The sequence below is a fragment of the Silene latifolia genome, chromosome 11, assembly GCF_048544455.1.
Source record: "Silene latifolia isolate original U9 population chromosome 11, ASM4854445v1, whole genome shotgun sequence".
In the NCBI taxonomy this organism is placed as follows: domain Eukaryota; kingdom Viridiplantae; phylum Streptophyta; class Magnoliopsida; order Caryophyllales; family Caryophyllaceae; genus Silene; species Silene latifolia.
The window spans coordinates 85,031,436-85,103,524 of NC_133536.1; the positions used below are offsets into that span (position 1 = coordinate 85,031,436).

At 37.0% G+C, this 72,089-nt stretch overlaps 2 protein-coding genes and 1 non-coding gene across 4 annotated transcripts; all 3 read right to left on the bottom strand.

The window, feature by feature from the left end:
* Window positions 1-20,381: 20,381 nt before the first annotated feature.
* On the bottom strand, window positions 20,382-30,809 carry LOC141611773 (uncharacterized). Of its 2 annotated transcripts, none has more exons than XM_074430393.1 (4): window positions 30,579-30,809; window positions 23,735-23,857; window positions 21,427-21,529; window positions 20,382-21,018 (listed from the first exon to the last, which is right to left on the bottom strand). In XM_074430393.1, exons 2-4 carry the CDS (start codon window positions 23,810-23,812, stop codon window positions 20,966-20,968), a joined length of 234 nt encoding a protein of 77 aa, XP_074286494.1. In that variant the 5' UTR covers window positions 23,813-23,857; window positions 30,579-30,809; the 3' UTR covers window positions 20,382-20,965. The 2 variants fall into 2 exon arrangements, with proteins under 2 accessions (XP_074286494.1, XP_074286493.1); XM_074430392.1 differs by having other exon boundaries at window positions 20,382-21,002; window positions 30,579-30,804.
* A 3,678-nt stretch (window positions 30,810-34,487) lies between these two features.
* LOC141611774 (F-box protein SKIP5) lies at window positions 34,488-38,278 on the bottom strand. The gene is made up of 5 exons (XM_074430394.1): window positions 37,955-38,278; window positions 36,575-36,719; window positions 36,418-36,496; window positions 35,520-35,578; window positions 34,488-35,067 (listed from the first exon to the last, which is right to left on the bottom strand). The coding sequence occupies exons 1-5, from the start codon at window positions 38,175-38,177 to the stop codon at window positions 34,716-34,718; spliced, it is 858 nt and encodes a 285-aa protein (XP_074286495.1). The 5' UTR covers window positions 38,178-38,278; the 3' UTR covers window positions 34,488-34,715.
* A 9,423-nt stretch (window positions 38,279-47,701) lies between these two features.
* On the bottom strand, window positions 47,702-47,808 carry LOC141616469 (small nucleolar RNA R71). The gene has a single exon (XR_012530816.1). It is a non-coding gene; the product is annotated as a small nucleolar RNA R71 (small nucleolar RNA).
* Between the last annotated feature and the right edge of the window lie 24,281 nt (window positions 47,809-72,089).

Consider the following 72,089-nt stretch of genomic DNA (forward strand, 5'->3'; position numbering starts at 1 on the left):
CTCTCCTACTCCGCCGACCACCGCACCACCACCACCACAACACATACACCACCACACAAACACCAAATCTGTCGCACCACAACAACACCCGCCCTACCACTAACACATACACCACCACTGCCACCGTCACTCTTCGCCGTCAACCCCAGACACGCACCACCTACCCCCTCCGCTGCCACCTACCCCCTCCGCTGCCACCTACCCTTCTCTTCTTCAGATCTGCCTCACCATCACCACCTCCTCTCCTCCCCTGCCGACACCACCGTCCTCAGCCGTCCTCTTCTCCTTTTCTGCCTCATTTTTCTCTTCCCAGATCTGTTTTCTTTTATCAATTTTTTTTTTTTAAGTTGAATGAAGGAAACAGGGAGTCCTCTTCTCCTTTTCTCCCTCATTTCGTCCTTTTTTTTTTTACCTTATTAGAAAAATAAACAAGATTTTTTGGTTAGGCTATGTATGCGGTTTTGATTTTATGTATGCGGTTTTTTTGGTTAGGCTATGTATGCGGTTTTGATTTTTTGGTTAGAAAAATAAACAAGAAAAATAAACAAGATGGTTGGTTGGAAAAAAATTTCAACATCGTTTTTTTTATCGAGTTCCATTTTAAGATCTACCTTTTAGAGGGTAATAGATGGTTTTTATGTATGCGGTTTTGATTTTTTTTTTAAATATCATTTTTATTCGGGGAAGTGGTGATTGACCCCCATAACTTTGTGCAATTGTGAAATTAACCCCCATAACTTTCAATTGGAGTGATTAAGCCCCGTAACTTACATAATAAGTGAAATTAAACCCCTATGTCAAAATCTCACGAGAAATTCAATTTATCATATCACAAAAGTAAAAATGGTTATGTTTTTATGAAAAATACAAAATAAAAGTTTAAAAAATTATTTTAAAAAATAGCATATATATTAGATAAAAAAATTAAAATATTTTACGAAAACACACAATTTTTTTTAAATACGTATGTAATTCGGTATGATTTTTGAAAATAAAAATAAACAATTAACAGTTTTATGTGAATTATTTTAAAATGTTGAAAAATAGAAATATTTGAATATATTTTTTTACCCTTTTATTCTATTTTTAATATTTTTTGTCATGAAATCTTTTATTCCGACTTCTAATTTTAAGACAACTATCTAACAAAATATTTTGCAATTGAATTTTTTTTAATTGTACATAAAAAATTTGAAATTATATAAAAATAATAATCTGCTTGTTTTCGTAAAATATTTTAATTTTTTTATCTAATATATTTTAATTTTTTTTATTAATTTAAACTTTTATTTTGTATTTTTCATAAAAACATAACCATTTTTACTTTTGTGATATGATAAATTGAATTTCTCGCGAGATTTTGACAAAGGGGTTTAATTTCACTTATTATGTAAGTTACGGGGCCTAATCGCTCCAATTGAAAGTTATGGGGGTTAATTTCACAATTGCACAAAGTTATGGGGGTAAATCACCACTTTTCCGCATTTTTATGTATAGATGGTAATAGATCTATTTTTTTCAGATCTCGTTTTTATGTATATTTAAAAAAAATCGCATTCTTGTTTATTACCATCTATACATAAAAAAAATTGCATTCTTGTTAAAGACTTAAAGTTACAACTTTTCTCTATACATAAAAAAAATCGCTTTCTTGTTTTTATTTTGTGATTTTTTTTTATTTTAGTCTTGCATTTACTAAGTAAATCTCACATAATATCATTTTTTATTTTTTCTATTAAAGTTACATTTTCTCTATTAAAATTACACTTTTATCCATTAGAATTACACTTTTCTCCATTAAAATTACACTTTTATCCATTAAAATTCTATTATTAAAGTTACACTTTTCTCCATTAAAATTACACTTTTTTCTATTAGAATTACATTTTTCTCTGTTAAAATTACACTTTTTTCATGTTAAAATTACACTTTTTCTGTTAAAATTACACTTTTTTCTGTTAGAATTACACTTCTTCTGCTAAAATTACACTTTTTTCCGTTAAAATTACACTTTTTTCTGATAGAATTACACTTCTTTTGCTAAAATTACACTTTTTTCCGTTAGAATTACACTTTTTTCTGCTAGAATTACACTTTTTTTCGTTTAAAATTATACTTTTTTTTGCTAGAATAACTCTTTTTTCTGCTAAAATTACACTTTTTCTGCTAGAATTACACTTACTTCTATTGGACTAATATTACACTCTCAATGGACTTGGTCATATTCTCATTGAACTTATGGACTAATGTTACACTCTCAATGGACTAAAATTACATTCTCAGTGGACTGAAATTATACTTTTCTTAACTAAAATTACACTTTTCTGGACTAAAATTACATTCTCCTGGACTAAAATAACAATTTCATTGGACTGAAATTACACTTACATGGACTAAAATAACACTTTTTGTTGTTAAAATAACACTCGTAAAATGCTAAAATTACAATAACTTGTGATAAAATTACAAAAATTCAAAATATTATTCGTTAAAATCACTCGGAAAAAATTGAAGTTAAACTTGTAAAACGCAAAATTCTCGTAAATATTCCTTAAAATTACACTTTTTGCTGTTAGAATTACACTCGTAAAATCCTAAAATGTCGAAAACTTGTCTCGAAAAAAAAAAAATTGAAAAAACCGAACCAGGAAAAATGTTAACAAAATTTTCACAAACTTTGAAGTATAAGACAAAAGGTGGTGTTAATTGTGTATGATAATGAATTAGTGAATGTATTACTAAAACTAGAGAGAGAAGTAAATTAATTAGTGTTAAGTGTGTTTCTTGCTTTCAATCTCAACCTTCCACCATGCATGATCCAAGGGTTGTGGGAGGGACTTATGGACTCAAAAGATATAAGGGACTTATTTGAACTTTACTCTCTCTCTCTCTCTCTCTCTCTCTCTCTCTCTCTCTCTCTCTCTCTCTCTCTCTCTCTCTCTCTCTCTCTCTCCCTCCCTCTCTCTCTCTCTCTCTCTCTCTCTATCTATCTCTCTCTCTCTCTATATATATATATATATATATATATATTGGATTTGATGATTTTGGTTCTTATGGTGAGTTGTGAGTTGGGGGAATCTCAGCCACTAGATTATATTAGAGATGAGTGGCCAAGATCAAATCTTACATGTCATATAAAACCATTGTCATTTACTTATTTTCTCTTTTTTCTAATGTTACTTTTTTTTTTTTTACTTTAATTTTTTTTTCTTTTTTTTACCTCGTGTTATTATGCTTTTTTTTACCACTTTGATTTTTGTTTTCTCTTATGTTTTTCTTTAATTTACTCATTATGTTACCTTTTTTTCTTTTTCTTTTTGTACCGGATTTTTTTTTACTTGAAATTTTTTTTACTCTTATTTTTTTACCTCGTGTTATTATGCTATTATTGTGCTTTTTTTTACCTGGATTTTTTTAACGACTTTGATTTTTTTTTCTCTTTTTCTTTACCACATGTTATTGTGCTGTTATTGTTATTCCGCTGTTATTGTGATGTTATTTCATTCATTTACTTTGATTTTTTTACGATTTTGATGTTTTTTTCTCTTTTTTTACCATATGTTATTGTGCTGTTATTGTTATTCCGCTGTTATTGTGATGTTATTCTGCTGTTACTGTGAATTTTTTTACGACTTTGACTTTTTTTCTTTTTTTTTACCACGTGTTATTGTGTTGTTATTCTACTGTTATTCTGCTGTTATTACGGTGTCACTTTGATTTTTTTACTACTTTGATTTTTTTTTCTTTTTTTTTTACCGCGTGTTTATTGTGCTTTTATTCTGGTGTTATTGTGATGTTATTCCGGTGCCACTTTGATTTTTTTTACGACTTTGATTTTATTTTTTTACCACTTGTTATTGTGCTGTTATTCTACTGTTATTGTGATGTTATTCCGGTGTCACTTTAATTTTTTGACTACTTTGATTTTTTTACTCTTTTTTAACCACGTATTATTTTGATGTTATTGTGCTGTTATTGTGTTGTTATTGTTATTCTGGTGTTATTGTTATATTATTTCGGTGTCATTTTGATTTTTTTTTACTACTCTGATTTTTTACCACGTGTTATTGTGTTGTTATTCTGACCGTATTATTATTATGGCATTATTGTTATGTTATTTCGATGTCACTTTGAGTTATATTCGGAATTTGACGCACTTTATTCCATAACAATGCATATGGTGACATGGTACTTGCTAAAACACGCGCTCAATTGGTAACAAGTTTCCAATTGAAACTAATTTAATACACACAAATCCCCCAATCACCCAACCTCAGCCTCCATCAACAATCACTCAAACACGCTCAATTTGGAATCACGCAGCCTGCATCGATAAACCAACATCAGTTTGCAGCCCACCATTCAACCAATAGATCAATCACCATCCGATGCGACACCAGAACTGAGCATCGTCATCAACAAATATGATGCATCCTTGATCCTACATTCATTGCAAATTTGCAATTGTTACAACTTACAGCCAGAGAGATATGTGCAACATTTTATGACGACGGAGACAATCACAGGAGAGAGAAGCATGGCGAAGCTTGATACATCTTCCAATTTTCTTGAGGAATGTGCAAACAAATAAACCTCCACCAAAGCAAGGCAATGGCAACTGAGTAGAACTGGCCAAAACAGATAGCCATAATAAGACCACTGTGTCATGGATATCTCTCGAGATGGGCATACTATGTATGTCATTACCATGGCGTCTTTTGCGCACCCGCACCAGGTAACTCTTCAAGCATCACCGTAGCCGGCATCGATCTAAACCATGGCGACATTGCGGGTTACCTTCCGGAAGAGCTCGGTCTGTTACACGATATCGCCTTGTTCCACATCAATTCCAACCAGTTTTGTGGGACCATCCCTCACAAATTCTCAAACTTGCGGTTGTTGTTCGAGTTGGATCTTAGTAATAATCTGTTCGCTGGGAGGTTTTCGACCGTGGTTCTCGGGTTGCCGAGTTTGAAGTTTTTAGATCTCCGGTTCAACGAGTTTGAAGGGAATGTTCCTCGTGAACTCTTTGATAAAGATCTAATAAGTTTTTAGATATCCGAGTTTGAAGTTTTAAGATCTCCGGTTCGCTGGGAAGTTTTTAGATCTCCGGTCCCGGGTTGCCGAGTTTGAACTGACCAAAACAGATAGCCATAGCCTCCTCCTTCACGACGATCTCCATCGATAAAGCCTAAGTTACGAAGCTCCGATTCCTTGACTGAGTTCAACTCGTGATTAAACATTGAGTCATGCGAGTTACAGGAGAAGAATTGGGACGATGTCGTCCAAGAGAAGGGTAGATATCGGAGGTTGGAGAAGTTGAAGAGGAGAGAACGGAGGAGAGAGAAAGTGTTCGGCGGCGGATATAGGTGGAGATGAGTCCGCCATTTTTGAGAGAGGGGTTTATTTTTTTTAATAGACTTTGATTTTTATTTGTGTGTTGTCATCTGTCTATGGCCAACCCAAATGTTTCATTCACCCGATGGTTAGCTGATCATATTACATACCTTCATCGGTCCTCTTCAAAAGGTTTTAGCTCCTTACTCTATTTCTTTTGCATCCTCCGCTCAATCTGGCTTACCCGAAACTCTATCGTTTTCGAGAACGCTGTGTTTGTGCCGGATCGGATCCTTCAACTAGCAGATGCGTTGCACCATTCACATATGCGTCTGCCCAGTCTACGCTATGCTGAATCTCAGTCCCTGCCAATTCCCATGTCAGCAGGTAACCACCAGTTAACGATAAGATCTTCTCTTTGTTATTATCTTTATGTATGCAGGAATTATGCCCAGAATGGATACACTGCTACTATCAATACGGACACTTGTTTGGTTGACCACTACTACATCCGGGCATCTACTCCTCTTATTGCCTATTCTCAAGCTTTGCTCCATCTTATGTTACGACAAGAGGTTGCTTCTTCCGATGTAGTTACCTTTGTGGTGACTTCTCAAAAATTATGTTCAGTTCTGGCTTCTCAAAAGCCAGTCCCAATAGTTGTGCGACACTCATTAGGTGAGATTCGCAAAATACTTCGGGTACACCGTAACTGGTCTATTAGTCTTGCTACTGGTTAGTTTACGTCTACTTTGCTTGTATATGTAATAACGCTTCTTGTATTTCGTTTCTTATTTTATACCAACAGTTTACGATTGTCGAAAAAAAAAATCTCAGTTTGTTTTACGCGATTAAATCTCAGCCCTTCAATTCTTCTTATTTAATGGTCTAGATTTTCCAAACTCACAACTCACCGTAAGAATCAAACTCACGAGATCCCGCCTCGGGATCTCGTGAGTTTGGTTCTTATGGTGAGTTGTGAGTTTGTGTGCTTTAAAATCTCAACCATTAAATAAGAAGAATTGAAGGGCTGAGATTAATCGCATAAAAAAAATTCAGAATTTGAGATTAAATAGATCTCACGCAGACCCAAATCAAAATCACACCCCCTATTAAAAAAAATAAACCTCCCCCTCTCTCAGAAATGGCGACAACGACTCCTCTCCGCCGCCGAACACCTTTCTCTCTTCAACTTCTCCAACCTCCGACATCTACGCGCACACAATCACCTCACCTTTCTCTTGGACGACGTTGTCTTGATAATCTATATTCATCGAGTTGCCTTGAATCGGTGAGTTGACTCAGCCAATTACGATGCCCGATCCTATAGATCCGTTTCTACGACCTATTTGAGTCTCTTCCAAACCCGGACTATCCTTACAGAAAAGAGGTTCATTCCCATTTGTGATTTATTAGAGACCAAATTTCGCCAACTCATAGCTCCAGAATTAAGAAGCTTAGGATTAGGAATTACCTGATTTAAAATTCTGTATCCAATTAAGAGGTCAAAATAATATTTGTATCCAATTGTCAACTCGATTCCAATAGCAGGCGGGTGATTTCCGTTCTCATCTCTGCCGGAAAATGGCGTCAGTGTTACTCCCCATGGTATTCCAGCGGATTATTGTTCGTCTTGTATTAATGGTGGTTGAGTTGGCAAGCTCCGATGTCGAGTTTTGTTGGAGAAGGTGGATAATAACATATACCAAAGATCGAAGAAGTAGTCACGTTTAAGCCTTGTTCTTAAGAGCTGTAGAATCTCCGCATGATTAAAATCAGATAAGTTACAGAATATAGCATAGATTGATGATATCCACGAAGTTGCTGAAGACTAAGTGAGAAAAGGACATTTATTATTTATATTGCTTCGTGTATCAGTGCTCGGACATATAATCGACATTGGATATGAGTATACAGTTGGTTCGTTGGTTCAACGTAAGTAGAAAGTATTAAACTTGATTGAGTCTTACGCTTAATCAGTCTCACATATCCCTGCCAGACACTACAAGTAGGAATAACAGAATGTTTGTGAAATGTTTCTAAAATCTTTTCATGAATGTACGAGTTGTTTGTTGATTTTTAGTTGGATTGTGGAACTTGGTTATGGTGATGGAAGGTTATGGGGTGAAAATGTAAATGAATGGCGATGATGGTGGTAAAAAACAAGAACATCATAATAATACGTGGTAAAAAAAAAAGAGAAAAAAAAAACAAAGTCGTAAAAAAAAAAATCAAAGTGACACCGGAATAACATCATAATAGCACCAGAATAACAGCACAATAACATGCGGTAAAAAAAAAAGTAAAAATCAAAGTAGTAAAAAATCAAAGTGACACCGGAATAACATCACAATAACAGCAGAATAACAGTAGAATAACAGCACAATAACACGTGGTAAAAAAAAAAAAAAAAAAAAAAAAAAAAAAAAAAAAAAAAAATCAAAGTCGTAAAAAAAATCAAAGTGACACCGAAATAACATCACAATAACAAAGAGAATAACAAGAGAATAACAAAGACAATAACACGTGGTAAAAAAAAAAAGAAAAAAAATCAAGGTCGTAAAAAAAATCAAAGTGGCACCGGAATAACAACACAATAACAGCATAATAACATGCAGTAAAAAAAAAAGAGTAAAAATCAAAGTAGTAAAAAAAATCAAAGTAGTAAAAAAATCAAAGTGACACCGGAATAACATCACAATAAAACAGAATAAATAAAGAGAGTAACAAAGACAATAACACGTGGTAAAAAAAAAAAAATCAAAGTCGTAAAAAAAATCAAAGTAACAGCAGAAAAACATCACAATAACAGCGGAATAACAATAACATGTGGTAAAAAAAAGAGAAAAAAAAAATCAAAGTCATAAAAAAATCAAAGTAAAAAAAGCATAATAACACGAGGTAAAAAATAAGAGTAAAAAAAATTCAAGGAAAAAAAAATTTGGTACAAAAAAAAAAGAAAAAAAGGTAACATAATGAGAAAATTAGAGAAAAACCTAAGAGAAAAAAAAAATCAAAGTTGTAAAAAAAAGCATAATAACACGAGGTACAAAAGGAGATAAAAAAAATTAAAAAAAAAAAGTAACACTAGAAAAAAAGAGAAAATAAATAAATGACAGTGATTTTATATGACATGTAAGATTAGATCTTGGCCATTCATCTCTAATATAATCTAGTGGCTGAGATTTTTCAAACTCACAACTAGTGGCTGAGATTTTCCAAACTCACAACTCACCATAAGAACCAAAATCACCAAATTCAATCTCTCTCTCTCTCTCTCTCTCTCTCTCTATCTATCTATCTATCTATCTATCTATATATATATATATATATATAGATACTTTGAAACAGATGGGGAAACCAACGAAGGGGAGGATGTGAGGTGGTTATCGCTAGTGACTTGCGGTCTGCCGTTCACAAATTCGATTAAAGATTCAAACATTCAGTAGCCTGCTACCTCGTCTGCCAATAATTTAATCAATCATTAAATCAATCGATCAAGCATGTGAAACGCAAAATGGGATTCCAAGGATTCAGCATTAAATGACAAGAAAACTACAATTTCGAACGCTCTGAGCAACCTCGTCCTCGATTCCAGGAAACTACACTCCGAGAAACACGATCGCCTGCCGGAGTTCTTATTGTCGATGTGACGGAGCCGGTAGCACGATTTTTGTGGTAAAATGGTAAGAGGAGCATACAAGAGGGGACGACGGTGATGGACTTGGTCGGATTTCCGACGGTTATATGGTGGGGGTAGCGAAATTCTCCGACGAGTCTAGTCGGAGCTCCGGCATCTGGGGACAGGAATAAATTATGAAATGTAGGAAAAGGGTGGTATGCGTGTACGTTGGGATTGTTATATTTTTAATCCCAGCCTTTCATATTAGTCTAATCTAATGATAGATATGTGTTCTCACCGAGTGGTCGTTCTCACCGGATCCTAAATCTATATATACTAGATTTGGTGCCCGGCTACGCCCGGGCTACCTTTATTTACCGTTTAAATTTTATTTTCTATGAAATATGTTTCGCTAGGTTAACACATACATTTACAATTTATATCTTGAAATTAGGATGAAATGTAAAATTAATCAACAAATTATGTGACACGTTCACCACTCCCGCTGTTAATATTATTACTTTTACTACATCCCCTGTTAATACTATTATGTTCACTACTTCTTTGGTTACTGTTGTTTCATTAACTAACCCTGTTATTTTTACGGTTAATCAGTTAGTTTTGTCAAACTCATATATTTAAATAAATTAATACTTTCTTAAAATAGAATTATTGTTAGTTAATTTTTCATATTTTTCCCGTTGTTCGTACTGTTACTTTCATTACATGTTTTGTGACTACTATAGTACTATTACTTTCACTTCTCCTGCCGTCATAATTTTTTCTTTCACTACTCCCGCATTTATTATTTGTTAATTTCACTACTCCTATTACTGATAGTACGACTTTCACTATTTCGGTTGCTATTATTGTTGCTTTTACTACTCACATGGGTGGTTATTATCATATCATAGTAGTCGATTATCTAATTGTATTAGAGTTATATATTTAAATAAATTTGAAATATTAGATTAGAATATTATTTAAGAGCAATCACTATTATTTACTAATTAAATTACAAATCTAATGATTATGGAATATTATATTTTTTTTGGAAATCTAGATTAATTTATTTACCTTTTAATAGTTTCCAATATATATATATATATATATATATATATATATATATATTATATTTGTGTATGTTAAATAACTAACATCTTTATACTAATTAATACCATAAGTAGAGCATGTTATTTTAAGGAAAATCACCATATTATAATAGTCTCTAAATTTATAATTCAACCAAAACTATATAATATTTATATTGAAGTCCCTTGTTCGAGTCCATCACACAGTGCTATGATTAAAAACTATATAGTAAAATTAATTTGTATAGATTTATTTAATTACATTGAAGTCCCCTGGTTTCTGGAATTAATATATAGTATTGATATATATATATATATATATATATATATATATATATATATATATATATATAGATTTGGGATCCTATGAGAACCATCAAGATAATGAGAACCATGAGAACCACTCACAGCCCTTAGATCAAACTGAAATTTGACGGTGAGATGAATATTGATTAAACATCTTCTAATTTGTCAAAAATTGTCGAACCTCCAAACCCAAGACTCATTCATTTTCCAAATTTCCTTCTCTTTCATATTTTTTTTCTCTGTTCGACTATCAAATCATTCAACACATTCCAGCTCCTGCTTTTCTACGTTCGATCGTCACAAATATTCCGATCAAAATCTTCCACGCTTCTTCCAGCAATGGATCCCGTAGTTTGATGAGGTAAACTTTCGAAATTGATAATTATTTTTTGTCGAAATTAAGGTTTATATTTTTTCCCTTTGTAATTTTTTATTTGTCGATTAAATTAGTTGAATTTAGGCCTTGATTAATGTGTTAAAGTCGTAATGATGAATTATAGTTGGACTAGATTAAATTGTGATCAGCAAGACGGAATGATTGGTCAGATTTGGAATTGATGTCTGTGGTTTTCTTTTGTTTTGCTATATGACGATTGACGACTATAGTTTACATTACTAGGAAATGTGTTCGTATTGCTGATTGAATTCCGTTTTGATCAATGTTTTCGTGGTATTTTGTTGCTGTGTTTTTCAAGCTTTGTTATTCGTGAGCTCGTCGTGGAGATGAAAGAAAAAATGTTGGATGAGTGTAAGATTTCAAATATGTTAGGTTTAGTTATTCTTGTATGAGGTAGTTTATTTGTACTATATAGGCAGTAATTCTTTTAAATACGAGTCTGTGTAGGCGTACAATAGTCTCATTTGAGTTTTTGTGTATAATGGTCAGAACTCAGAAGACCATTATTTTACATTGAAATTGTGTTGTTCGACTTCATAAGTTGAACAATGCAATGCATGTTGTGTGATACTACGTGAACTATAATGTCAGATCTATTTTGCTGTGTGAGCGAAATTGTTGTTTTGGAAAAGTCATTTGTTTGTGTATTATTTGTTGCTATCTTTTGGTTGCCAAGGGCATTGAATTTCGTCTTTAAGCCATAGTATAGCATCTCTGTTGTCATTTATGTGTTTGCTTTCCGAGATTGTAGGTTTGCAGTGAAAATTTACTACAGTATGCAGTATCATTTTCTGCAAGCATCTTTCTGCCATAGTATTGCATATTACTCCGCAGTTATTTATGTGATCAGCTGATCGCTTTCTGATGATAAGTCGTTTGTTTTTTTCGTTCTTCTGCTTGAGAAATCAGACTTTTCAGTTCTGTCTTGTTTCGGTTTGGATTCATACTTTTAAAAGATTTTGAATGATATGTCGGTTCATTGATGCTTATAGTCAGTCAGCATTTGCGTTAGTTTAATGTTGAGCCTCATATTCATGATTGTTAATTATTTTACCCCATACATTTTATAATGTGTTCGCTTTTGTCTTGATTTTGATGACCAACATATAATTTTAGTGCAATCTTCATTTTTTAGATGAATATTTGATCTTGATCGTATTTGCACCATCGTTTCAGGTCTCTAAATTTAATACTGATGGGCAATGCAACAGCTCCTTCTACCCATTCAGTGGGGTAACTGAAGAATTGAAAACTTTCTTACATGATATCTCACATGTTAGTCCAAAGGATAAATTGATACCAGAATAATGAGTTTAAAGTACATAGTATCGGCCATCGGATACCATCTACGCGAGTACGCGTTGTAAACTTTACATGACAAATATTTAACATGATTTGTTTGCATACATCCAGCGACCATATAAGTGATCCTCGACTGTCATTTGTTGAAGGTGCCCGTGATGTAGCAGTTCTAGAGGCGATGCTTGAATCCGGAAAGAATAATGGAGCCGTGGTACCTGTCAAAAGATTTTAATCGCAATGGAGTCATGGTACCTGTCAAATGTGCGCCGTTTCGTCTTTTTTTCTCTCTCTCTTTAATCCCCTTTTCAATGAGTTTTCCGGAAAATGGTACCTCGGAGTTGGATAATCCTACCTCAACCCTTTTCCCCTAAAAAGGCTTCATTCTTCCCCTCTAGGGTGTCTTTTGGCCTTGTTCCCGTTCGAATGACAATAAGGGGAAGGGTCCTAATTTTAATTATATGTGCATGAAATAAGATTCGATGTGCATGAAATAAGGTTCTATGTGCATTAAAAAGTTCTTCAGTTGTATTAGTTGGTTATATTATGTTGCTAACTACTGTTGGTTAAGGACATTAATTTTAATTCTATGTGCATGAAATAAGGTTCTACATGCATTAAAAAGTTTTTCATTGCATCGATTGGTTATATTATGATACTATTTCCTATTGGTTGACGACATTAATTTTAATTCTATATACATGAAATAAGGTTCTATGTGCATGAAATAAGGTTCTATGTGCATTAAAAAGTTCTTCAGTTGCATCAGTTGGTTATACTATGATACTATTTATTTTTGGCTAAGGACGCGTTAATTTTATATGACCATGAAATAAGATTATATGTGCATGAAATAAGGTTCTATGTGCATGAAATAAGGTTCTATGTGCATTAAAAAGTTCTACAGTTGCATCAGTTGGTTATATTATGATACTAATTACTATTGGCTGCGGACGCGTTAATTTTATATGGGCATGAAATAAGGTTCTATGTGCATGAAATAAGGTTCTATGTACATGAAATAAGGGAAATGACTGCGGAGGAGATTTAATGTATTTAACGGCCTTTTTTATGTAATTACAAGGCATTTTAGTGTATATATTACATATCTTACTAATATGTGAGAAACATTTCAGTGTACTTATTTCAGTTATTTCGTACTTGTATTTGTTTAGCGTACTTTAAAGGCTATTAGCTCAATGGTAGAGCAATGTGCAAATTTTGCACAAAGGTATGGGTTCGAGTCCCATATAGCCTATTAAATCGCAAAATCTCATGATAGGAACGTGTCATGAACTCATGATGCGAGCACTAAAATACAACTATGATTAAGGAAGCCATAATCATATTCGGGCAATGACGTGCAGACCATGATCAGACTCAAGCGAGAAGACAGCAACAAAGAGATTGATGAGCGAGTGTAATAGCTTTATTAGCTTTGCAGCGATTAGAAGTTTAAGATAAGCATACAAGCATTTTCATAGACTAGCATATGTACCAAAACTATTATCATACATGCCATACTTGAAATAGTATTAGCAATTACATACATAATTTTTCAGTAAAAGAAATAATGGTGTATTTCATAGCCAATATGGGAGTCGAACCCACATTTTGTGCATAGCACAATGCTCTACCATTTGAGCTAATTGGCTTTCGAATATGATATAAAAAATAAACTACTTTTGAGAAGGGAGAGTTGAGTACTTGAAGCAGATGTTCTCAAAAATGTTGCGACAAAGTCAGTTGAGCTAATTGGCTATGAGCTGGTTATAGATCTTTTCATACCAGAATCATAGTCAGTTGAGCTAATTGGCTTTCGAATATGAGATGCATTTTTGTCCTCAGAATCATAGTCAGTTGCGACAACCAATTCAGGACAGTCTTGAGCCTTGTTGGCTTCATCATCATCCCTATTTTGCAACAAAGCTGTTGTACTATCATCATTGACTGGCATGTGAACATTTACGGCTTCTTTATTGCCGATATTGTTTCAAAACAATGAACAAATCGTATGTCATAGAAAGCAAAGCAGTGAATAAACGCACCAAAATATACAGTTATTAGCCCATTTATTTTCATGAGTTTGCCCTGAAAATAGTATTGAAAGTTTCACCATGACACAACCAAAAAAGAAGCAACAAGTATTATTGTTTTCTTGACTACATTTTATCAATATATGTATGTGGCTGCAGACCTATTCATTTCCAATCTTCAGTTAGCAAAATAATTGTGAGGTCAGTCACCAAAATTCTTAGTCTCGATGTATATTTGAGATCATTGTGTCTATAGGGAAAAGTAAACTGCTTATGATGTCCAAATTTCAAGTATTCAAGATTTTTTGCATCACAGATCGCAGATTCAAAAAGAGTATTGGTTATTAATTCTTTTACCTTCTGTGTTTGGCTTTTTAAGATTTGAACATGCTACTACAGTCTACTTTTGAGACGGGAGCGCTGAGCACTTGAATTTTTTCTTCCACTAAGCTTAAGAAGAGTCTGCCCAAACTTGCCTAGATAATTTACTCCTAAAAGTTTGTAAATTAAAAAGCAGGTCTAATGGTTATTATTCCAGTTGAGCAACACATTTCCTGTAAATTGGACTCCCATAACTTCCACATATTCCTCATACAGCAAGTAGCCATATACTTCTCGACCTCACAGAATGCAAAATTAGAGGGAAAGATGCAATCAGCTGAAAAGCGGAACTCCAGGCATTTCACTAGTCAAGTTGATGGCACTAGGATATAAAAACTAGCTAAAAGAAAACTATACCAACACATGTTCCTCGATTAATCATTTTGAAAGCGGCGTTTTTAACCATTATAACCACGACATACAAAACACACTAACTTCTCAACGTAATGACCATCTTAAGTGCAATTACCAGTAATGACAACGTCAGTAAGGTTGGTTCCGAAAATGAGACTGGCAAAACGTCCAGCAGGGGCGTCTCTTCCTTTCCCATAAGATGGCAATGGCAAAACGTCCAGCAGGGGCGTCTCTTCATTAAATATCGTCTGCCTAATCCAATTTATCCAATTCTTAACTACCAATCAAAATCGAGTAATGATCAAAGAAGATGACAGTGTGCCTAGGATGCTGCAACACTTTATAGAACAAGCTTCATTACTAGTACTGTTGTATATAACTACTACTCACGAAATTTGAAAGGAACTTAATACGTCCTACGTCCTGCTCCTTCTAACTCGGTTTAAACTTCATTGTAGTTTTCGCATAAGAACTAAGAAAGTTCAATCAAATTTGTATATAGCGAAAATAGCTGATTATTCAAAAACGGACCAGTCGTGTTGAATCTCAATTACAAACAATGATACACAAAAGCCTACTCTGCTGCTATTTCAATCGAAGCAATTTACTGATATTACAGTCAAAGTAATTCCGGATTGTACTGTTTATGAACCCTAATTTACTTCTATTCCAGTCAAACTAATTCAAAATTGCCTCAATTTGGGTAAAAATCGAATCAATCATATAAATTTTACATAAAATCATCATGCTATTGTTATACCACGGAAATTATATCTTCAAATTACAAAATTGAATAAATTTAAACAGGAAACTTACCTTTGTCAATGGTGGTGAAGGAGGAGTGCGACGGTGCTCGATGACTGTGAAGAAGGAGAAACGCGCTGGTCGGCGATGGAGAATCCGGTGATGTGCGGTGGTCGGCGACAGAGAATCTGGGGATATGCGGTGGTCGGCGACGGAGAATTTGGTGATGTGCGGTTATGGAATGAGGAGGCAGAGAGGGAGAAGAGATAGAAACATTTGGTTTGTGATACAGTCGTCCGTATTATTATTATATCCAATAGTGGTTCTCATGGTTCTCATTATACTAGTGGTTCTCACCGGATCCCGACCCTATATATATATATATATATGAAATTGCATCAAGTGAGTCTAGGTATCTTAGGTGAGTCTAGCATTTTAATCTCATCCATTAGATCTATTCCTAATCAACGGCTGAGATTAAATCTCAGAAATTATAATTAGAGTACATAAGGCTCAGATTTCACGCTGCTAACCTTATAATTCTGTTTCACTTTCTCTCTCTTCATTCACAATCTTTCTCTCTCTACGAATTTCCCTTTTTTTTTCTTCGTTCTCGCGTAAAACAAATCCAACAAAAAATATACACAAATAATTTTACTTTTCAATTCATCATTCAATTAATTCAACAGTTCAATCGTTCTAAGTTTTTGCTTTATCGTTGCTACTCCCTTGGATGTCGATTCTACTGAAAATAGTTAGCGCGCAGGTAATCGCTTTCTGTTTTTGCTTTAGCCTTTTCTTTGATTATAATCGTTGTTGTTTTTCCTGTCAAATTTGATTAGAATCGTTGTTTTCTCTCTTGAATTTGCAATTTCGCTTTATCCTTTGCTTTCATGATAATCGTTGTTGTTTTCCGTCATATTCGATCGAATTTGATTATAATATATGTTTTGCTGCAAATTCGCCTTTTTCTTTGCTTTGCTTCTAATCGTCCTAGTTTTCTCCGTCAAATTAGATCGAATTTGATTATAATCGTTGTTTTCTCTCTTGAATTTGCAATTTTCGCTTTATCCTTTGCTTTCATTATCATCGGTGTTGTTCTCCGTCAAATTCGATCGAATTTGATTTGTAATCGTTGTTTATTTTGCAAATTCGCTTAATTCTTTCCGTAGATTAAAATCGTCCTTGGTTTTCCCGTTGAAATTAGCAATACGCTGCTACGCTAATATTAATTTTGGAAAACATTTAATTACTCCTTTGCTTTTGAGCTCTTCTCCTTGCTTCACCTATGTGAATATTCCTGTTCTGCTGTCAATGCTAATGTCACCACATTGTAACAGTCTCACTGTTACTATAACATTCATTAGTTTCTCATTGCAGTACCACATGTGTGCATATTCCTGTACTAATGTCAATGCTTATGTCAGAACTGAATTTGAAATAATTGTGAAACATTGTTACTATATAATTGTGTAAGTGTGTTACAGTAATAGTGAAACTGTATTCTAATATTTTTATAATTGTATTATGTTAATTTAGCTTCTTCTTTTGATGAAGTTGTTTCATTATAATGATCATTTATTATAGATAAACATTAGAGAAGTGATTTGTTGTTTCAATGTTTACATCTATGCCATATGAAAGAGAATTTAACTCCCTATGAATAATGGCTATTATTATATCATTGTGAAGTTTAAGCTTGTAGGAGGAGGATACCTCTATTGTTATTCATTTCATTTGAAAGTTTGAGTAGTTAGTTTAAAGGCTATTAGCTCAAATGGGAGAGCAATGTGCAAAGCTTGTACAAAGGTATGGGTTCGAATCCCATATAGCCTATTTAGTTACTTTAAGATTGTATTGTCAAGTTTTCAAACAGACCATATAGTCTAATGTTGTTTATTGTATGCGGTTCCTCATATATTTAATACAACCATTAATCCTTGTTCTCAGCGTTATAGTAGTTGTGTATTCTTTGTAACATCAGTCACTCAATAGTAGTAATATAGTATTATCAGTAACATTGTTCAAATAACATTGCTCTTGTAACATTGTTACAGTAACATTGCTACTGTAACATCATTTATTCATTATAGTAATACCTAATTTGCTAATCGTAATTATGTTAAATGACAACAATGTTACAATAATAATTATTTAGTTCGTTTATTATATAAGACGGTGTATAATGTAGTTCTAAAATGTAATGTTAGAGATTAATTTTTCTCATCTTGAAAGTAACAAGTGTTACTCTAACATCATTTACTCATTAAAGTAATAATGATACAGTAATTATGTTATGGTAACAATATTGATTCATCAAAGTAACACTAAAACAATGTTAAAAGTTCAAACTTAAATTATTTGCACAAGATAAAAGGCAAGTGAATACACACTAGTCAAACTGATCCCGATATGCTAAAATGATTTGCAATACCCCATTACAGTAATGTGAAAAGTTTACAACAAGTTTACATCATAATCACACATAACGTTAAAAGTCTCTAATAGCATTTTAACTTCAAGAACGTTTCCTTTTTCACTCATATCTTCATGATTGATTCGTCAGCGTCTTTCTCTTCTTTGTATACATCGTCTCTTTGCGAGCCTTGTTTTATGTTGGTTTATTCTCAAACCTTCTTCTTCAAAATTTCGACATTCAAAATAAAACATTCGACCATTAATAATTAAAATATATGTGAAAGCCAATGGTCCATCATTAGTGATCAACATCTCTTGTAAGTTAATAACAATGTTATACCAACAAATTTAATTGAGTTAAATCATACAATATCAAATATACAATGTTATAATAATATTTGAGTTGGATTCAACAAGAATCTAACGATTCCTCAATAATAGTTATATCATGGCATGTAGTAATAATGTTACGATAATAATGTTACAAAGAACAATGTTACAAGAACAATATTACAAATAACATTATTACAAAGTGTTATAGTGAAAATGCAACAATAATAATAATGTTTAAATAACATTATTACTGATAATAGGTGTCGAGTATTTTACAAAAGTTAATTTGATAAATCGCAATTTAACAAGCACAAAATAAAACGAACATTATTACTGAATTTTATCATGTCTTAACCCTAATTTTTTCGCACAAACAGTTGGAAAACATAAAATCGACATTAACATCATGAAGAACAAAACAAAGAACAACAACAACAACAACAACAACAACAACAACAACAACAACGAGAATTAATTTTCGAATTTCTAAGTTCGAAAAAGCGAACATACAATCAATTGTCAGTTTATGTATATAATTCTAGATCTAGAACAACAACAATCAAATTAAACCTAATTTTTTGGCGAAAAATCAATTACTCAGTTCGAGCAAAATATTAACCCTAGATCTAGAAGAACAACAATCAAATTGAACATTTTCTTCGTATCATTCAAAATCGACAATAACAACTTACAAATTAAAGTTTAAATTATGTGATAACATTAAACACAATAAAACAATTTCTAAAAAATTCGCATAAAGATAATCGATTTATACCTCTTTATTATGTTGAAACGGAAGTATTAGACTCGCGATTGAACAACTTGAAGATCTTAAGTTGATGTTTTTGAAGATTTATTGAAGAATTTGGTTGCTTTTGGAGGTTTTTTTCCTGGTAAGAGAGAGTTTAGACAGAAAGTTATTTTTTCAGGTTCACCAATTAATGTGCTTTAACTGATTAGAGAGAGAGCGAGAGATTTTTAGAGAGAGAAACAGAGTTGTTAAATATGAGAAGTATCGTTTGACTTCCTCTTTTAATATTCAGCGCACAAATTTTTAGGAGACGTGGAGCAATGAGGCGCGTTGGATTTTTAGATCCAATGGTTCTTATTGATATGCTAGACTCATCTAAGATGCTAGACTCATGGGATGCTCACTCTATATATATATATATATATATTGATTGATTGATTATTATTATTATAACTTATTATTCCGTCACATACATAATTCGTAGAAACAATATAAAATATATAGTTATAAAATACGGGGTATTATAATTCTAATCAAAACCGTGGAAAAAAATCGTGCTAGACCGGACACTCGGTCGAGTACTGAGTACACTCTACTCGGCCTAGTGTCATCCATACTCGATCGAGTGCCCCCAAGTTAGAAGCCTGACTAAAAACACCCAACATCGTACTCGGTCGAGTGCAACCTACTCGACCGAGTACTCCATGTTCAGCGTAGTATTACAGTCGTACACTCGACCGAGTACTCCATGTTCAGCGTAGTATTACAGTCGATCGAGGGACCTTCCAAAAGGTCAGAAATGCTCAAATCGATCGAGGGACCTCCGAAAAGGTTAGAAATGCTCAAAAATGAGTCGAAAATTGTGACCCTTGATAAGAATCTTGTCAATGATTTATGTATGAATTGAAAATGTATTATCAAGAAGAATCCAATAGAACGATAATGCGATGATAAGTTAGGAATTGATGAATATCGCTCATTTTGAGGAACATGGATTTGAGATTGTTGATGGCGCATGCAAAGAGGAGTGTATGAATATGCCTTATGAAATGTTGACATTCTGCCAAAAAAAAAAAAAAAGAAATCTAGACATTGAATGGGATGAATCTTGTGTGCTTGAGGAGATTGAAACGCACCTTGCATATCACTCCCCTATTCATTTCCCCTCCCTTTTACCCTTAATCCAAGCAAGCCCTTATTTATAGTAGAAAAAAAAAAAAAAAGAAAAAAAAAAGTGGTGTGATGATGACAAGGAATGTCTATTTGAGTGCATGGTAGAGGGAGTTGGTAATGAAGATGACAAGGCTTTGAGTGACGAAAGAGAAGGTTGGGAGAACCTCTCTAAAATTGCTCATTTGCTCACCCCTTAAATCTCAGTTTTCTAAAAAAAAATCTCTCACTAATAGTAAACAGCCCTCATTTATCTAGGAGGAAAGGTTAAAACTTTCTAACAACTGACAGATACTGAACTCGAAAGGATTATAACAAGAACACAATGACTAGTTCTCCACACAACTTCCGCTTTCAATGCCAATGAAGCTGCAAACACTCGACCAGCGCACCAAAACGTATGACCAGCATTTTGCCCTTGTTCTTTTCTCGCGTTTCTTCCTTTGACACAGGTGCATTGCCAATTTGTCTTCGGCTTGACTTATACAATGAACGCGACCAGTATTTCACTACTGGGCTCGCAAGAAATTGATTCAAAGTCGATCCACAACCGCTTAAATACCACATCTGGAAAGTGATGTGGAATATTTCAGTGAAGCCGCCAAAATCGCTTCTTATTTATCCTGCACATCTTCTAAACTAGCCTTATCACCCAAATCCAGTTTATTTAAATTACACTCATCCAACATTTCTTTCAATCCATCAACTCCAGTAAATTGCAAGTCGTTAATTTGGTCTCGGACATGTTGCAACAAAATGTAACCTGCATACAACAGAACCTGGATGAAAATGAAATTACATCATATGAAAAACTGTCACTACTGGTAACTTGACATGCTACACATCGAAAAAAGAAGTCCAGATATGTTTAACTAACCAGCTTCTGAATAATGGAAACGGGCAAATGCTTATGCAACTGACAAGAGAGAGAGAGAGAGAGAGAGAGAGAGAGAGAGAGAGAGAGAGAGAGAGAGAGAGAGAGAGAGAGAGAGAGAGAGAGAGAGAGAGAGAGAGAGAGAGAGAGAGAGAGAGAGAGAGAGAGAGAGAGAGAGAGAGAGAGAGAGAGAGAGAGAGAGAGAGAGAGAGAGAGAGAGAGAGAGAGAGAGAGAGAGAGAGAGAGAGAGAGAGAGAGAGAGAGAGAGAGAGAGAGAGAGAGAGAGAGAGAGAGAGAGAGAGAGAGATCATACTCAAGGCCCGAAGGATTTTCAGATCAAATTTATAGGCTAAATTTTCATGGCCGACGACTTTTGCACGTTGAAGCGCAAGTTCCTTCAAGCTTATTACGAGGTCCTGTGAAAATGTGCAGCACAAAAGTCAAAATCTCGATCTATCAGTGCGTTACAATCTACGGTACAAGAATACTGAACATCAGCAACAATATTAGTATCCCGATATCGTATCTAATTAATTTTATGCAAATGTAGGAGACATATACTAATATATACACCAGTATTTTTGAATAATCATGTAATGCTAAACTAAGCTACCAAAAATTTATATGTCAGACCATTTCAGTATAACTGACGTATATCCTTCAAAACCATACAGACAAAAATTGAAACGGAATCTACAGAAAATGGAATATTCTTAAACGACTCAAAAGTGAGAATGTATTGGAAGACAAAATTCGCTACCCTTAGATACACAGAATGCATTATGATGATTAGCAGAAGTGTAGATTAGAACAACAAATTCAGTATACCACGGTGAATTCGCGAAGTGCAGAACTAATTCACTATACGGTGGATAAAAAACAGGAATTCCATGGGACTAGCAAATTCGGTTAAGCAAGTTACACATTATCGATAATGTGACATTCTCTGACATTCTCTTTCATGTCAAGTAGAGAGAAAGAAAAGAGAAAAAAAATGGTAACATCTTTTCGGAAGGTAACTCCCGTACATAAAGGAGGCTTTATACCGATACATTTCGTAAATAGGGAATTCCTAAAAACAACGATAGTTCTGCTCATTAATGTACACTGCAAAATAGAAACCATCTTCCAAACTTGTCCAAGCCAAACCTTGGTCTTGCCTAGGCAAACATACCTCACCCCAAACAAGGGGAAAGACAAATATAGTAAAGATAAGACACACGTAACACATGGCAAGAGAGCATCAGATGATCAATAATTTTTCGCTCTTAAAAGTTAACACACACAAAGCAAGGACCAGTCATTAGACATGTTGAAAGATCACAGATTAATTCATGGCCGATTCATTGGTATAAAGTTTTTTCTTCTCCCATACTTGCAAAAGAAGTATTACACCAACTCCCTACTTCAAATAGTTAAAACTTATGGGAACCAGTGAAGAAAAGCTAGTTGTTGCTAGTATAGCTGTGGAGGTGAAGGGCCGGCTCATGCTGAATTGCTGACAACAGGCCAGCCAAAAGCCACGGCAAGAGAAGCCACAAAAGCTCTAGAAAACTACCATTCATTTTATATTGTCTCCATTTGACTTAGGTCATTAAACGATATTAAATTTGACCAATAAGTTTCTCCCAATAAACAATATCCATAACTTTTCAAATATGATGATATGAAAAATGTTGGTTTAGATAAAAATCATATTTGGCAAATTTTATATTGCACTACTACATATAATTGGAGAAATTATCGGTCAAAGTTGCCTTTGGTTGACCACAAACAAATGAGGACAATATACATAAGATGGAGGTGGTATTCCGTATTACTTATGGACTGCATGTCACAACCAAGTTATAAAAGGTTTGCAACCACAATTTGAACCTCATTTAATAAGCAACGTCATACCGCAAGAACCGATGGAAACAAAGATTTAGTACATAGTCATATCTAACCTTAGCCTCCGGAAAGGGAAAACGGAAGCATATACACTATGGAGAAGAAGAAACAAGCAAATGCTATTTTCCAAAATTCATATGTAAGATATAGGAGCTCAAACATTGCTTTTCACAATTTGGAAAACTATAATGTAAATTTTACCAAAAAGTTATACAGAAATAAGCATAGTGACATTTTACAGCAAAAAGAAGGATTGACACCAACCATTGCAGTACTGATAATTGTGAACATATAGAAGTTGAGATGAGAGGTCTGATTATTTGATAGCCTGAATTTTAAGTTCAATAAAGTGAAAGATAGGCGCGCGAATAAGATTTTAAGGTCGAAACAGAGAAAAATAAACTTCATGATGGTACGATTCCATTGTGAATGTATTAGAAAACACTAAACAGAGGCAAGTTCATGATCAAAGCAACTGGAAAAGGGAAATATGCAAGGAAACTAGGTAAGGGAACCGAAGCCCCTAACCTGTAATCACTACACATTTGTATCATAAGAGAGAAGACATCCAGGGGTAGCTATAATTACACAAGGAATAAATGATACAAATAAACTGAACCAAGAAAATCACTACAAATAAACAAATCCTTTTGTTGAAGCAACTCAAATATGGGGAGCAACAGTATGATATTGAAAAAACTCTCATTAATGAATGATTCCGTTTCACTTACTAGCTCTGGCTCGGATAGTGAGAGAAGCCAACGAACATCTTCAGGTCTATTATCTCCAATAGATACCAGCTTATCCATAAACAAATATTTTAGTCTTTGCACGCAATGAGAGTCAACGAGCACCTAGGGAGTCAATGAGCAATAAAAAAAATACCTTTATAGCTGTAGGTTCACAGGAAAAAATGACGCACTAATGTAAATCAACTACTATAAAATGAACAAATTTTTCCTAAAGAAAGCTAAAAACACAAGGAATTTGAAAACTACTGTGTATTCTCCCTGTTTTAAAATTTCAATATGTGAATTCTATATCTCCTAAATGGCTCACCTATAGAGACATCAAATTGATTCAAACAAACCTGAATAATATGGACCATAGTAAATCACTCCACACAATCAACTTCACTCCCGCATCGATATACTAGAAAATAATACACGACATTTCTTTTTTTTAGTAGGCAAATTTAGTTCGATTTTCCAACTCTTGAATCCTCTATTACAACATTGCCAAGTATTTTCATGAGTAATACTTGATGATTTTGATTAAGGGGAACCAGGGAGTGTAAGACTGTAAATGAATTTACCCACTGTGCTTTGAGTGGGAGCCTCAAATTTGTTAATTCATTATAAATCCCTAGTCGAAGTGGTTGATAGAATTCAACATAATTTCTTAACAATGAACCCAAGTAAATCAAAATAGGCTAAAAGTAATTAAACAAGCACAAAGAGGCAGCTCACAAAAACAGTACAGCAAACCACAAGGAGATACTTTGTCCATAAAAGTGGCACACAATGGTCACCAACAATGTTGCATGGTTCGGTATTCAGTCGGATTTGTACAACAAGTTCAAATCCATCAAACATTGCTCAATATAGACAACTTGGGTACTAGTTTGCACAAAAGATTCCATTAGAGGTTCAGACAGAGTTGAGAGTCAGCGCATGCAGCGGTGGTGACAACGCATTGGCAATACCCAAAAAGCCAAACAAAAATGACCAATAACCACGATATGATGCCACAATTTTAATCATGTCTGATACTTGAAAAACTTATCCCAGAGAAAATATGACATCAAATCCTTCCAGAAATGGAGCTTCCATACAACCTTAATATGGAATTGTGGAATAGACTTCTAGGAATTAATCGAAGAAATCCAAGAAACAATTGCAGGATTGCTAATTGATAGAAAACAATCGAGCCAAAAGTTTGTTATTATTGAATGATTAGTTGTTACAAGATTGGAGAATTGGAAGAGAGAAATGTAAGAATGAATATTACAATTGATAATCCAAAATGAATGACTAGTTATGCTATTTATACTATAGTAATGCATAACAAACTCTAACAACTAATGGCCAGCTGTTAGCTAACTAATTTTCCCGCCAATTCTAACCAATTCTGTTATTAATTTGTTAAACTGTTATGCACATAACAATCCACCCCTCTTAAATTTCAGCTTGTCCTCAAGCTGCATCCAAATTAAACTCAGGAAATCTTCTTGCTATATCATCATAGGGTTCCCAAGTAGCGTCAGCAACATCTCCATTTGACCACTGTATGAGAACATAAACCACTGCCTGATTTCCCTTCTTAACCATTTTCCTGCTTAAGACAACCAAAGGCTCTGCCCTTAGTTGTTGCTGTTCATCAACATCTGGAATAGAACAGACTGTTGGTAAAGGGCCCTCATGTTTCTTCAACACAGAGATATGAAAAACAGGATATATTTTTGCTTCAGGAGGTAGTTGTAGTCTGTATGCAACAGCACCAACCCTGTTAATGACAGAAAATGGCCCAAAATATCGAGGTGATATCTTAGCAGAAGATCTAGAAGCCAAAGATTTTTGCCTGTAGGGTTGCAACTTCACATACACAAAGTCCCCCACCTGAAATTCCTTATCTTTCCTTCCCTTGTCTGCTTGATTCTTCATTCTGTTCTGAGCTCTTTTCAGATGGAATTTGAGCATCTTCAAACATTCCTCTCTTGCAACCAAACTTCTGTCAATTAGTTCCACAGCACTGTCCCCCATCACATATGGTAGATGAAGACTTGGGGATTGACCATACACAATCTCAAAGGGAGTAGTATGAGCAGAAGAGTGATAAGTGGTATTGTACCACCATTCAGCCAATGGAATCCACTGTGCCCAATCTTTTGGCCTTTCTCCTGTCATGCATCTTAAGTAGGTCTCTAAACATTTATTGACCACTTCAGTTTGCCCATCCGTCTGAGGGTGATAGCTAGAAGACATGAGAAGATCCACTTGTTGTAATCTAAAGAGTTCCTTCCAAAAATTGCTTGTGAAAACCTTATCTCTATCAGATACAATTGACTTAGGCATGCCATGTAGTCTGAAAATTTGATCCAGAAATACCTGAGCCACTGATACTGCAGTAAAGGGATGGCTTAATAACACAAAGTGTGCATATTTGCTAAGCCTATCCACCACCACCAATATAGAGTCTTTCCCTTGTGACTTAGGTAATCCCTCTATAAAGTCCATAGAAATATCAGTCCAAATGGCCTGTGGAATAGGGAGTGGTTGTAACAGGCCTGCTGGTTTATCTAAGATAGGTTTGCACTGTTGACAAATGCTACATTTCCTGACATAATTCCTTACATCTTTTTTGATTTTTTTCCAATAGAACAGTGCTGTAATTCTTTTCTCAGTAGCTTGAACCCCTGAATGCCCTCCTACTGGTGCATCATGTAATAAGGAAATAATTTTTTTCCTTAATTCCTCATTGTCCCCTACTACCAACTTTCCCTTCCTCCTTAATTCCCCCTGAGACCATGAGTAATGTGCCCTAGGCTGCCCAGCCTGTATTTGCTGAATTAGTGACTGTGAGTGTACATCATTCTGCCAGCTGTTGTGGATTTGCTGTTGAAGTTCAGTACTTATTTGTGATAAAATCAGGGACATTAACTCTTTGCAATGTACTCGAGAAAGGGCATCAGCAGCACCATTTTCCTTGCCCTTCCTATACACAATTTCATAATCCAGACCCAACAACTTAGGCAAACATTTACTCTGGAATGCTGTGGTTATTTTCTGTTCCAGCAAATATTTAAGACTAAAGTGGTCAGTTTTAATCTTAAAATGTCTCCCACTGAGATAAGGTCTCCATTTTTCAATGGCAAATATAACAGCCATCAACTCTTTCTCATAAGTAGAATTGGTTTGTGTTTTTGGGGAAAAAGCCTTGCTAATGTAAGCAATAGGATGACCATTTTGTGTAAGCACAGCACCCATACCACTGTCAGATGCATCTGTTTCCACCACAAACTCCATTGTAAAATTAGGGAGGGCCAGTACTGGAGCCTTGATCATTGCCCCTTTTAGTTTATGAAATGCTGCAGTAGCCATTTCATTCCATTTAAACCCATTTTTCTTCAGTAAATTGGTCAAGGGTTTACTGATAATGCCATACCCTTGAATAAATTTTCTGTAATATCCAGTAAGGCCTAAAAATCCCCTTAATTCCTTGACATTCTTTGGTTCTGGCCAGTCCACCATGGCCTTGATTTTGGCAGGGTCAGTTTCCACACCCCTACCAGAAATAACATGACCCAAGTACTCCACTTCTGAGGCCCCAAACACACACTTAGACATTTTAGCAAATAGTGTATGCTGTCTAAGAATATCCAACACCATTCTCACATGCTGGGCATGTTCCTCCAAACTCTTACTGTATATTAATATGTCATCAAAAAATACTAGGACACACTTTCTCAAATGAATTTTGAAAATAGTATTCATAAGATGTTGGAAGGTTGAGGGAGCATTGGTTAAACCAAATGGCATGACCAAGAATTCATAGTGACCCTCATGTGTCCTAAAGGCAGTTTTGGGAATATCATTTGGGTTCATTCTAATTTGCCAATACCCAGACCTAAGATCAATTTTAGAAAAAATTACAGCTCCATGTAGCTCATCCAACAGTTCTTCTATAACTGGAATGGGAAACTTATCTTTGACAGTGCATTTATTGAGCTCTCTATAGTCTATACAAAGCCTCCATGTACCATCTTTTTTCTTAACAAGTACAATAGGAGATGAATAAGGGCTTTGACTTGGTCTAACCACTCCAGACTCTAACATTTCTTTCACAATGTTTTCAATGGCATCCTTTTGAACAACTGGATACCTGTATGGTCTCACATTAATGGGGACAGTTCCCTCTTTAAGGTGAATTTGATGATCATGAGTTCTATGAGGAGGTAGTTCAGTTGGGGTCTTAAAAATATCATCAAATTCTTCCAAAATACTTTGTATTGCAGGAGGTATTAGAGTACCTGCAGAGGAAAGGTTTTCCTCTGTTGTCTGGATGGATATTGCAAACAATTGAGGATTTGGTGCCTTGACAATAAGGGATTGCAGCTGTTTGTCATTCACCCAGTCCACAGGCCCAAGCTTTCCCCCTCTCAATACATGTTTCTTCCCCTTGTACTGGAACTGCATTCTCAGCTGTTGAAAATCCCATAACACAGGACCCAATGAAGACAGCCACTGCACACCCAATACCATGTCACATGTGCCCAAGGGTACCAACATAATGTCAGTCTGGAATTTCTCCCCTTGCAGCTGCCACTCAAATTGCTTGACCATGGATTTGCTGTAAATGCTTTCCCCATTAGCCACTGAAACAGCAACTGGAAAGCTTGACACAATCCTACATCCCAGTTTCCTTGCTGTGTTTTCATCCAAAAAATTGTGTGTGCTCCCTGAATCTATGAGAATATTCAGAGAATTCCCACGCACCTTCCCTGTAACCCTCATTGTTTGAAAAGCAGCATTTCCAGTAATGGCATTTAAGGATATTAAAGGAGGTAACTCCTCATTAACACCTTCCTGTGTAAACTGCAGTAATTCTTCCTCCTCTCCTTCTGCAATTGTAATAACCTCAATGCTATGCAATTGAGTTGCACATTTATGACCAGCTACAAATTTTTCAGGGCAAAAGAAACATAAATTCTTTGCTCTCCTTTCAGCCACAAATTCAGGAGTCAATGGTGTTCTTATTGTTTTGAAAGGTGGCTTTGTGTTGACAGGTGCCCTTGGAGCACCATTCCACTGTGACTGATGTGGTGAAAAGGGTTTAGTCATAGGTTTATCCAAAATGGGTTTATGTCTTTTATTAATGCAAGATAATGTATTTTCTTGTAATCTGGCTAAAGTATAAGCATCAATTAAAGTTGGAGGTTTGAACATTCTTACTGTGCTTTGGATATCCGACTGTAACCCACTCAAGAAACAACTAATTGCCTGTTTCTCTGTTAAATCTGTTCTTATCAGAAGTGCATCAAACTTTTCCTGATATGCCTCTATATTCCCGGATTGTTTCAGGTTCATGAGTTCAGAAATTGGATCATCATAAGGTTGATTCCCAAATCTTGCCAGAATTGCAGCCTTGTACACCTCCCAAACAGGCCATACCCCTTGTGGAGTTGTCTTCATCAAAGATTGATGCCAAAGTAGAGCTTTCCCTTCCAAATGTATGGATACTAACTTCACCTTCAAGTTGTCATTTGTAGCATCTACTTCAAAGAATTGCTCACACCTATAAACCCAACCTTGAACATCCTCACCCTTGAATCTTGGAAACTCAATTTTCGAGAACCTTGCAAAATTTGAGTTAAATTGCCCTCCATTGTTATGGTTAAGATTTCCACCATTGTTGGATACATTCTTTTCCAAAGTGATAACCTTGGTACCCATTTCCTGAAATTGGTTCGTAATCCTCAACATTGTTTCCCTTTGAGCACGCATTTCCTCCCTGAACTCATTCTGTTGTCTCTGCTGTTCTGCTAAGAACTCAGTCCATGATTCCTTCAAACTTTTCTGGAATTCATCCATGGCTGCCTGAGCTTTTGCCGCCATTGTTGCACAGCTATTTTAATGGAGTTTTTGTAAAAGATATTGGGATATTTCCAGAATGATTCAGGAGATTGCCAGGAGCGAATCTCTGATACCACTTGGAATAGACTTCTAGGAATTAATCGAAGAAATCCAAGAAACAATTGCAGGATTGCTAATTGATAGAAAACAATCGAGCCAAAAGTTTGTTATTATTGAATGATTAGTTGTTACAAGATTGGAGAATTGGAAGAGAGAAATGTAAGAATGAATATTACAATTGATAATCCAAAATGAATGACTAGTTATGCTATTTATACTATAGTAATGCATAACAAACTCTAACAACTAATGGCCAGCTGTTAGCTAACTAATTTTCCCGCCAATTCTAACCAATTCTGTTATTAATTTGTTAAACTGTTATGCACATAACAAATTGTTGACGAAGTAAGGTCTATACCCCGGCCAGGCCGTAATTGCAATCAAGCTTGGTGTTTGTAAAGAGTAAGCATCCGCTAGGGAAACATGGGTTCCTGCTTGAATTCCTAATTACTAACTAATCATTGGCTTAGCTAATGATTAATGAACAATCCTTGCTTTTACTCCGTATATAAAAGGAACAACGAAGATGCTTAGTCGTCATAGAATTTTGTAAGAAACACCGCATATGAATTGATCATTTTTGTATTATCGCCATCATTACAAATTATCTAAATTATAATTTTATAGTACTAAACATCATAATATCAACAATTCTAAAATGATGTTCCAGTTTGAACAATTCTAATTAAACAAAATTGACAAGCTTTATTAGTTAAACTTGACACATTTTAATCACCCAGGATACCATTGAAACTAATTAATCCAACTTTAATTGAAACATTTAAATAAATATCTACAAGTTACAACTTTAATTGAAAATTAAACAAGTACGAAAATAAAAAAAAAAGAAAACGAAGAATAGGAAAGAGACAGACGATATTACCTTGATAGACACAATTGTGTGGCGGAACTGAGAAACTAGAAGGTGTACCAGGTTGATTTGAGAGATTGGGTCTGTTTGTGCAATTGAGAGACTAACCAGTTAGTCTTGTTGAAGACGAGTCGGAGCAAGTGACGGGTAATGTCACTCATAAAATGGATAGGGGGACGGATACGTGCCGTCTTTAATGAGATTTTGTGGGAGATATAATGTGCAATTGAGAGTTTGAGAGGTGCGTTTAATTACTTTAGTTTTTTTTTGATTTTTTGATTTTTTCGAGTATATATATATTAATAATATTACATCTCAAATCGGTCGAAAAATTATATATCACAAAAAATTCGGAGAGACGGTCTCTCAATATCGTTATTGAGAGACCTCTCACGTTATGGGGTGATGGGCCCAATGAATTTTTTTTTTCCTATTATGTCCTCCACTAAATTAGTGAGAAACGGTCTCTCATAAGACCTACTGTATATATACATGGTTTGATTTGGTTTGGTTTGATTTGGATTCGGGCACAATACGTTTTTAAAAAAACGAGTAATCAAAGTTATAACGGTTTATGTATGAGAGGATGAGTGAGGGAGTTTTAAATTTAGAATACATTTTCATACTCGTACGGAATGGAATCGATATGGCGTATGGTTGGATCACGCAATTACACTCTTCATACAGTGGCTAATCCGATAAATGTGTGAAGTTTGGCAGCGTAATTTTTTATTTTTTTTTCAGTTCGCAGCGTAAATGGTGCAGGATGGAAACACGATAAAATCACGAAGAATTGAGATACGGAGATGCATTACGAAATTGCAAAGAATTTTGGACGTGAGACAAGCCAAAACAACGTATTTACATGATTGATATGATAAGAGTCAGTTCAATTCAAGCTGCTCACTTTTTTACTAGACTAGAAGCGTTCGGTGATCAATACCCTTGATCAAGCATTCAAGCTCCAGTTTGAGAATAGTAAGGCTTTCTGAATTCTGACAAATAAAATGGGCTGCTGAGTGCTGAACATGAAGCCATGAACGCCTCCTAAAATTTGCAATCGTAGGATTTTGAACATTCGTATTTGAAGTTAGCAGAACACAACCAAGGTCAGAGATTCGTGTACGACACTCACACTACTACCAGAACTTATATCACAAATTCACAATACTTGGGGGTTGTTTGGTTGCCTCAGAAAAACACAGGAATTCCAAAATCCCATGAATTGAGATTTAAGCCTCTTGTTTGGTTACCCATTTTTTTCCAAAATGGAGGAATCTAGAGTTCCATAGGAACTCTAATTCCTACATCATGTAGGAAGTGGCTGACCAACCCCCCCTTGGTCATTCCCAATTCCTGTGTTTTTTGTAAGTAATGTTTTATTATTCTACCCCTATTAAAAACACAACAATTTAATTTTCTACCTCTTCTATCTACCGTTCTGCCGTCATCTTCGTTCTTCACACAACTTTTTTTTTCTCTTGTGCAATTTTCCTCATCACTTCAACAGGTACTCTCTATCTTTCTCTCTCCCCTATTCCCTTTTTTTTCCTCTATCTTTCTCTCTCCCCTACTCCCTTTTTTTTCCTCCTGTGCAATTGTTTTCATTATTAAATATGTGATGTTATTTTGTCATCTAAAGCTTGTTGTACCTAGTAGAATCATACATATCTCACTTTAATTTTATGGATTATTATATTTGTTTTACTGCTGTGCTCTTCTGCTATCATGACTGTAACTCTGTAAGATTGCTCTTGTATGCTTTGTTTTCAGTTAAGGATTGTCGCTAGGGACTCCCGCTCAGGTTATATCAGCATCAAAACAAATCGCTACAAACCCCCTTGAAGTTGATTTTTTTTTTTCAGCCTTCCAGATGATTTCAAATTTGCTTATGTGCAAGGCTTATTGATTCCTGATCATGCGAATAAGTGATAGCTCACTTCTCCTCGAGACATTGGATTACAAACTTGCGGATTATTGTGTTTTTGAGTTGGTTTAATTGAACTCTTTTAAAAGTTATGTTGTTCTTTTGAAGATCGTGTTATAATTAAGTCCTAATTTGAAACATAGTTTTTTATAATTTAAGCTACTTTATTTTATTTTTATTAGATTTTCTGATAATAAATGAGAATATCCGGACATATTCATTTTTTTCATGTTGTTAAATCTTGTAAGCTAAGATCAAATTTTGTATGTCATATATATGAATTAAGGGTGAAGTAATAAATTTTAGCAAAAGGGTAAAATAGTATTTACAACAAAAATTCATAGGAATTGAGTTATCCAACCAAACAACATACAGGAATTTATTTCATGGGAAGTGTCAATTCCTTGATGGCAACCAAACAAGTTTTGGATATTTCCCATGAATTATATGTAGGAACTCAATTCATGTGAATTTCTATTTCCCACATGAAATTAATTCCCCCATGAACCAAACAACCCCTTGATATACTTGAATACAAGATAGGGTTTTTTGTTAGAAACTACCTTTTATTTAGGGTCATTTGTGAACAACTACCTTTTATTTTATTTTTGGCTTTTAACCACCTTTCATTTCTTCATTTTGTGAAAGACTACCAAAAATCTACTTCCGGCGAAAAAAAGTCAACTTTTCGGCGTTGACTTGCTCTTTTCTCCCTTTTTCACACATATAACCCATACATAGTTCTCCCTTTGTTCACCCAACAAAATCCAAAAAAGCTCTTCTACATGCCCAACACCTTATCAAAAGTTTGTTCAAAGCAATACCAATGCATCACCATCTCAATCTTCATCTCCATCTCCGTTGTCACCTTTACTACCACTTTCACATTCACCTTACATTTCAACAACCTTATAGACTAGTCATGATTTATCAAACTACTGTCCATCTAAGTCATATTAAAGTACTTTATTTCTCTCTTCATGGTAAGATGGTAGGTATACGAAAACTAATGAGATAGTAGCACACAAGTTATCCAAAGAATGAATCCATGATTATTTTCGAATAGTTAACACTACGAGTTAATTTTGCCAACAAGGCCATAATAGATCATTATTGTTGAAGAATTATTTACCATGTTAAGATTAATATCAATGATGATTTTGTTTCGGTGATTAGGAATTTGATTCGGGTAAGAGATAGACAAATTGAAGTGATTAATGTTGGATTTAATCAATCTTTATCATCTATTATTAGGGTTATAAAATAAAGAGTTAGATTCAACATGAAATGGTAAGTCAACGCCGGAAAGTTGACTTTTTTTCGGCGGAAGTGAATTTTTGATAGTCTTTCGCAAAATGAAGAAATGAAAGGTAGTTGAAAGCCAAAAATAAAATAAAAGGTAGTTGTTCACAAATGACCCTAAATAAAAGGTAGTTTTTAACAAAAATCCTACAAGATATGCTAAAGTGTGTAAATGGTAAAAGAAGTCAATTATTGAATGTGACCGCACCAGGTCGAGCAGTTTCCTTACGACTTTACAAGTCACTAACAATTACTTTACAAGTCACCAACACACTTTAACAGAGCGCTTTTTTTTTTTTTTTTTTTTTGCAGCTGCTAAAAAAGATTCATAATGCAAACTCATGGCCCGTCTAGCCAAGTCATGAGCTCTTCTGTTACGGTTCCTGCACACATAGCTAAAACATAGACAATGAAAAGAAGTAGATAAAAGTGCGATGTCTCCAAGGATTCCTTTGATCTGATGATTTATACTCTCTTTTCGTGCCCACTGCGTCAGAAGTTGAAGACAATCCGATGAAACTTCCAAATGCAGAACACCTTCACGTTGAGCCCACTCTATAGCTTTCTTCACCCCCGGCTTCCGCTTGAAGAGGCGATCCAGCACGACTCTGTATGCTTCCTTCAAATCTGACTTCCCCCCTTTTGCGAACACAACCCACCCAAAACCAGCGATAAAAGAATCCTTCCAGTTTGCATCAACCTGAATCCGCACTTAAAACATATCATAGATTGTGAAAATGATCCTACTAGCATGAGGTGCTATTTGACCTCAACATATGAAATACAAGTGCCCTTTAAAAAATAATTGAACATTGCATAACATACAACATATAACTATATAAGAATAAGATTAAGACAGACAATGCTAATAAGCTGAGACACTATCAAATTAAATTACTAATGTTACAATGAAGTTGTCATCATTGGTGCTCCACTTCAAACCAGAAGAACACTGAAGAGCGCCCATAAATAACTCTAACATTCTGCAAAACCAGGGTCCCACTGGTCAGAACTGCCTTTGCCCCTCCTTCTATCCGAGACCGAGTGACAGTAACACCGTCTCCTAGCGCCTTTGAAGGAGGGGATGAAAGTTTCTTAGGCCCAGTTGACATGCACACTATTGGACATGAAAGATAATCGAGAGGGTTCGTCTCGCATTGAAGCAAACATGTGTCAATAAACAGCCTTCCACTCCTATGAAGTAAGCAACAACCCAGTTCGGCCTTCACAGTCAGGTTGGTAATTTTGCAAGCGGAAAAGAATTCCAAAGCACTGTGGAACAAAAAGAAAAGAAACCGCACATTGCAGAGTTGTCATTTCATTTCCAAGGGAATATTACATGTGAAACGAACCCAATTACGGAATGAACTAGAGAATGGTAGTTAATCCCAGAAATAGCTTTTTCACACATCCTTCAAACTTCGTTCGGTGTAGGTCATGAAATATTTGAACTCTCTCAAGTAGTTAAAGGGCCATACAATGTAGTTACTTGGATAATTTTTTCCTCTAGCAAGTAGCAAGATGGTTTAATTGGCTGGTTCCTATGGACTATATCTGACTGATGAGTTTAACAGGTGCACATAATAATTACGGAGTATTTTTGTATTTTAAATAGAACTTCTGTTATCATAAAAGCTGGTTGACGAAAAGATGGCAGTTTGAAGGGAGCCCACTCATACGTACATCACAGTAGTAGAAGGCACAACAAAGGAATGTTGGCAAACCTGTCGGAGCCCCGAGAACAAAGGAGAGTCGTTTCTTCTGGAAGTTCACCTCCACCAACCTGTACACAAATAAAAAGCTTGAGATCAATAATTATAAAGTACAAACTACGAACTCACAAAATAATAAAAGAAAAAGAAAGAATCTCCATTCTTATAGTCTAGCAGCCCGTTAAAAATTCTCAAGACCCCCGCAATTTGAACAAAGTGCAAGTGTGTGATAAAAAAAAAGAGCGACATCAAATGACTAATCCTTAGAGTAACTCCATTAACAAAGTGTAAATGTGTGATTAAAGAGCCAAGGTTGTCCAGCTCAAATATATGAGATCTTGCTAGTTGCCACAAGATATATAGCCCTACTGATTAACATCACGTAGGCCAGGGTACCGGTCATTAGAGACCGTTTCTTGTACATGTTTCACCTCAAAGGTACTAATTTTCTAGACAGATACATTCCTAACAACAAGCACCTATACAGCCAAACAGCAAACCGAGAAATACATTCCTAGCAACAAGAACCTATGCAGTCAAACAGCAATCCGACACATAACGGAAGAACTCTGAAGCAAAAAGAGAAACCGAACTCATGTTACTCCAAAGCACCTATAGACTGAACTGCTAACTTATGTTACTCCAACTCACAGCTGGAAGTGTCGCACATGGCACTGAGTGTCGATGCCACAGTGCCATGTTAGTCGCTGCTATTTTACCAAAAAAAAGGTGTTGTGGTGTTGAATGTCGCAATGTTGCACACAAGACCCACAACCAGCTGAAGTGCCAAAGTAGATAATTGCAATACCTACTGACATGAACACAACCAAACACAAGCATCTTGAAAGTTGTTTAAGAGGACAGGCCTACATGCATGCACATAGGACATGTTTAGAGTGGGATTATATACCAGGCAGAGGGGCTTCCTGATTTGAATGTTAGAAGTAATATGAACTCCTCCAGCCCCAATCAAGATGGTTTCACCAGGCCTACAAGACAAGGAGTCTGTCGTTATAGCTGTCTTTTAAACAACAAAATATGGCAAGCTTGATCAGTACAGCACTCACTTTGCAGCAGAAATTGCAGCTTCAACACTTGGAAAAACGCCGGGTTCAGATGGATCCTTAATAGTTCGATCAACTCGCAACCACAGTCGTGGGTGGCATGCCAAAAAACACCATCTGTGGCAAACGAGTGCGGTGTTATAACGATCTGCAATCTCAAAAACAATGTCATAGAGACTGACACACCATAATATCAATCTGAAAAAACACATAAAGTAGGTCCATCAAAAACCATCTATGTTGTGGCCATCACTGCAAAATAACGAATTCTTTTCAACATAAAAGACAAAAGCGAAGGACACAAAGTAAGCAGAAAAAATCTCCGAAAGTAATCTGATAGGATCAACAATGAAATCCGGTGGTTGGTCAAAGAGTTACCAAATATTTGATAAATATAATCACGACAACATACTTGCAAAGTGATACATTTACACAAACGATCCAAAATATAAAATAAAATAACATTCAACTAGAACAACCAGAAAACAGAATATCAACACGAGAATTGCTGAAAATGGACCCAAAAGCTTGAAGTTGTTTTCTTCGTTCAAACTGACTAAACTGAGAGTAAGAACCCAACAAAAACCTGACCCTAAGTCCCTAACCTCAGGAAATAACCCCAGTTACGCTCATTTGTGAAAGAATATCATCTGAATTACAAGGTCAAATTACCTTAAACCTCAAGAACACATCGTAAGGTGACCTAGTAGAGTTAGCCCAAGTTGAAGAATCACAAAGCTCAACAACTCATAAAGCGACCCCTTATTTTTAATAATACACGTGACGTGACTCACGTGAGCGGTAAGCCATTATAACAATCCACAAGAATCCCATTAAAAATGCAATCTTTTCTACTCTATGGTTCAAATCTATCAAGACAAAGAGAAAAAAAAAAACTTGAATAAACAAGAAGCATTAGAGGCTGGCAATGAGTTTTCTATTGTTTTACAAAGAAACCAGAGGAAGAAACATTTAAGAGCTTCAAAATTGGTAGCTCTTACAGCCTGGATTTGAAATATAGAGAATTGAGGTAAAAGCATACACCAATTTGACCATACAGTTTGAAGATGTTTAAGTTAAACTAACATCACTTGGAGAGATGGGTAGTTGCAAACAAAAGAAACACTTACTGAATAGCAAGCGGCAATAAGTCTCCAATTTTATGATAAAATTCCACACAAATTCTTATTTAAGACGGAAATTCCATCCCTCAATTTGATAGCCTATAAAGAAAGCGACTCAAATTGTAGAAGACCAATCAATTAAGATTTGACAACCCAGAAATAAAAATTCACATCACAAAGTCAAATACTGGTATAACTAAGCAGGGTTTGAAAACCCAGATACAGAATTCAAATATAAATTAATTTCGGAAAAAGAGACCTGGAATAGGAGAGAGAAAGCTGAAGATGTGCATAAGACAACCATCATCCAATGAATTGAATAGAGAATCATGGCTAACTTCTCCTTCTTCTTCTTGTTGTTGTTTACAAGAAGAAAGTCTTCTGGATTTGGTCTTACAATTATTTTCATAGCTCCTACTATAATTCTCCCCCATTTTTGATGATGATGGTGATGATGTCTCCACACCCTCTTCGTCTGCCATTCAGCTCACCCTAAATTAGATCCTATTTTTGCTTGCTTTTTTACTCAATACCGACTTCAATTCATGTTATCATCATGCCTAAATCCATGGAGATTTTAATGCGGGGAAGTGACAAATAAGCCCCATACGTTTGACACTATGTGCAAATTAGCCCCACAACTTTCAACGGGTGCAAATTAGCCCCATAAGTTATACATGATGTGCAATTAAGCCCAAATACAAATTTTCAGGCCATTTTCTCACCGGAAAAAATTGACATACCACCGGAAAGATGATTAGGATTGAGTTAAATAATTAAAAAATGAAAATAACAATTTTAATTAAGAAAAATTGCCAGAAATGCTAAGAACTCGATTGTAGTACAGCATTGTAACAAAATTTGACTATCAGAACCCTGTTGACTCTAAGTAGCTTGAATGCTCCATATAAAAATGACAGTAGTAAGCAACTTTAGCATGAAAACAAGTTTCCAAAGCAGCTGTGAAGATGAAAATAATGCTGAAGAGAATACAAGCGGAATGTGAGAGATGATAGGATAGAATTACATGTATATGAAATTTCAGAGTTTGGTCTCGATTATACAAATAAGAGAACAGAATAATTAATTAGGCAGGAGCAAGTTGAATATGAGAGAGATCGAGTTGAGCAGCAATAGGTAGTTTTATTAAGTGGGTTTTTCTTAATTAAAATTGTTATTTTCATTTTTTAATTATTTAACTCAATCCTAATCATCTTTCCGGTGGCATGTCAATTTTTTCCGGTGAGAAAATGGCCTGAAAATTTGTATTTGGGCTTAATTGCACATCATGTATAACTTATGGAGCTAATTTGCACCCGTTGAAAGTTGTGGGGCTAATTTACACATAGTGTCAAACGTATGGGGCTTATTTGCCACTTCCCCGGATTTTAATGTATGGTGGATTGGTGGTTTTTCTGCACCGCTTATCGATTAGAGTGTTATCACGCTAAATCCCGCGCACTATTTTACTAAATCCCGCGCATTTTACCCCTTGTATTCTAGAATTGCCCTTCATTTAAAAATATTAAGGATATTTTACCTAGTACTCCTCAATTTTTCGACTTTCTACATGGTACCCCTATACTTTTTAAAACATAATGGTACCCCTAATTGTTGTCATTATCACTAAGTGTACCCCTAAACTTTATTTTCCATCAATTAAACTCAGTTTTAGGCGTTAGGTAATGACTTGGACGCGTAACCAAACTTGTAATTTATTATCCTATGACATAAGGACTCTATTAGACTCAATATCCATCTCAATCCTAATATTTATTGATATATATGGACTAAAAAAATTTTGACGGAAAATTTATTGATTCCTTGCCAAATTATCACGTCCAAAAATGGATATTGAGCCTAATAGAGTCCTTATGTCATGGAATGAAATGACAAGCTTGATTACGCGTCCAAGTAATCACTTAACGCCTAAAACTGTGTTTAATTGACGGAAAATAAAGTTTAGGGGTATACTTAGTGATAATGACAACAATTAAGGGTACAATGTATGTTTTAAAAAGTGTAGGGGTACCATGTAGAAAGTCGAAAAATTGAGGGTACCATGTAGAATATCCTAAATATTAATTAGGAAGAGTTTTCTCTCTTGTTTATAAAAAAAAAGGAGTTTCTCCCTCTCAAAACCTTACGAATTCGTAAATAATTTGACAATAATAGATCGTAATTCGCGCATATCAGATGTAATTTTTCCATTTCATGAACAACTTTTTAATCTCGTCTTATTATCGACTTAACTAATGACTTTTTTTTATTAAAACGGTTTTCTTTTACAATTAGGGTTTTAAAGTAGGGTTATGGAGGGGGTGGTTATGGGTCGTCGTCAGGCCTGAGTAGGGTGGCGGGAAGATGCACATTGGGTAGTCGGAGGGGATGGTTGTGCGGTTGTGTGCTGTTGTTGCGGTTGTGCGCGATTGCCGCAGTTGCTTTAGTACACGCATGAACGAGTTGCTTTGGGTGGCGCGAGGGTGATCTATCGGCGATGGTATGGGGGTAGGTAGGGGTGTCCGACGGTTTTATTGGGGTTGGGTAGGGGTTGCTGGTGACTTGGTTGTGGGTATTCTTTTTTTTTTTTGGTTGTGGGTAATTCTTGGTGTTGGATTTTACGGAGTACATTTTATACGGAGTACGCCGACTTGTTTAAACTACTGCTAGTCAATTCTTCTTGTTCATGCACGCATGTTAATTCTTCAATGCTAAAGTATTTGTGAGCTAATTACTGAACTATATTAAACAACTAGTGATGGTGTCTTATTGTACTGCTAAGGTATTATTGTTGCACAAATTTTACCCCTTAAGACGGACACTATCCGTTTAAAGTTGTAGACGATAGTGTTCATCTCTGAAAATGCAGGTAAGAGGGCAAGTGGAGGTTGACGGATACCCCACTTGCCCTCTTACTTGCATTTTGTGAGAGGGTCATTATCCGTCTACGGCTTTAAAAGGATAGTGTCCATCTAAAGTGAGACGGATTGTTATTGTTGGGGTTGGGCGTTGGGTACAACTGTATAAGAGATTATTTGTGTTTGTCTATTGCTAGTGACTTATAGTGAGTTAATGAACTACTTAAACTTCCTATTTTTGTATAATTATAATTTAATTTCCTTGTTTTTTGTTTCAGGATGAACCAAATAATGAAAAAAATTCGGAAGAACTTATTGATACTGCTCATATATTCAACATGTAACACCCCCTCATACCAAGGTGCCTTACCAGGACCACCCTAACATGAAAGAACGTTACCATCTCGGTTGCCCGAGGTTAGTACATATCACAAGCGTCTGTCCAAACACATTTATTAAAAGTGCTATAAAAGTAAATGTTTACAATACTCCAAAATCCGACCAAAAGTAAAACCGAATGTTAACAACTACATGAATCATAAACTAAGACTCGTAACTGTGATACTACAACTTGGCGTGACGACTCTCCCATGACCGCCCAAGCTCACCAAATGCAATACCTGTCAAGCCTGCTCACCATCCCCGAATGGATCACAGCAGATTCCACAAAACAACAACAACGGGGTCAGTTCTGTTCAATCAAGATAAGACAATATACAATGTAACCAGCTGATCATCCTCCCAACCAATCTCCCAATCTCACACAATAACCGACTACACACCGAAGTGTGTAGCCCTGCCAGATTACCCATCGCAACAGGTAATCCTCGCCGCCAGTGGGGGACCGCAGCCAATCCCCACCTAAATCCCGCTCATCAACGAGCGATATCCCTATCCCTTAATGTGCACATCCCCTCCCGTGACGGGTTCCACGGAGGGCGAACTAGGGTGTGAAGCCACTCCCGCAAGTGACTCCACCACAACCAACACAATCAACAGAACATCCACAATCGTCACAACACCACAGCACCACAGCTGTCCCAACTCCACAACCGTCACAACACTACAACATCACAATCGTCACCACAACACCATTTCTCCGATGATCAGCAGATAACAACAATTACAATGAAAACACATCTTAAATCAACAACCAGAGACTGAGTAGGGAAACCCTACCTTAGCAACAACAGCAATGACGAGAATCAGGCAACTAGAATGGCTCCTCTACGAAGTCTTCGCCTATACAATAATCACATACACAATTACTAATTGCAAATCCCATCTCCCCCAATTCATGATTAAAGACAAACCCTAGAACAAATACTACAAACATGGGGATGAGGACTTACCGACGAAAAGGGTGAAGATTGAATACGATTGCTATGCTTGTCCACACACACACACACACACACAGGGAGAGATTTGGAGTGATTAGAGCGTCGTACGTTGATTAGGTTTTGTAAATAATGTGTTAGAAACTGATATCGGAATTATATAACGCCCTAATTACCCCTTAATCAAACCGCTGAATATTACTCGCCAGATCGGATACTCGGTCGAGTATAGAGTATACTCGGCCGAGTATCCTCTACTCGGTCGAGTATTCATCATACTCGGCCGAGTATTCCTCGGCAGTAGCCAAATAGAATATACACTCAACACTACTCGGCCGAGTACATAGCCTAAGAAATCCGTAGTATTACAGTCTTCCCCCCTTAAAAAGAACTTCGTCCCCGAAGTTCACACTCTATCCCACAACATGCACAACAAAACAACTTCCCGACACACATACCAACATAAAAGGATTAACACCAAAACAGCTACAAGACCCAACTAACCCGACTCAACTAGGACAAAACACACATGCGATCATCTCCTACCCCCCTAAAAAGACAATGGTTATGTTCCCGTAACCAACCGTACCTGATCAAAAAGGTTAGGAAAACGGTCTCGCATAGCCTCCTCGGGTTCCCATGTGGCCTCTTCCACATTGTGATTAGACCAAAGTACCTTGAGTAAAACGGTTTCACCGTTCCTTGTCTTGCGTACCTTGCGATCTAGAATCTCCTTAGGAACCTCAGCATAGGACAAGGACTCATCAAGCTCGATATTCTCCACCTCAAGTATATGTGACGGGTCACTCACATACTTCCGAAGCTGTGAAACATGAAAGACATTGTAGACTCTATCCAAAGCCGGTGGCAATGCTAATCTGTAGGCTACCTCGCCTATGCGGTCCAAAATCTCATAAGGACCTATATATAAACTTCTGACTCAGCTTGCCCTTCTTTCCAAACCTCATCACACCTCGCATAGGTGACACCTTCAAAAGGACCTTGTCACCTACATCAAACTCTATGTCTCTGCGGTGCAAATCGGCATAACTCTTCTGACGATCTTGGGCTGCTCTCATCTTCTGCCGAATCACCTGGACTTGCTCAACCATATCCTGTACCAGCTGTGGTCCTAAAACCACCGCCTCAGAACTGTCATCCCAATAAACTGAACTTGGGCACTTTCGACCATACAAAGCCTCAAAAGGTGCCATCCCGATACTCGTATGATAACTGTTGTTGTATGAAAACTCGATCAGATCAAGCTTGTCCTCCCAGCTGCCCCCAAACTCCATGACACATGCCCTCAACATGTCTTCTAAGGTCTTGATGGTCCTCTCCATCTGACCATCAGTTGCCGGATGAAAAGCTGTGCTCATCTTCAAGGTAGTACCCATCAACTCTTGCAATTCTTGCCAAAACTTGGATATGAACCTCGCATCAAGATCAGACACAATATCCTTGGGTATACCATGTAACTGAACCACATGTCTTCTATAACCCAAGGCCAGCTGCATTTTAGACCAGGTATCTTTCATAGGAACAAAGTGAGCTGACTTTGTTAACCGATCAACAATCACCCAGATCATGTTATTACCTTGCTGTGATCTAGGTCATCCCACAACGAAGTCCATAGAGATCGACTCCCACTTCCACTCAGGTACTTCCAAAGACTGAATCTTACCTTGTGGTCGCCTCTGCTCACCCTTGACCCTCTGACAGGTCAAACATCTAGCCACGAACTCGGCTACATCCCTCTTCATGTTTGGCCACCAGAAGGTCTTCTTAAGATCTTTGTAAAGCTTATCACCACCTGGGTGAACCGAATAAGGAGTGCAATGAGCCTCTGACAGGATCACTCTCCTCAACTCTGCATCCTCAAGAACACACCATCTCCCATCAAAACGAACACTCCCATATGTGTGGATAGAAAGCCTGGAAACTGTGCCACTCTCCACTCTTGACTTCCATTCTTGGATCTTAGGGTCAAGCTCTTGCTTACTCTTGATGTTCTCATACAGGTCTGGCTCGATCGTCAAATCCCCAATGGTATCCCTTTTCCTTATCATAAAGATCCCCATCTGGGACATCTCATCCCTCAACTTCAGCAAGGACATGGCCGTACATAGCGAATGAACGCTCTTCCTACTCAAAGCATCAGCAACAACGTTAGCCTTACCCTCGTGATAGATGATCTCCATATCATAATCTCCGATCAACTCCATCCATCGCCGCTGCCGCATATTAAGCTCCTTCTGTGTGTAGATATACTTTAGACTCTTATGATCTGAAAACACCTTAAAAGTTGCCCCATAAAGGTAGTGCCTCCAAATCTTAAGAGCAAAAACGACTGCACCCAGTTCCAAATCATGAGTAGGGTAGTTCTCTTCATATGGCTTCAGCTGCCTCGAAGCATAAGCTATAACCTTCCCTGCCTGCATCAAAACACATCCCAGACCATTCTTTGAAGCATCGGTATATACTTCAAAGTTCTCACATCCCTCTAGCAAAGCTAGAATAGGAGCTGTGGTCAAACGTTCCTTTAATGTCTGGAACGCCGTCTCACAACTCTCATCCCAAACAAATCTGGCCTCTTTTCTCATCAAAGCTGTCATAGGCCGTGCTATGGTAGAAAAGTCTTTCACGAACCTCTGGTAGTATCCAGCAAGGCCTAAGAAACTTCGAATCTCAGCAACACTCTTCGGTGATTCCCACTTGGTCACTGCCTCAATCTTGCTAGGATCCACAGACACCTCCTTCTTAGATATCACATGACCCATAAAAGCCACCTCCTCTAGCCAGAACTCGCACTTAGATAGCTTGGCATAAAGTTGATTCTCTCTCAGAGTCTGCAAAACCACCCTCAAGTGCTCTTCATGTTCTTCCTTAGTCTTGGAGTAGACCAAGATGTCATCGATGAAAACAACCACAAATCTATCCAAGAACGGTGTAAAGATCCGATTCATCAAATCCATGAAAGCTACTGGTGCATTGGTCAAACCAAAAGGCATCACCACGTACTCATAATGACCATAACGGGACCGAAACGCTGTCTTTGGAATATCTTCATCTCATATCCTCAATTGGTGATAACCTGACCTCAGATCGATCTTGGAAAACACACCTGCTCCACTCAGCTGATCAAACAAGTCATCAATCCTAGGCAAAGGATACTTGTTCTTTACTGTGACACGTTTTAGCTCTCTGTAGTCGATGCACAACCTCATACTCCCATATTTCTTCTTTACAAACAGAACTAGAGCTCCCCAAGGTGACACACTTGGCCGGATATAACCCTTGTCTAACAACTCTTTGATGTGACCATTATTTGAGCATATTTAGTCCCCGAATTAGCCTTGTTCCCATGCTTTTTAGTGCATATTTAGGTCATTTATTGTCTTTAGTCCTTTATTTTGCATATTCTTTGAGGTTTTGTTCCCTTGGTAGGAAAGGAGTGTAAACCTTGCATTTTCATGGCAAAATAGAGCTAAATTGATTGAATTCAATGACCAAGCATCAAAGAGAAGACAAGACTAGAAGGCCTTTGTACATATTGTAGTAGTTGGGCAATGGTGAGAAAAGATCCTTGCATCTCCGATAAAATCCCCGAGGATTATTGGAAGAAGAAGGAAGAAAAGAATAAAGGAAGAAGCTGACTCATAATCCGAGCGGATTGCCCACAATCCGCCCGTCCAAGACCGGGAATCCGAGCGTCTTCCCCAGAGGGACGCTCGTCCAAAAGACCCCCAATCCGCCCGTCCAGCCATCGAATCCGCTCGTCCAAAAGCAAGACAATCCGCTCGTCCCGTGCCCTGGACGCTCGGATTGCGTTACAGCTATTCCGTTTTCTTCTTGTTCTATGAAGGATGCGCATATTTCGGAAAGACCGGCAAAAAGGAGACCGACATCTCCCTCAAAGAGGAGCGATTATCAAGGACTTAATCGTCATTTAAGCCCTTAGTAAACCCTAATTTGTGCACCTAATCCCCACTATAAATACCCCATTAGTCTAATTAGATAAGAGGGTTCTTCTTATCAATTCCTAGTGTAGTTTATATCAATCTAATCTCTCTTTAATCTTGTAATCAACTTTTAATCAAGTCTTAATAAAAATCTCATTTCCTTAATCTCTCTTTTGTTCATCTTTTATTTTGGGTAATTGAAGATTATTTGGGTTATTATTGGGAGATTGACAACCTTCCAATCAATCATCAAGTACTTCTATTATTCTTTGCTTTATTATTGGAATCATTAGTAGGTATAATTCTCTTAATCCCTTTTTAATTATTGTTAATTATCTTCATTTATTCATCATGTTTCACTTTGTTGGTATGATTGACAACCTTGCTAGCATGTTCAACATGATAATGAGTGAGTAGTTTCCTTAGCTAGGGTTAATGGGTAATTAGGGGAAACCAACATGGGGGATGATTCATGCTTAAATTAATATGTTTTCATAGTTTATTTGCTTGCTTGTTGTGATCTCAACTCATGCACATGTTATGTTTGATGAAATGCGAGCCTATGAATCCTTGCATTTTTTACCCATCACTTACCTTTTTAATGAGACTTGTAAGACATAAACCAACTCGAGTCTCATTAGACCATGCATGTAGTTGAGTAGGGAAGATTAAGTCGACTTGTAGGTGTTGTACAATCTAATCGATTCGGCTCCGGGACCCAAACTTTCCTAGGATTGTAAGATATAAACCAACTCGATCCATCACAACAATAATTGCTTGCTTATAATTTGAGAATATGTTTGTTTGATCAATTCCCATGAATCCCCTATGACCCCATGACACCCTAGTGCCTTTTATCAATTGTTTACATCCCTTTTTAATCATCTTGCTTGTTTACTTTCATTGCTATTTAGTTTAGTGATCTTCTACTTCAAACCCCAAATTGTGACACCCCTAGACACCGCTACTTGCAATTGAAAATCTCACTTCAATACCCGTCCCTTGGGATCCGGCCTTTACTTGCCTCTTTACTAATTGTAGAGTTGTTTGTGAAGTTATAAATAGTGTTTTGGTCTAGGTGCTCCTAACGACAAGTACCGAAAACTAAACCTCTCAAGAGGTCACAACCAAAAATGGCGCCGTTGCCGGGGACGGTGTTAACTTGATTTAGATTTTCTTAGATTGTTATTAGTTGTGTCTTTCCTTACCTTGGGGAAGTAAAACTCCTCAAGGTTTGTTCTAATTATTTTCGAGTTGTTTGATATTTTGCATGTCTAGATGATCACAAGGTAACTTGTTACCCTTTGATCACGAAATTGAAAGGACTTTGACAACCAATAGAAGACTTGCTAGAAGAACTTTGAGAGGTATTGGTGAGGTTGTAGATATTCAACCAAATACTATTGAGTTCATCAACCCTTTTGCAAGAGAAGGTGAGGAGAACCCAACACCAAATCCAACACAAAATCAACCCACAATGCCTAAATTTTCATCACATTCCGTACCAATCGAGGAGAACCTACCCAATGGTACTCCCACACCACAACACTTAACCGGAAACTTCATTGCCAAATCCGCATTTATCCAATTAGTCGAAAGAAGCCAATTTGGGGGGATGCCTAGTGAAGACCCTCACTCTCATATGGAGACTTTTTGTGACTATTGTGATGCGATTTCACAAACCGGTGTAACTCAAGACCAAATTCGATGGGTCTTATTCCCTTTTTATCTAATTGGCACCGCCAAACAATGGTTGAAAGGCCTTGATAAGGCTACTCTTGGAATTGACTCTTGGAAGAAATTGGCTCTAGCTTTCTACAAAAAGTTCTACCCACCGGAAAAGACTAACATGCTAAGAGCTCAAATTACGGGCTTTAAGCAAAGAGATGAAGAATCTTTGTATGAAGCTTGGGAGCGGTTCAAAGGAATTTGTCGCTCATGTCCTCATCATGGACTTAGCGAGTGGTTCTTGGTACAACAATTTTGGAATGGTCTTTATGAAGACTCAAGAAAAATTCTCAACATGGGATCAAATGTTATGTTCACTGAAGTTGACGATAATCAAACTTGGAACAAGATTGAGGAAATGGCGGTCCATAATTCACAATATAGTAGACCTCGCAAGGCTACTAGAGGAGGAAAGCATGAAGTGGACTCTATTACTCAATTGGGTGCTCAACTTAGTTCTCATATTGATACCATAAACTTGAAGTTTGAGAAGGCAATGGCTAAACTTGAAGAAGCCTCAAAATCACCAAAGCATCATGTTAATGCCATGACGGTATCTTCATCAATCCCAAGTGGGATATGTGAGAATTGTGGAACTTTGGAACATGACCAAAGTGAATGTAGGGGAACACATGAACAAGTGAATGCTTTTCAAGCATACAAGAGTGGTACCCCTTATTCCAATTATTACAATGAAAACACCAAATTCCACCCAAATCTCTCATACAAAAGCCAAAATGTTAAAAACCCTCAACCGACATATACCCCACCTCCCATGAGAAACCAAAATCAAAGACCCTTTTATAACCAAAACCAAGGTTACCAAAATCAAACTTCATACAATCAACAAAATGACCAAGGTTTTGATGTGCAAAAAGCGGTCGTCCAAATGCAAAAGAATCAACAAGAGTTTTTCACTCAAATGCAAAAGGATAGTCAAGCAACGGATATCACTATCAATAACATCCTAGCCCACACCAAAATGTTGGAAACCCAATTGACTCAACTAGCATCTTCAAGTTCTCAAAGACAAAAGGGGCAATTACCACCTCAAAGTAATCCCCCGAGACATGAAACGGTTAGTGCCATCCACTTGAGGAGTGGTACGAGGTATGAAGCACCAAAGAAGCAAGTTGAGGATGAAGTTGTGGAAGCTAGTGACAAAGAAGAAGTTGTGCAAAACTCCAAGGATGGAGAACCATCAAAAGAAGAATTTTCAAAGAAAAGTGAAGACAAGGCCAAGGAGAAGGAACCCATTGTGATTAGACTTCCTTTTCCAAGTCGTCAAGCTAAGCCCAAATTTGATGACCAACTTGGGAAATTTATGGAAATTGTGAAGAATTTGGAAGTCTCGATTCCTTTTACGGAATTAATCAATCACGTGCCGGCCTATGCAAAGTACATGAAAGACATCCTTACGAAAAAGAAGTCAATCCGAAAGCTTGACACTATCGCCTTCACTAAGGTGAGTAGTGCAATCCTTCAAGGGAGTTCACCTCCAAAACTTAAAGATCCGGGAAGCTTCTCAATACTGTGTACCATTGGTGACACCACGATCAACAAAGCCCTATGTGATCTAGGGGCTAGTGTGAGTGTTATGCCGTATTCAGTGAGTAAAAGGTTAGGGATGGGAGAGCTTAAATGTACCAACATCACACTCCAAATGGCCGATAGATCGACGAAGACACCATTAGGGATATGGGAAGATGTTCCCGTAAGAGTTGGGAAATTTTTCATCCCGGTGGACTTTGTCATTGTTGAGATGGAAGAAGACTCCAATATTCCAATCATTCTAGGTAGACCTTTCTTGCACACCGCGGGTGCGGTGATAGATGTGAAACATGGAGAGCTCACTCTAGAGGTGGGAGATGAGATCATAACTTTCAATCTCGACAAGACCATGAGAGCTCCCCGTTTGCATGAACCATGTTTTATGGTTGATCATTATAGCCGGAAGGATGATGGAAAGAAGTCGGAATTTCAATGGAAGAAGAAAGTTGATGATGCTCCATTCAAAGAGCAAGAGAATAGCAACAAAGAGAGCTTGAAAAGCTCACCCATGACAAGTGAAGAAGATGGCCTCATTGGCCAAATCAAGAAAGGAGGAGAGTTGTCTCTATCAACTCAAGAGATTTTTAATGATCAAGTAGACAAAGTTTGCAGTCTTTGGGACGATGAGTTTGAAGGGATTTTCAATCCCTATATTGGTAATGCTATCAATCAAGACCAACATGAAGGACAACAAGTGCAAAGATCTATTGAGGATCTTTATCATGATAATGAACAAGCTTTTGACTACATCTTCAAGGTGTTGAGTAACATCAACAACACCTTGAACATGTCCCCATGACATCTCTCTAAGGATGAGAGTTTGGTGGAGTCCTCTCCAAACCACCATTTGTAAATATTTCTAACTCCCTAACTTGCATTTTAATTCTTACATTGCATTTTTGTCATTTTTGGATTTTTGTGCCGTGATCAAGATATTCATCATTTTTGAGAGAAGTGAGGGAGGGACTAATGATTTTATTGATGTGTAGTGCTTTAACTTAGTGTGGGGATGGCAATTGCCTAGGCTATTCATGCCTTTGTAGTGCCCCTACAATGAAGAACACGGGATTTGAAGAATGAAAATGACACGGGTTATGCAAGTGCACGGATGGACCTGAATTCGGGTAGACCAGGAGGAATCCGAGCGGCTTAGAGGGTAATCCGCTCGTCTTACAGGAATCCGAGCGGCTGAGAACTAATCCGCTCGTTTTTTTGAGCTGCAAAAATCAAAAATTTTGGTCTGTAAGAGAATCCGAGCGTCCAAGCTGAGAAGACGCTCGTCTGAAACTGTCCGCTCGTCTTTGTAGAAAGACGCTCGTCTTTCTGCCAGTGCAAATTAAGCAAAGTTCCTGTAAGAGAATCCGCTCGTCTTTGAGGAAAGCCGCTCGTCTTACTTTCAGAATCCGCTCGTCTTCACTGAAAGACGCTCGTCTTTAGGCGAGTTTTCCTGAAGCCAATTTGAGCAGAATCCGAGCATCCCGACGGGAATCCGCTCGTCTTTCCCCTGCAGTTTTGAATTTTTCGGGTGTTTTAATACCCCTTACCACATTCATTTCATTCATTCAAACATTCACACACTACCCATAAACCCCAAAACCCCAAAACCCTCATCCTCTCCATCACCAAAAACAAGATTTCCTCAACCAAATTCAACAAAAACAAATCAAAACTTCCTCACAACAACAATTAATCACTCCTCTTGCAACAAAAATCAATTCAAGCACCAAAAATCTTCAACCTTTGAGTCGATTTTTGAAGAACAAAGCAAAATCCTTTCATCTTAAATCGATTTGGGTATAATTAGAAATTGAAGATTTTCAATCTTTTCTTGGTGTAATCAACAATGGCAAGAACAAAAGGAGCAACAAAAGCACTCAAAGCAAAAACACTTTCAAAAAGGCAACAAAGCCTTCAAGAAAGGAAAGCTTTAATGGCTATGGTGGTTTCTAATGCAAACTTGGAAGTTCAACAACAACAAGATCCTCCCTTGGAAGCAACAACATCAACAACTCCGGAAATCGCTCAATTATCCAACTATCCGGAGGCAATTTTCATTTCCAACTCCCATAGGGATACATTTGCCAAGTATGCTAAGAAAGCCATTTTGCCCACTAAATTCATTTGTGAAGATGCCTTGAACAAATTGGGTGTCCTTGAACAAACAAGAGCTTTCTTTGAAGCCATGGGGTTGGGTAAATTGTTCACCATAAGAGAATTGACATACCCCTCCCTTACCTTTGAATTCATAAGTTCATTGAAAGTGACTAAGATAGAGATTAGATAATACATCGAGTTTCGCCTTGCAAATGTGAATAGGCGCATCACCTTTGATGTTTTGAGCAAGATATTAGGCCTTAGTGATACACCATATTATCACAAGATGCCCGAAAAATATGACCCCGCTCCTCTTTGGGAGGCAATTTTCAGGAAGAAATTTGCGAGCTTTCATGCTTGTCGCGCTCTATTAGTCCACCATCCGGGCATTAGAGTGTGGCACAAGGTCATCGGGAATACTATAATAGCAAGAAAAGGCACTAATCATTTCACCAAGCTCGATTGTGTTCTACTTGAGTCGGCCTTGAATGTAGGAAGGGAATTCACTAAGCCATATAATGCTCTAAGGTTTTTGATTGAAAGATGGCTTAATGTCGATTGTGGAAAGGAAGGCACCGCTCATATTGTAAATGGAGGTCTAGTTACTTTCTTGGCCAAGCACTTTGATCCAAACTTTAACAAAGATAACACCTATGTGGCGATCAAAGGGGGTCATCTAATTGATATGGACGCCATGATTAACAAGTATAAGTGGGTCAAGGATACTTCTCTTGACACAAACTATGGGTGGCTAACCAATGATGCTAGATCTTTTACTTTGCCTTCCAAAATTTGCCGATTGAGCGCTCATCGAACAAACTACCTTCTTCCACTCTCCAAGGAAGCCGAGTACATCATCCATCAACAAAGGGATGATATTGAAGAGCCCTCCTCCTCCATTGTCACACCACCCTACCCATTCAAATATCAAGAGTTCAAACCCAAAGATGTTGAAGTGGGAAATGATTACATGACACTACTCATGAGAGAAATGCATAAACAAGCCTATAATGATCGATTAGATGCATACTTGGCCCAATATCCACCTCTCCTTCATTTAGCTAGGCAAGGACTACTTGATCCATCATGTCCTTTGCCTAGTTGGGCGGATAGGGAAGTCTTCTTTCCAAGCACATCTAATGGTGAAAGACCGGGTGAAGATGAGAATGTCGATGATGAGGTTGTTGATGATGAGGGTGTTGATGAAGAGGTAGATGAAGAAGAAGAGGCTAATAAAGATGATGAGGAAAGTGAGCAAGATCAAGGAAGTGAAGATGGGAGTGGAGATGATTCCACTTCCATGGAGGAAAATGATGACAATGATGATGTGATGGAGGATTAGCAAACTTTGGAGGCTCCTACCCTCGTGAGGTTTGTCTACTTCTTTTGTGTATTTTATTTTATCTTGATCATAGTTTGAAGAGTCCTAGAAACACGGAGGACTAACACCTTGGCTCCATTAAGGTGTTCTTTTTATTGTTCCCACAAGAAAAATCCAAAATGACAATATATAGTTTCATGCATTGCATTTCGTGTGCATGAACGACCCCGAAATTTAAGACATTAGAAATAATGTCTATTTTGGTTTGGGGAAGTACATGCATACGCAACGGGAGGTTATCTAAATTACGCTCTCCGTCGTAAACAAAAACCCATGCATCATGTAGTGTAGCTTAGTATAGCTTGCATTTAGTTTAGAAATCATGCATCATATTTGCATAATTTCCTATCATATTGGACATTGAGGACAATGCCCATACTAGTGTGGGGATGAGAAATTCTAACTTGACTTTTATTCAAAAATACAAAAAAATCAAAAATTTTCGAAAAAATCAAAAAAATTAAAAAATTGAAAACCAAAAACATGTTCATTTCCTTTGTAGTGTAGTCTTGTATATATTATTTGTATATATTATGTTTGTCTATCCTTGTTCACATTGATCGACTACGCCACATCCGAGACATGAGGATATTGAAGACCGCATGGTATGATCTTTCCAATCTCCTTTTTCCTCTTTATGTTAATGACTATGTGGCTTTATTTTGATTGATGCGGTATAAACAATGTGAATTTAGGACTTGCATTTAGATTATTTGGCATATTAGTTGGTAGAAGCATATGCATTAGGATGTATAAATATTAGTTGCATCATGGCATGTAGTTTGCATGTTAGAAAAATTTTGTAAAACCGTCTATTTGGGAAGCTTGACAAGTGTATATAGGCCCTAGTAGATGCTTTTTCTTCTTAAGACTTTGCTTGTTAGAATACTTGTAAAACACCTTAGGATGTGTCATGCTAGTATCCTTTGACCCATGGATTAAGGCCTAGTCAAGAGTACCTTGTGGTGTGATAACTCCTTGGCTACCGTTTATTCCAAGGTGACCCTTGAAACCATGCAACCATCATCCATTTTCTACCACATTTTGTCATCAAAAAGGGAATGGGCACAAAAAGAAATTGTTCAAATTTGAGTTCAAGAAATGAAATGAAAAATGAAAGAAAGTTTGCAAATTGCATCAAAAAAGAAAAGAGGAGCAAAAATAGAACTCCTATGCTTCAAATATAAGGCACCCTCACTACATATGGGGTGACTTTGAAAATGTTCAAAAAGAAAATACAAAAAGTTGAAAATTGTCAAGTATTGAAATGCCAAAAATCAAAAGAAATGGCAAAAAGAAAGTGTTCTCAAATGTTATATGCCACAAGAAATTGGGGGGAAAAACAACAACAAAAGCAAACTCCCAAGTGAAACTCAAATACTATCGATCCCTTTATCCATCGAATCCACTTTTGTGCATGGTAGAGAGGGGATGACCCTTCTTCTTGTCTAGGCAAGAGAGGGAATTCCGCAATCCTCCAGTGTTTCTAACACCATAGGGAGTCTACTCTTGATAAAAACATTTAACGATTGAGGACAAGGGTACCCTAGCTTGACACAATTTGGAGATGATTTATTGGTATCCTTCTAGGCTTAGTAGTTTGAAGAAATTGCATCTATGAAGGAGTGTGTACCCTTGAATTGCTTCCCTTGTAGATAATTTCCGCCACTTGATGAGGAAAGTGGCTATTCTTTTGTAGATGCATCCATTACTTGATTTTACGTGCTTTAATGCTTGGATGTGTCGCCATTTTGGCAAGACCCACCTTGCCTTGCAAGAAAGCATCCTACCTCATGGTTGTCTTGTTGTGAGTTGAAGGGGCGGAGTGAGACCCGCTAATTGTCTCATATCGGCTATGCTATTAGGTTAGTTTAAATAACGGTCCTAGTCTTTGTCACCTCTTTACTCGGGACGAGCAAAGGTTCGGTTTGGGGATATTTGATGTGAACATTATTTGAGCATATTTAGTCCCCGAATTAGCCTTGTTCCCATGCTTTTTAGTGCATATTTAGGTCATTTATTGTCTTTAGTTCTTTATTTTGCATATTCTTTGAGGTTTTGTTCCTTTGGTAGGAAAGGAGTGCAAACCTTGCATTTTCATGGCAAATAGAGCTAAATTGATTGAATTCAATGACCAAGCATCAAAGAGAAGACAAGACTAAAAGGCCTTTGTACATATTGTAGTAGTTGGGCAATGATGAGAAAAGATCCTTGCATCTCCGATAAAATCCCCGAGGATTATTGGAAGAAGAAGGAAGAAAAGAAGAAAGGAAGAAGCTGACTCAGAATCCGAGCGGATTGCCCACAATCCGCCCGTCCAAGACCAGGAATCCGAGCGTCTTCCCCAGAGGGACGCTCGTCCAAAAGACCCACAATCTGCCCGTCCAGCCATCGAATCCGCTCGTCCAAAAGCAAGACAATCCGCTCGTCCCGTGCCCTGGGCGCTCGGATTGCGATACAGCTATTCCGTTTTCTTCTTATTCTATGAAGGATGCGCATATTTCGGAAAGACTGGCAAAAAGGAGACTGGCATCTCCCTCAAAGAGGAGCGATTCCTCAAGGACTTAATCGTCATTTAAGCCCTTAGTAAACCCTAATTTGTGCACCTAATCCCCACTATAAATACCCCATTAGTCTAATTAGATAAGAGGGTTCTTCTTATCAATTCCTAGTGTAGTTTACTCTTTAATCTTGTAATCAACTTTTAATCAAGTCTTAATACAAATCTCATTTCCTTAATCTCTCTTTTGTTCATCTTTTATTTTGGGTAATTGAAGATTATTGGGTTATTATTGGGAGATTGACAACCTTCCAATCAATCATCAAGTACTTCTATTATTCTTTGCTTTATTATTGGAATCATTAGTAGGTATAATTCTCTTAATCCCTTTTTAATTATTGTTAATTATCTTCATTTATTCATCATGTTTCACTTTGTTGGTATGATTGACAACCTTGCTAGCATGTTCAACATGATAATGAGTGAGTAGTTTCCTTAGCTAGGGTTAATGGGTAATTAGGGGAAACCAACATGGGGGATGATTCATGCTTAAATTAATATGTTTTCATAGTTTATTTGCTTGCTTGTTGTGATCTCAACTCATGCACATGTTATGTTTGATGAAATGCGAGCCTATGAATCCTTGCATGTTTTACCCATCACTTACCTTTTCAATGAGACTTGTAAGACATAAACCAACTCGAGTCTCATTAGACCATGCATGTAGTTGAGTAAGGAAGATTAAGTCGACTTGTAGGTGTTGTACAATCTAATCGATTCGGCTCCGGGACCCAAACTTTCCTAGGATTGTAAGATATAAACCAACTCGATCCATCACAACAATAATTGCTTGCTTATAATTTGAGAATATGTTTGTTTGATCAATTCCCATGAATCCCCTATGACCCCATGACACCCTAGTGCCTTTTATCAATTGTTTACATCCCTTTTTAATCATCTTGCTTGTTTACTTTCATTGCTATTTAGTTTAGTGATCTTCTACTTCAAACCCCAAATTGTGACACCCCTAGACACCGCTATTTGCAATTGAAAATCTCACTTCAATACCCGTCCCTTGGGATCCGACCTTTACTTGCCTCTTTACTAATTGTAGAGTTGTTTGTGAAGTTATAAATAGTGTTTTAGTCTAGGTGCTCCTAACGACAAGTACCGAAAACTAAACCTCTCAAGAGGTCACGACCACTCATGTAATTGTTTCTTCAACTCAGCTAATTCTTTAGGTGCTATACGGTATGGTGCTTTGGATATAGGACCTGTTCCTGGTTTGAGCTCCACGCTGAAATCAACATCCCTCTTTGGCGGTAACCCTGGTATCTCCTTAGGAAAGACATAATCAAACTCTCCCACTACTGGTATCTCAGCAGCTGTTTGTGACTCTACTCGGCTATCTCTCACGTGACAAAGAATCAAGGGGCACTTCTTCCTCAAACAGGACTTTAAAATCATCACAGCTATGAACTTACACTTAGGTCTAACAACAAATCCTCTATAAGACACCTTTATACCCTTTGGACCCCTTAAGGACACTTTGTTTTGCCGACAATCTATCTTGGCATCATACTTAACTAGCCAATCCATCCCGACAATCACCTCAATCCCATCCATAGGAAACTCTAGCAGGTTTACCGGTAAATCTACCCCTCCAACTATCATAGATACTCCCATATACAACTTGACACACGACACAGACTCCCCAGAAGGTATGAACACATCATCCTTTACAAGTTTAAACTCCCCCAAGCCCATAGATAAAGCATGACTCCTAGACACAAAAGAATCTGTTGCCCCCGAGTATAACAAAACAAAAGACGGTACAGTATGAACAAGAAAGGTACCGGTAACTACATGTGCATCATTTTGAGCCTCCTGCTTATCCATCATGAAGAGCTTTCCACTGCTTTTCTGCCCTCCTCCTTGGAATGAAGCATTGGAAGTACTCGGCTTGGCTGTCGAATCCTGGGTGACACTGTTGTTCGGGCGCTGATAAGATCCACTACTGTTGCGGTTATAACCGCCGTTGTTGCTATGTCCACCCCGGTTGCCCCATGATCCACATGGCCGATTGCTAGCAAAGCTCTGACTCGACCCTTGAGAAAAGTTTCCCTGGTAAGCTCCCGAGCCTGCTCCAGACTTGGCACTCGTGCACTCTCGCCTCATGTGGCCTACGCCACCACAGTTGAAGCAAGTGAGGGTGGAGTTGTCACTCATACTCCGACCACCACCTCTTCCCCAACCACGAGATCCCCCGGAGAAACCAGCTCCACTAGAAAAAGCCCTGGCATGGTTGAAGTTGCCCTTCTTGTTACCCGACTGATTGTTGTTTCCACTATCAGCCTTCCTTTTCTCAGCAGCAGACCTTTCTGTAACCTCCTTTGAGAGATCCATCATTCTCTCAGCTTGGACCCGCTCGCAGATATACATCCTTAAGATCCGTGACGACTCCAGCTAGTAAACGGTTCATGATCTTGGCGGACAGACCCCTCTCAAATCGAAGAGCCAAACCCCTCTGCCCCAACTGCATGTCCTCCGCATAACGAGACAACTCTAGGAACCAGTGATAGTACTCGGTGACTGTCATATCATCGGTCATGGTGAAGGAATCAAACTCTGATCTTATCTTGTGACGGATATACTCCGGCATAAACTGCTCCCTCATAGCACTCTTCAGACCTGACCAGGGAATAGCCCCTAAACCCTCATCTTGGTAGAAGGCTCTCGCATCCTCTTTAACGTTTTGCCACCACACGACGGCCTCACCTCTCAGGTAGTACACTACCTTTTCGACGATCATATCCTGCGGACACTTGACCACCTTCATGAGACTTTCCATCTCACGGTGCCACTTCTCAAGCAACTTAGGTTCCCCAACGCCCTCATAGGTGGGTGGGTTGAAGCGGGCGATGTTGATGCTAAGCTGAGTAGAATCCACGGGCTTCTCCGCCCCCTTCCCCACATTCTTCAGAGCCTCAAGAAGAGCCTCTTGTTACTCAATCATACGAGCAATCTCATCAATGGTCATCTCAGAAGCTTGAATTTGCGCGGCAGTTCTTTTAGGCGGCATTTTGAGCTGATAAGAAACAAGGAAACATAAGCACAAAAGCCCACGGCTCAAAATGGGTTTGACCTTCCGCCAAAGAAGCACTCGTCCGAGTACGCAACAATACTCGGTCGAGTAAGGACTACTCGGTCGAGTATTGCTGATACTCGGTCGAGTAGTCGACTCCAGTAACCGACGTCAAATTTACCAAACTCATACTCGGCCGAGTATAATCAGCACTCGGCGGAGTATACCCTACTCGGTCGAGTACACCTAAGTACTCGGTCGAGTAAACACAACCAGTAGCCATTGCTACTCACTGCCAAACAACACTCGGTCGAGTGCCTGGTTACTCGGCCGAGTACCCGCCCTGCTCGGCCGAGTGATGCCAAAACGGGTTAAAACAGTACACAGTATCTCCTATCATGCTTCCTACCCCAACAATCAAACACATAACGACATAAATCTGCATGCCACATAATAAAATATAATATGCCAATCACTTTCATGCTAAAACCGTTTCACAAGATTTCACATATCAATTCTTTTCACTCCGTTCCAATTCTCAACATACTTTCATCAGTTTCACATACACATTCACCTACTACCACATGTTCCAACCATTAGACCTTAACATACATGCACATACATTAAACAACTCCCAACACATCCCTCGTGACCGGCTCGAGTTAGTGAGGGCCATAATGCGACTCCGGGACATCTCCCGAGTCCTTGCGGTAGCTCCAAACAACTCTCCCCATGTTCATTTTATTTAGACTCCCTAAGTTCATTGGGTTCATTTGTTTTAGGTGCCGGAATCTTCGGCTCTGATACCACTTTGTAACACCCCCTCATACCAAGGTGACTTACCAGGACCACCCTAGCATGAAAGAACGTTACCATCTTGGTTGCCCGAGGTTAGTACATATCACAAGCGTCTGTCCAAACACATTTATTAAAAGTGCTGTAAAAGTAAATGTTTACAATACTCCAAAATCCGACCAAAAGTAAAACCGAATGTTAACAACTACATGAATCATAAACTAAGACTCGTAAGTGTGATACTACAACTTGGTGTGACGACTCTCCCATGACCGCCCAAGCTCACCAAATGCAATACCTGTCAAGTCTGCTCACCATCCCCGAATGGATCACAGCAGATTCCACAAAACAACAACAACGGGGTCAGTTCTGTTCAATCAAGATAAGACAATATACAATGTAACCAGCTGATCATCCTCCCAACCAATCTCCCAATCTCACACAATAACCGACTACACACCAAAGTGTGTAGCCCTGCCAAATTACCCATCGCAACAGGTAATCCTCGCCGCTAGTGGGGGACCGCAGCCAATCCCCACCTAAATTCCGTTCATCAACGAGCGATATCCCTGTCCCTTAATGTGCACATCCCCTCCCGTGACGGGTTCCACGGAGGGCGAACTAGGGTGTGAAGCCACTCCCGCAAGTGACTCCACCACAACCAACACAATCAATACAACATCCACAATCGTCACAACACCACAGCATCACAGCTGTCACAACTCCACAACTGTCACAACACTACAACATCACAATCGTCACCACAACACCATTTCTCCGATGATCAGCAGATAACAATAATTACAATGCAAACACATCTTAAATCAACAACCAGAGACTGAGTAGGGAAACCCTACCTTAGCAACAACAACAATGACGAGAATCAGGCAACTAGAATGGCTCCTCTACGAAGTCTTCGCCTATACAATAATCACATACACAATTACTAATTGCAAATCCCATCTCCCCCAATTCATGATTAAAGACAAACCCTAGAACAATTACTACAAACATGGGGATGAGGACTTACCAACGAAAAGGGTGAAGATTGAATACGATTGCTATGCTTGTCCACACACACACACACATGGAGAGATTTGGAGTGATTAGAGCGTCGTACGTTGATTAGGTTTTTTAAATAATGTTTTAAAAACTGATATCGGAATTATATAACGCCCTAATTACCCCTTAATCAAACCGCTAAATGTTACTCGCCAGACGGATACTCGGTCGAGTATAGAGTATACTCGGCCGAGTATCCTCTACTCGGTCGAGTATTCATCATACTCGGCCGAGTATTCCTCGGCAGTAGCCAAACAGAATATACACTCAACACTACTCGGCCGAGTAGGCTTTACTCGGTCGAGTACATAGCCTAAGAAATCCGTAGTATTACACAACATCCCCGGTAAATTCTACGATGATCGTCAAACGATGATAGACGAAATAAAATCAATGGGATTGCTACATAAAATAAATATTCGAGTTGGGTATCATCTCCCAAAACGTGGTTGCAGGGAGCAACTACTTTTATGTGACCTATCTGGAAAATTTTGAATGCGTACAAAATCCTTTGTGCCCTCCAAAAGGTCTTATACGGGAACCATAAAATGTCAATGCCCATTTCTTTTGAAATACGTTAGACAAAGTGACGGTAGATGGGAAGTACATGTTATGAACGGGTATCACAACCATTTTCTAGGTAAAAAAAGACGTTCTTTGAATGCACAAACCAAAGAGGCTATTGTGACAATGACCGCAAGTAAAGTCATTGTTTCTAACATTCTGATTGACTTAGGTAATAAGGGTATCAGTGTTATTGCTAAGCAAGTTTACAACGTCCGTGCTATATCGAAAAATAAGGTAAGACAGTATCGTACTAGAGCAGAACAGTTGTTGAAATTAGCAGGTATCATGGTTATTATGTTTTCGCCAAACAATTCCTATTGTAACTGAAAAAGGTAAACATGAACTGACTGATGTGTTATTTGCTCATCCGGATTTGCTTAAACATTTAAAGGCTTATCCCCATGTCCTTATTGCTGATTGTACATATAACACCAATAAATATAAGATGCCTTTGTTAGAAGTAATTGGAGTGACACCGGTTCATAAGAATTTTTCTGCTTTCTTTGCATTCCTGCAAAATGAGCAAGAAACTATTATGGTGATGCTATAATTGGTGAAGTTTTTGCAAAGGGGAAGTGGACACAAATGGTCAGATCTACAACTGTAGAGGAGTTTAAAGAAAATGAAGAGTTAATGTATAAAACTTACAGTTTTATTCCCTATTTGGAACAATATTGTAAGAATACACGGCTTGACAAGTATAAGGAGCGATTTGTATCAGCTTGGACAAATAAATTTCTACACTTTGGAAATGTTACCACCAACAGGTAACACTAGAAGAAAATAAGATTTAAATTTTTTTTTGTACCTAAATAAGAGTATTGCTTTATGATTAATTTTTTTTACAGGGTTGAGAGTGCACATGCAGCACTTAAACGACTTTTACGAACACCTGTTGGTGGTTTTGACACTGTGTTTGCAACGATTCATCAATTAGTCACCCTTCAGATTAGAAAAATAGATGACGATTTAGAGACCTCCTTGAGTAAGCAGCTTCATGTTAGTCTTGCTATGACTGTGTATCGTAGGTTGTCTTTCAACGTGACACATCATGCACTTACTACTATTGATCGACATTTCAAAAAGAGCAATTGTAATGGATGTGCTATTAAGGTAACACATGGTCTTCCTTGCACATGTGATATTAGTCATCTTGTTAACACAGGTACTTTTATATTCGTTTACACTAGCATATTCGTTAGTATGTTTCATTATTGTAATGTTATTACTTTTATTTATTTAAATAAACTGTTAATGTGCAGATGGGTGTATTGAACTTGATTCAATTCACCCATTTTGGAAGACTCTATGTATAAGGAGCAGGTCAGAAGACGACAACGATGATACGCTCTTGCAAGAACAGAATAAGTTGAGTAAACTTATTGACGTGGTGCTAAGTGGCGATGTTGAAATGATAAGAAAGGTTTCTGAATTTGTAGAGAACTTGTTGCATCCTATTAATATTATTGACCCGAAAGTGAAAAAGACACGAGGGCGACCAAAGAAGACTTCGGTATCAAGAAAACCATCACACTGGGAACACATCGAGAAGAAATTTCCAGTCTCTAAGTGTAAAAAAAGAAAACCAAAGGTAATTACGCTTTTTTACATAACTTATTTAGACTTATTCTACAACTTTTAAAATTTATTTGGTTGTACAGGTTACTAAAGTCACAAAGAGTACCACAATTTCAAAAGATATTCCTAATTTAAACATACCACAACCTATGAATTCTCCACAGGTAAGCAACAGTTTGTTAATAACTATACTACTATCGTATTAATATAACAATTTTTTTATTAATATACAGGTCACAAAATATACGGCCGCCGCTACTAGTTTTTCAGTAGACATGTCGGATTTAAACATACCATATTATATGCCATCTCCACAAGTAAGTAATAGTCTCTTATTAAATGTTTTGTTTTAATTATACTGTTTTGCCAAAAGTAATTGCTAAATTTGACAGGGAACTGAACATACAACATTTTTTCCGTATAGTGATGAAATTCCACATTTCATGGTCCCTTGGATAACCGATTGGGTTAATGTCTGTGGCGATGGGAATTGTGGGTATCGAGCGGTTGCTCAAGAGACTTATGGTGATAAAAATAAGTGGCGGACAGTAAGACAAGATATGTTGGATGAGTTAAAAAAAATAGGCATATTTATATACAAATATATGGAAGCGAAAACGAGGTGGGCAAAATGAACAAGAGGGTTTTGTGGTTTAAAAGTCCTGCACCCATACAATACTGGATGATGAATGATATGGGATTCATCATAGCTAATTGCTATGATGCGATATTCACATATATGTCATTAACTCAAGCCCAAACAACCTTACCGGTGACGCGAAGAAGTGCAATGTCAAATGGCTCGCAACAAATAATTTCCATCGTTTTATTGAATTGAACACTTTATATGGGTATGTTCACTTCAATATGTTTCCTTTAATTCAGGTGTATTATATACATTTTACAACATGTTTGTTAACTCATTTTAATAGGTGTGTTTAGGACATGCTTCTCCCTTACCAACCATGCACCCGCAATGGAAATATGTTGCTGATAAGAGTAGAGAACTCGAGTTTAAGCAAATTGAGTCAAGAACAACATTGTACCGATCTCAAGGGCCACAGTTTGAAGATGCATCTCCAGCAATTACCGTATCGTCTTCCGTATATTGAAGATATATTTGTAGAGAACTAAAATATATAACTTTTGTTATTTGTTTTAGCAGGAACTATTTACGTATTTGTTCATTATATTTGTCATCAACAAACTTTGTACTCCTATTATCAATTACGTGACTTGATTACGTTTCATCAATTTAACTAAAGCTTCTCCTACATGTTCCACTGCCTATTTTTTAGTTGCATTGGTATTCAACTTGAAATGAAATTATATTAGCTGAAAATAAAGACGCTAAAAATGGAGTAAGTAGAAAATTTTATTAGCTCATAACCGACAATTACAACGTCCTGAACACCATACATACAGAGCAACCAGTTACTCTATATGGGTGTAGTTTAAATTGTAGGGGCTTATCAGCAGTGAAGAACACATTGTATATGCACCAAGTTTACAAGACTTCAGAGAAGTAGTCGAGGCCAACGGTTCATTTTGTTACATTTCCCATTAACAAGCTTGAATTGTTTAGAGGAGCAAGCCCTTTGGTGGTTAGCCAACCAAAAAATGAAGCTGAAGTTGGTCAAGCCTTAGCCACCAGCTGTCAAAGCGTTTTTGGTGTGCTCGTAGATGCTCACATAGGGGACCACCTTAGCAGCGAGTTATTTATAAGAGTGGAGCATAGAGGCATTAGCCATGCCAAGGAGCTGCTAGAACAGCTTCAGTTTATAAATGACATAATAATTAAGCTAACTCGAGAACCTAATCAACCAGGTTTAATGCTTCACTATCTCAAGATCCTAAGCTTGTGAATGCAGGGTTTCGACTGTTGATTCAAAACGATATCGTCTTCAATGGCTACTTCAAATATCACCATAATTGCTTCACAATATTACCATAAATTGCTCCACGATATCGTCTTCAATGACTACCTCAAATGTGTATTCAGGGACAACTATCAATGATTCTGAACTCAAAATTCGTATTATCATAAACTATTAACCTGAATTGAAGCATCAACAGGAGCTCGAGAGGCTGTACAGTAGTATGACTTATGCGGAAGAGCACGTGTGAGTGATAAATTTCTCAAAACAAGAGAGTTTACTTCACGTGAGGACAAAAAAATGGTGTGTATTCAAGGTGTACTGAAAACTGGATTCTATGAAAATGAGCAATGATCTGTATATACAAAGGATTTTTGCATATGGTCAGGCTGAACGATCAGAAGAACCAAGTAATACAACCAAGATTTATGAGAAATAGGAGAAACCAAGATTTATGAGCAACATTTTTATCATGAGAAATCAAGCTATGTTTTTATTATCGAAAGGATCTGTATATACAAAGGATTTTTACTCCACCAGTTGACCAGCAACGAAGAGATAGGAGGGGATTGTCGACGGAGACGCGGTTGGGTAGAGTTGGTGGGAGATGAAAACTTATCGGGGTATTTAGGATTAGAGTGGTTGATCGGCGGCGCTGACAGGGTGGTGAGGGAGGGTGCCGGCGTAGCGAACGGCGGTAGGTTGCGCTGGAGGCGGCGAAGGGTTTTGGGAAATTGATGTATCGCTTTTTTTGGGGGTTAATTCTTCTCATGCTTTCTCTGTCTTGATTCTATCAGTGAGGTTGAAAAATGGGAGGGGCATATTCGGGATAAAGCGGTAAAATGCGCGTGATTTAGTAAATTGATGTGCGGAATTTAGCAGCTACGATAAAAAAAAAGAGTACTAAGCTGACACTACTTTTGAGGTGCTTGTACCCTCTGCTGACATCATTATTTACGGAAATGCCACAGACTTGATTTCGTTTATCACCGCCTAATACTTGCCTTTCTCTGTTATTCACCATTACTCAGCATCCTAGATTTCTTTTCTTAAGCACCCACAAATCCACAATCATCAGAGGCTAACAATCAATATCCAACATCCCCCTTACTTAAATTTAATCCGATAAAACCATAGTAAATTGAATTTAAACATTTACAAATTTCAATTCCACTCAAACTGTACAAAGATTATATTGCACAAATACAATAATACGGAGTACCAAACTCTATACCAACCCAGAAACTAGATAAAAATGCGATCTTTGAGAAGTCCAATAAAAAAACGCTTTCAACACCGATCAAATCTGTACACAATTGAAGTTCACGATGTTGCGAATTTATTGTTGCCTATTCTGGTCAGTTTCGTACCTTTAGAGTTGATGTTTTTTATTCTAAAGTGGTGCCATTCCATATTTTGGTGTGAATTTTAATTTTTAAGGTTTTTTAAAAAAATTTTACAAATATTTTCTTATCACAAACTTAGTTTCTGATTATGCTCATCAACTGTTCGGTGAATTGTCCCAACTAAAAATCGAATACTTTTTCTTTCAGGCCCTTATCCCTTTTTTTCGCATTTATTTTCTATGTTATGGTAAATAGATTTATGTCTTCTAATTACCTGATGATGTTAATTTCTTTTACGATTCAATTGCGGCCTTACCTCAGTATGGATAAATGAAAGATGGTTTTCATTTTTTGTAATGAATCTGTCATGGGTGGTGAAGACATGATCTTTTGACTATGTAAATAATTAATGTTTCCTAAAGTAATGTACATGCCACAATGATTCATCGGTTCTACTTCATTCTATGTTATGTTTTGTGCACAGTAATGCTCCCGAAAAGCTTGTATGAGAGTGTCATGAGACCAACTCATTCACCATGTCTACCGTGAAACCGTCTTATTAAAGAGTCGGAGACATTTTTTGCCCTTATTTATTTTCTGTCTTTGTTACTGCATATGTAAAGTCGTGGTTATGTTACGTCATGACCAGGACGTAGAAAAGACTCAAGAGTAACGATTTGTGTTATCGTCTTCCGCTTTAAATGTTTGGGATCAGTTTCATGCTTTAATTCACTTTTCAATTTCACACCCAAAAACAAAAAAATTGCCTGAAGAGTTCAATCTATTTGCCTGTATTGATTCAAGGAGACTATGTTTCTCATACAAGATTTGAAATATTACATGGAGTAATCGTAATTGATTTACTCTATTAACTACAGGTTTGCTCTATTGAAAACACTTTCTAAATTATACGGAGTATCTCACACCAAGGATGTGCTTCTGCCAGTTTATAGTTTTCGACGATTTATATGATACCCATAAAGTTTGACAAAATCGTCATGTTATTATGATGTTAATTTAGAAACTCAACTAACATAGTTAAAATGAAAAACACACACACACACACACACACACACACACACACACACACACACACACACACACACACACACACACACACACACACACACACATTTCTAAGAGATAACTGGCTGTGTCAGGTTGTCTACTTTTCTTTATATATGCTTTTGATATCTATTCGCATTTTGAGGTGTGCATCCACCCATGGACGGTTCTAAAGGATGATTCATGTCATCCGACCCCAAATCATTTTGAAATTAAGGCTCTGATGTTGTTGTTGTTGTTGTTGTTGTTGTATGCTTTTGATATCTATGAGATTCACACTTTGTATATTTTGTTATTTGTGTTGTAAAAAACTTTTTTCTTGTGTGTATATCCTCAGGTTATTTTTATGAGCAAGATTACAATCCTTAGGTTGATCGACAAGTACTGCAGCGGGCACATCGAATTGAACAGATTAATCATGTGCTATCAATTAACATCGTTACAGAGCGTATTATTGAAGAGGTAAGAACATATAGTTGTATGTCCCAATTGTTAGGGCTGAGCAAAATTATACGATACGGTTTTATTATACATATCCGATACGCTATACGAATTTAATTATACGGATTTTCGGATATCTGATACGAATTTCCGGATATCCGATACTGTTCTTTAAAAACCGTATCGGATAAGGATCGGCAAAATATGAAACCGGATATACGGTATCCGATACGGTTGTCTTTTTTCTAGAATAAAATATTAAATATATACATAAATCACAAAATACCCAATATGTTGGTGATTAAACCCTATTAATATTAAACTTTATAAGTTATTTACTCTTATAACTATTTAAAACACTTTTAAGTTACGAAAAAAACCAACAATCACACATAGAAAATAAATAAAATATATTAAATTATATAAGTGAGGCTGAAAACCGGATACCGGATATACGGTTTTCGGATGTAACACCCCACGTTAATTGAAGAGGTCTAGTGATAAGCTTAAATGACTAGTGCTTAAAGGGATTGGAAGTACTACTCATATCAACAAAGTGCACTTTCTTTTATGGTCATCCATGCAAAAGAACTCCCCAGTTAAGCGTGCTTGACTGGGAGTAGTTTTAGGATGGGTGACCTCTTGGGAAGGTTCCCGGGATGCGCATGAGTGAGGACAAAATGCGCTATAAAGGACCCGTGTTGATCTGTAGGCCTTGTACACAACCTTGTGAGCTATCATAAGTAACCGCTCCCGACCCGGTTTGGGCCAGGGTGTTACACCGGATATACGGAAAAACCGGATATACGATTTCCGTATATACGAAAAAATCGTATCGGATAAGGATACTAAAAAAAGAGATTTAAAAAATCGGATATCCGATACGGTTTCCAAACTGTATCGGATATCCGGTTTTGCTCACCCCTACCAATTGTTTGCCTCAGCAGATGTGTATAACAAGCACTGAAGCAGCCAATTATATTTATCAGGTGATTATGCAGAGAGCAACAAAGAGGTTACAACTTATTCTTGATGTTTTTGTTGAAGCTGCTTCAGACCACGTCTCAAAGAACACTCTTGAACTGAACCTGGGGATTTGAGTTCTATGATACATGGTTTGCCACTATTTGACCCTGAAGAGAGTACTAAAGATAGGGTCGGCAGACCAAAGTTGCTAGAATTGAGTTGAGTGGTTGACAAAGTACTTTACAGCCGCTAGGACACGAATCTTGATGAAGAAATGAGGGTTATTGGACTAAGTTCTATCACCTTCGATGAAACAATTACACCAACAAGAATTATTATACAAGCAAATTACTAGCAGGAAACATGTTTTATGTATGTTTAATTGTATATAAATGAAAGGGTAAGGTTGTCAATATTTTTACCGTAGATTTATTTAGCAAATTGTTTTAGAAGTGTTTGGTAATTGATAGTTTTAGATTAACAATTGTCAAGGCTCTCTATAAAATGACAAATAAGGATATGAACAAATTATTTATTAAATATATAAAAGGAAGGTTATTATTTTTTAGGGTTATTTCATAACAATAATCCATCATATTGGTGGTGTGCAATAATCACTCCATCCTATCAATAATCTCAATTAAATCCAACCTAAACACCATACCTTCTAATAACGAACCAGCTGATATTTTATGATGTTTATGTGTATCAAATAAACCAAGTTTTTGATTCATCACTTGAAAAGATTACATATAAACTTCACATATACCAGCTAGGTTGTCCAAAAACTATCATTTATTCCAACATAAACTTCAAAAAATATTAGTTGGTTCGTTATTAGAAGGTATGGTGCTTAGGTTGGATTTAATTGGGATTATTGATAGGATGAAATGATTATTGCAGACCACCAATAGGATGGATTATTGTTATGAAATAACCCTATTTTTTAATAGGGTAAAGAAGACATATTTTTTTTCTTTCTAATCCGCTACCCCTATATGCTTGTAACACCCCTAATTTCCGTAAAATATTTCTTTAATTTTATTTTCCCATATTTCATATTTTATTTTCCGGGAAAATATCCGTCTTTTTCTTTTGGGCTCGTTGGGTCCAAAACGGGTGAAGACCCGCTCTTTTCTTGGGTTTCATGCGTGATTTTGGTGTAAATGGCTGAGTTTTGGGCCTAAGCTTGTAATAAACCCACGAGTTTTTCTATAAATAAGAAGGAAAACCAAACCTTTGCTTTTCTTTTCTCATAATTCTCACAAAACCCTAAACCTAATTCTCTCCTCCTCCCTCCCTTTGGTGCCGTGAGATCCCCTTCTCCCTAGGGTTTCGTGCGCCTCCTGTTCCTCCTCCCTTCATCATTCTTCGTGCCTAGATCGATCCTATTTCTTGGATTTATCAATCTTCGTCGTAAGTTTCGTAGTTTACACTTTTATTTAATATATTTATATATTAAGTATATTAATTAGTACCGTTCTCCTTTGGCACGTGTGATGACTCAATGAAGGCGTGAAAGTTGCTCATGGAGAGGACGTTTATATCGTTGAATAAGATCTTTAGGATTATTTGCGTAAAATGGTAACTAGGTGTTTCTCTTTTAATTGTGTTTATGCCAATTGATGTAATTAATATGATTTAATGATTGTTTTGCTTGATTGGTACACGTTTGATTGCTTATTATCATGTTAATTATATTTTTGTATGTTTGTATATGTTTTAATGTATTAATTATATATCATATGTTGCTTATGTGTTAAATATGGGTGTCATGAGCGCAATAAGGGTTTACGAATGAACCCTAATGGCGGCATGATAGGCGGCCAAGAGTGTTCTCCAAAGTTATAGCTAAAGCTACCTTGATGATGATTCGAGTGTTATAGCTGAAGTTAGTACAACTTTAGGTTGTTACTCTAGTTATGGTTGTTTAAGGTATAACCTTGGAAATATGATTCAAGGTTATAGCCGAATCTAGTATTACATTGAAGTACGAGTTAAGGTTATAGCTGAAACTAACGTAAACCTGAGATTATGGCTCAAGGTTATAGTTGGAACTAGTATAACTTTGAGTTTCGTGTCAAGGTTATGGCTGAGGTAAGTATAACTTCAAGTTATATATATTGAGGTTATAGTCGAGGTTGGTATAACCTCACATCCAGAGTTCATATTATGACTAAGGTTACTATAACCTGGTTGTTTATACTTGATTCATATGTTGTATTGTATGCAATGTGTTATATCCTTGTGGTTTCATTTTGTTGAATGGTTACTCTTGTTCATATGTTGGTAGGGCAGTCAGTTAAACTGTTCTACTGTGTTGAGTCGTGACGTTATTCACGCATGTTGTGTGCAGTCAGTTAAACTGTGCATTTATTTGTTGGCTGGTTGAATAGATTGTTAGAAATCTATATCTCATTATACTCAACATATTCATATATGTTTCAATTTAATTTAGTCATAAAATTAAATACAAATCTTATGCATGCAAACTAAAAGATAAGTGAAGAAATCGTCATTCTTACATTGAGATTTCGGTTTTATGGGCACCAACAAGATCTGCTTCTTGTTAGTTCTTGAGCTTTCCAACAATTGATGAACAAGATTCAAGTTTAGAATCTCTTCCAAAAGCATATACCCAAGGAAACCTCTTAATAACTAATATTATTTTGTACTAGAAATAATATAAGTCTTACTATAAAATTGACACAAAAATTATAGTTTTGCTCTTGAAAAATCGGTTCAAGAGGAAGTGATTATGTGAGTTTATTTCTCTAGAATTTTCACAAACTGTAGAGAGTATATTAATTTCTTACACTAGAAATTTTATGATAAGATTGAATGAATAATTGTAGAGGAAACATCCTCTATTACCATGGTGAAACCGGTTGGAGGGAGTATGATGTCCAATGCATGGGCTAGTTTTTCTACCCAAGAAAAGATAGGCATGCAAGGCTAAGACTATAGGTAATTATTGTGTTTTCCACTTAAAAAATAATCAACACAATTTTTATCCTAAAACTCCCTCCATTTCGGTACACACACATAAAATGGATGAGTCCATTTTATTTGTGATTTTGTCAATATGTCACATGTGACACATTACATGACACCGTATATATAAAATGTATTTTTAACAATTAAAAATCAACATATTAATAAAATATGTCACTTATAAAAATTAACATAGTAATTCATAATTACTTGTACCAAAATTGTTTACGAATTATAAAATACAACATTCTGTATTTATAATAATTTATTCATTCCGTTTCAATTGTTTCCGTAAACAATAATTTCATCTAAGTAATAAAACAATTCGATTACATAGACCGTGTCTCATTTAATCAAATTACAATAAGATACGTTAACTTTACTCACAAGATCATCCGTCAATTTTAAGCAATTTAATTAACTCGTATCGGCATACGATTAATTAAATAATCATTTAAGAGTATTTCCCTATAGGTATGACCTAAGGGGATCAACTGATCACCACCGTCGCACGACAGTAATGTCAAACTCTAGTCAGCCAATCACTACTAATATGTGTGGACTAGTTGACTGTAAAATATTATATCCCACATGTATTCTTAAAATGAGATTTAAACATGTGATCATCATGATCGACAGTTGTGATCGCATTATTGTCGGAGGACACTTATTCCAACAATCTCCCACTTGTCCTCGACAAGTGTGCGTCACCAATTCTCTTGTCCTATTACTATCTCCCACTCAATGCAAGGTGTCTTTCAGGTCGTACTTGCAAGTGATCATATCGAGAGTGGTTTCCTCGATCTGGGGAATAACTAATTGACCGGAATCATCTACCATAGATACCTTCCGAGCGTGGCCATGCATTTCCAGTTCATTACTCCTCGAGTGGCCCTGTGATATTGTTTTAACCCTGACAAGGGGTGGACAATTCCTATCGCACTTATTCCCTTTGACTAGCCACATCCATCATAACCCAAAATATGCCCATTTGACCCCATTTACGAAGGTCGTAGTAACACAAATCAAAGTTAATCTGAAACTGTGCCACCTTAGGTGAACAGTCTTTAGTCAAAAGAATCGACTCATTAGAATACTATAGTAGCTCTCGCCACGACCAGGCTATATAAATTTGCCAGAACTCTATAAGCGGTCATAAGGCCCAACAGAGTGTTCCTAACAGTCTGCCTATGTGATCGACTAGTCA

What these genes read in the sequence shown, in the direction of transcription:
- LOC141611773 (XM_074430392.1), bottom strand. Translation starts at nt 23,812, where the DNA reads ATGGATAAGCTGGTATCTATTGGAGATAATAGACCTGAAGATGTTCGT. An exon ending in CACTATCCGAGCCAGAGCTA is followed by an intron (nt 21,530 to 23,734) that starts GTAAGTGAAACG and finishes ACATTTTCACAG; the next exon opens with GACCTCGTAATAAGCTTGAA. An exon ending in GAAAATCCTTCGGGCCTTGA is followed by an intron (nt 21,003 to 21,426) that starts GTATGATCTCTC and finishes TGTTGTATGCAG; the next exon opens with GTTACATTTTGTTGCAACAT.
- LOC141611774 (XM_074430394.1), bottom strand. Translation starts at nt 38,177, where the DNA reads ATGGCAGACGAAGAGGGTGTGGAGACATCATCACCATCATCATCAAAA. An exon ending in GCTGCAATTTCTGCTGCAAA is followed by an intron (nt 36,497 to 36,574) that starts GTGAGTGCTGTA and finishes CTTGTCTTGTAG; the next exon opens with GCCTGGTGAAACCATCTTGA. An exon ending in TCAGGAAGCCCCTCTGCCTG is followed by an intron (nt 35,579 to 36,417) that starts GTATATAATCCC and finishes ATTTGTGTACAG; the next exon opens with GTTGGTGGAGGTGAACTTCC.